The sequence below is a fragment of a genome, unplaced genomic scaffold (genome assembly GCF_019419815.1).
Source record: "Pyrus x bretschneideri cultivar Hongxiangsu unplaced genomic scaffold, Pyrus_bretschneideri_v1 Contig36, whole genome shotgun sequence".
In the NCBI taxonomy this organism is placed as follows: Eukaryota; Viridiplantae; Streptophyta; class Magnoliopsida; order Rosales; family Rosaceae; genus Pyrus; species Pyrus x bretschneideri.
This window is the reverse complement of record NW_025999679.1, coordinates 1228615-1300703: the sequence shown is the minus strand read 5'-3', so window position 1 is coordinate 1300703 and position 72089 is coordinate 1228615. Positions and strand designations below refer to the sequence as shown.

The 72089-nt window shown below is 37.0% G+C and overlaps 2 protein-coding genes and 1 long non-coding RNA gene across 3 annotated transcripts; all 3 read right to left on the bottom strand.

The window, feature by feature from the left end:
• Positions 1–29099: 29099 nt before the first annotated feature.
• LOC103955326 (9-cis-epoxycarotenoid dioxygenase NCED6, chloroplastic-like) lies at positions 29100–31259 on the bottom strand. Its single transcript, XM_009367200.3, has one exon. It carries the CDS (start codon positions 31142–31144, stop codon positions 29339–29341), a length of 1806 nt encoding a protein of 601 aa, XP_009365475.2. The 5' UTR covers positions 31145–31259; the 3' UTR covers positions 29100–29338.
• A 23922-nt stretch (positions 31260–55181) lies between these two features.
• On the bottom strand, positions 55182–55720 carry LOC125480785. The gene is made up of 2 exons (XR_007261046.1): positions 55606–55720; positions 55182–55463 (listed from the first exon to the last, which is right to left on the bottom strand). It is a non-coding gene; the product is annotated as an uncharacterized LOC125480785 (long non-coding RNA).
• A 6021-nt stretch (positions 55721–61741) lies between these two features.
• Positions 61742–62200, bottom strand: LOC125480803 (S-protein homolog 1-like). Its single transcript, XM_048591928.1, has one exon. It carries the CDS (start codon positions 62198–62200, stop codon positions 61742–61744), a length of 459 nt encoding a protein of 152 aa, XP_048447885.1.
• Positions 62201–72089: the final 9889 nt, after the last annotated feature.

The following is a 72089-nucleotide window of genomic DNA, read 5'->3' as shown; positions in this document are numbered from 1 at the left end:
TGCTAGCTAAAAATAAATCTTTTGCACTTTGTGAATTTGCATTAGCTAAGTTGTTTTGCTTTTGGTGAATGAAAATGCTCAAATTTTTTATTATTGATGTCTTTGGATGTCTCTGACCTTTCAATTTCCTAGCATCAATTCGTATCTCAACCCACGTTTTACTAAGTTTCCTGATAATGAGTTTCGTTGGAAACTGTTTCAGTTCATTAAATTTAGTGATTTGTGTGGTTTGATATTGTTTATTTTATTTTATTTTATTTAGTAAGATATTTGAGAAACCTCTTCTTTCAAATTAATATCTTTTGCTTTGTTTCATCGTGCAGGTGCAGTTGAGAGCTTATAATCCAGATGTTCTTGATGAGTCTCTACTGTGGTCTGATAATTAGGATGATAAGTTCACCTTAATCTAGATTCTTTTCATGGTAACAAGAAACCTGAGGGTGTTTTTGATGGCACTACCATAGTCCTGTGAAATAAAAATAAAGGACTAGAGGTGGAAAATTGTACTTGTTAAATGTTTATTGCTTGTGAAATGTTTGTTACTTAGATGTAAAACAATTGAAACAATATTTATGCATATTATGAAATTTTATGACTAAATATGATTCATTATAAAAGTTTGAAAAGTTAGACAATAGCAACTAACTGAAATAGTAAACCAAATTAGCATCAGTAAATGGTACTAAATGACTGAATTTATTGAACATACCACGTCGAAGGTATCGCGTTCTCGATCACGTACCAATCGCCGAAATATTTTTTTTCTTTGTCAATTAATTATTACACATTTTTATCTCTCCTAAAAACACTGTTCATGAGAGCTTCCATGACTTTAAAAATTCAAACGACCATGTAATCATCATTAAAAATGTAAGGGATGAGAACTCAAGTGTTTAGTATTTTTTCGCATTTTTCACACTTGTACATTAATTATTATGAATTTTATGGGGTAATTTAATTTTCCTACAAAATAGAAAATACCAAAGTTCATTAAGAATGAAAAATGTGGAAAAAAAGCCAACATTCAGGATCACATTCTTTGCCAGAAAAAAATTGAAAAAATGTAGTAGTTAAATTATAAATGGGAAAAAAAAATATGGAAACACTCATAATGAGAAGGGCTACGGATCAAGTCTAAGGATAATAAACCATACGCATATTGCCCTTATACCTAAAGTGGATAACCCTAAGTTGGTGTCCAACTTTAGACCAATTAGCTTATGTAATGTCACTTATAAAATCATCACTAAGACTATGGTTAATCGGATTAAACCTTTACTAACACATTGCAATTCCAAGAATCAAGGTGCCTTTACTCTTGGAAGATCAATCCAGAATAATATTATGATTGCTCATGAAATCTTCTCATCATTTAAGGACAAAAAAGGTAAGTATGGTGCTATGGCTATCAAATTAGATCTTGAGAAAGCTTATGAATTTATTAGCTGAGATTATATTAGAGCTATTTTAATAAGATTTGGTTTCAACACTCATTGGATTAACTTCATTATGGAATGTATTACGTCCACTTCTTTTTCTATTTTAGTTAATGGTAAAGCTCATGGCTATTTTTATCCTTCAAGGGGCATTAGACAGGGTGACCCCCTCTCTCCCTACATATTTATTTTATGTATGAAACCCCTGATAAGAAATTTAGACAATTTGGGTGGGTCCCCTAGAAACAATATTGGTTTGTTAACTCCTCCTGGAGGCTTTAGAGTTACAAATCTAATGTTTGCGGATGATTGCTTGATTTTTGCTAAAGCTACCAAAACTGCACTTAGAAATATTGCCAAAGTGCTTAATGAATTTTCCCATGCTCCTGGACAAAAAATAAACTTCCAAAAGTTGTCACTTTATTTTTCCAATAACACTCATAATATAATTTTCTGGAAAGACCCGATTAATGCTAAAGAGCTTATTATTATTAAGGTCCAGAATTATCTGGTTGGAAGGTCAATACTCTATCTAAGGCGTGGAGGCTTACTCTTATTAAAGAAAATCTTTCTGGTGTTCCTAATCATACTATGTCCTACTTTAAATGCACTGATAAGATTACTAAGGCTATTGATAGAAGGAGTAGGAAATTTTTGTGGGGAAAAGACTCCAATCTTAACCTCGTCGCACGGGACAAAATTTGCTGCTTTAAAAAGAATGGAGGGTTAGGCATTAGAAATAGTGATCACTTTAATATTGCTTGCTTGACTAAATTATGGTGGAAAGTTCTAACTTAGGATCAAAATTGGTGGGTCAAAATTGTTAAAAATAAGTATTTGAAGAATGAAAAGTTTTTAAATAATAAAATTAGACAAAATTATTCATATGCATGGAAGGGTATCCTCAAGGCTATGTATGTTGTTAGGATGGGATTGTGTTGGGTTGTTGGAAATGGAGAAGATATTCTTTTCTAGACCCATAACTGGGTTTTTCCTTTCCCGCTTACTAATCTCATATCTAGCACACAGCATTCTAATGTTGATCATGACATTAAAGTGAGCCAGTTTATTGCTAATGGTCAATGGAATAGACATTTGTTATCTTCTATGGTCAACATTGATGTTGTTAACAAGATTTGTAGTATTCCTTTGCCTTTAGCCCTTCAAAGTGATTCGTGTTTTTGGGGTCCAAATGCTAATGGTAAATTCTCTATCAAGTCTGCTACTTGGTTACAAAATTCTATTAATAACAATGTTAATTCTAGCAAGATTCTAAAAAAGACGTGGAAACTTCACTTGCCTCACAAAGTAAAAAATTTTAGTTGGCTTCTCATTTTGGGGAAACTCCAAACCATAGACAATTTAGCAAGATATATTGATAACATGCGTACTACTTGTCCCCTTTGTAACTTATCTTTTTGTTGATTGTGTTTTTGCTAGACAGGTATGGAATAACCCCGCCTTATCTAACTCCTTAAAGATGAGTCAAACCCTTAATTTCAATGAGTGGCTAAACTCCTTGGACAACAAAATCATTGATGATCTGAGTGAGTTGAATACGGCGCTTGTTATTTGTTGGCAAATTTAGAAGGAAGGGAACCTTGTTGTTTTTCAAAATAAAAATCCGAATTACACTAGAATCATGATTTCAGCATTAAGTATGGGTAAAGATTATTGTGTAGCTAACCTGCTGTTACAGAAGGGGCCATTTGGAAATCAGTTGGAAAAACCCAGCTCCATTTGATGGTCCCCTCTCCAATTCTAGTTTTGTCAAGCTCAACTTTGATGAATCAGTGGTTAACCAGTAGGCTGCCTTTGGTTTTGTGATTAGAAACGAGAATGGTTCCCCTATCATTGCTGGGGCGCATAGTGTTGGTCTGAATACCATTAATGTGGCAGAATATTTGGCACTTCATGATGGTCTTTGGATGGCGAATTCAAGGGGTGTTAAGCGCATCATCGTTGAAGGCGATTCTAAGTTGGTTATTAAGGCTATTTGTCGTGCCTATCATGTTCCTTGGAGATTGAGGGCCATTTTTCTTGATATTCGATGGTTGGCGGGATTCTTTGAGGATATTTGTTGGAATCATGTATTCAGACAAGCCAATTTCCTAGCGGATGCGGTCACAAGTGTTGGTTTCTCAGTTAATGACTTCCATGGTTGGATAAAACTATTCCATTGGCTTATCTTTTTTATTGTACTCAAACGGGTTGCCCAAGGGGCTTTTCTCTTTAGTTTAGTTCTTTCATTTTCTAGCACAAACAAAAAAAAAAAAAAAAAAGGGCTATGTATTTCATGAAGGAGTGAAATCCAAAACAGGAGCCCAAAATCCAAAAATCTTATGGACAAACTTTAACCGTCAGATTGTCATTTATGTTATGCTTTGATTTATCATCACCGGCACCATTTCTTGATCTTTCTTTTTTTAAAAACATAATATTTTAGTGGAACATTGATATCACGTTTGAAAATTTAAGATTTGTGCAAATATTGCTCGATGTTTATAATATTTAGAGTTTATAAACATCAAGTAGTATTTGCACTAACCTTAAAAATCAATGTAGACATGTAAATTTCGTTGCCTGCAAATGATGCACCACAAAGCTCCACGTAGCATATGACTCATCACATATGGACAAGTCATCAATGACTTGTGGCACAAATCAAGCAAAGGAAGCTCAAAAGCATTCCTAAAATGTGGCAAAGGGTAAAAAATCTCCTTAAAATCATAAAGGGGCCCAAATTGCTCCCAAAACCGGAAAGAAAGCTAAAGCATCTTCATAAAACAAGTAAGAATTGAACATTGCTCGCATCTTATAGATTTCGGCCAAGCAATGGAAAGTGGCTGAAATTAAGACACAAAACATGCCTAAATTCTCCCATGGACGAATCAAGACACAAATCAAAGCCAAATCCATCCAAAGACAATCTTTGAGAAGTCTATAAGTACAAGGTCCTCAGACAAGCATAAAGGTTGACAATTTATACATTGAAGGGCTGAAATTCTCACAAAAGGAGAACCTCTGCCAAGTTCTCTTTGAAGAACGTACAACCAAAGCCGAAGCATTCCCTTGAAGAATCAACAAGCACTTATGCTGATTCCTTCAAGACGCTTAAAACTTGTAACGACGTTCGATTCAAGATTAAGTCGCCAAGACCCTTGAATCAACAAAATCCCACATTAACATCACCTTTTCCGCGGGTCATACACAAACCTAGACGTGAAGACTATCCACGCATTATTTCAAGCTCAAAACTTGAAGCAAATCGTTCAATCGTTCGTCCGAGATCAAGTCATCATGACACTTGGATCAACAACCTACGCATCTACATCAAATTTGAAGACTGAATCAGAGGAAATTTGTAAACAGAGATTGTAACCCTACAAATTCATTAATACAAATCTACTACGTACACGTGTTCTCGTTTCATTCGTTACAGAATTTTTGTGTTGACAATCAAAACGTGATATCAACGATCCAAACTGTCTTTTTCAATTCACTATGAGATCATGTTTTAAAAAAAAAAAGCTCCAGAAAAGGGTTTTCGATGATGGAAAATTAAAGGGTAAACGTAAACGACAATCGGATGGTTAGAGTTTGTCACTAAGGTTTATGCATCATGGTATCGAGCATTGGAGTTAACTCCTTCACAAAAATTGTAAGCCATGTCATTACGAGCGGTTCTATATTTTTTTGTATTTTTACACACTTGTAAACTAATTATTACTATTTTTTTTAATTGTATTGAAGTCATAGGAAAAACACTATTCACAAGGGTTTGGAGTGTTTCAAAAATACAAATGACAATCTAACGATCGCTAAAGCGTAGAGTATGTGGTCTTGAATGTTGGTATATTTTTTATCTCATTTTCTCATTTCTACGTTAATTATAATGAATTTTTATTAATAATCACTCCCCCTAAAAACACTGTTCATGAGTTTGGAGGGTTGTAAAAATCCAAATGATGATGAATTAATTGTCAAAGCGTAAAAGGATGCAATCGCAAGCATTGTCATATTTTTTTTTTTCACATTTTTCACACTTGTTAATTAATTATTACGAATTTTTAATCGTGCTTTAGTATTTTGTAGGAAAATCAAATTATATGAAGAAAATCATAATAGTTAATTTATAAGTGTGAAAAATGTGAAAAAATTTGGTAACATTTGTGATCGCATCATCTACATTTTGGCAATGATTATATAGTAAGGGGTGTGATCAGGAAGAAGCATCTGGGAAAGAAAGGGTAAAGATTACGCATACATGTAGCAGAAGAGGATATAATGACAGGCCCAAGCGGAGTAGCATCACCAGCAGAGTAGGTTTTTTTTTTTTTTTTTAAATGTTATGGACGAATAAATTGGTTTTATATTTGTGTATTTGTGGACACTAGCATAAAAGAATTTTTTAATTTCTATTAGGAATAATCATTTAATATGGAAAACGACTTAGTACTACAGTATATGGTCTAGTGGTATTAGGTTCAATTCTCGTCAAATACAAATTTGAACAACATTATTGTTAGCATATTGTGAGCTTAAGCCCAGCTTCTTTCTCCTTAGTGTAGACAACATTGTTTGTTCAAAAAAAAAAAATATATATAACACAGAAAGAAAGAAGAAATTAAACAAAAGCAAATGGCTTTATTATATTTCTTTCGACTACAATAGGAGCTCAAGGCCTGACATTTCTCTTTATAGAATGGACGCGCAACGGCTTTGGTATCCAGTCGTACTTTTTGACATAATCGCTATGCTTGATTCTGTACAAGTATATTCCATCCTCTCTAGCATTCCATATGCAATGGACTCCCCCACACTCGTCAATAAGTGGATCCTCAGAAATATATGCTTCAATTTCGACATGGCCAACCACTGAGTTCATGCTACAATTCCAATAGGTGTTAACTACAGAACGAAATTCAAATTCAAGCTGTTCTCCCTTGGTAGAAAGAGTACGATCAATTACATCGTCTGCAGAATAACAATGGACGTCCAGTCGTTTAGCTTCGAGATCGTTGACAATGCGCACAAAGTGCTTCTTCCCAGGGAAGATATCCGAGGTACTAGGGCAAATGGAGAAGGCAAGAAAGAGTAGAGAATAGGAGAACTGGCGTAATATTGTTCCTTTCATTTCACTAATTCTCAATGTGTTTTGATGTAGTATACTTCATTCTAGCCATTCGTTTTTATAGCGAAAGGATGCAATCTTTTTCTTGTAAAGAATAAATTTTGGTATATCCTATATGGTATTTTAGGTCTTGTTTGGTATGGAGGATTGAATTCAAATGAATAGTCCAGTACATTCAACGCATCTTGAAGATTGAGGAGACAATTCAGTCTAGCTATTCGTTTTTATAGCAAAAGGATGCAATCTTTTTCTTGTAAAGAATAAATTTTGGTATCCTATATGGTATTTTAGGTCTTGTTTGGTATGGAGGATTGAATTGAAATGAATAGTCCATTACATTCAACGCATCTTGAAGATTGAGGAGACAATTTTCATTTTTAAGAGATTGAGAGAATTTTTACTTTTATTTTATTTTATTTATTTATTTTGTTTATTTATTTATTTTTTTAACAAACGATATTATCTACATAACTTTGTGTCACAATATGCTAGCAATAATGTGGTTGAAATTCACCTTTGTCGAGAATCGAACCTAAGACCTCTAACTTACAAGTGAAGATAATGTTACTCGACCGTAGCACTAAGTGACAAGAGATTGAGAGAATTAGACATGAAGAAAACATATCCTTTAAATCCTCCATCATTTTGAAGAGGATTGAAATGGATAAATTTTGTTATTTAGCAATCCATCTCCTGCTCCCATTAAGTTGATTAGATTTTTTTTCATTTCTTTCCTTTAACATACCTTAAAGATAATGTCTTATCCATTTCAATTCAATCATTTATGGCAAACGAAGCCTAATGAATCAATATCCATGGAGTTTCATGATCTCCGGAATCAGACAAGGATGATACATATAGAAAGTGAGATATATTCAACCCAAATCCAAGAACAAAACCAAAACGCCTCATTCATGCTGCAGCGCCTTACCATGGCTTCGAGATTGACAAAGAGTGATGGACGCAGATGCTTGATGTTTAACATTTCTAACAGTTCAAATCTTCAAAGTAATTCCAAATTGTAACGTTTGCAGTGGAGCCGAATTTGTTGCTCTCAGTAAAGGCAGTCACGCATTCAAAAGGGGAAGACTCCAGTTTCTAGACAGTGGCAATTGGGCTAAAATATGAGAACAATGCCTAGATGTCCATGTGGCAGCTAGGTTTATGACGTTGGACCGGACCGTAACCTTCTAATTTGTTGTAGGTTTATGAAGACTTGTTGACAGGTTGTGTTTTGGTTTTATATTATTGTCTGTTTGACTGTCATTGAATGTATTGCTTGAGTTGTGAATCAGTTGCCAGCTAAAAATATAAGCTTTTTGCTATTTGTGAATTTGCATTAGCTAATGATGTTATCAACCCACAAGTTTCAAGCTTAACTAAAAAGTGGTTATGTCAGCTTCAAGATCCTGCAATGAAAGCTAATAAAAATTCTTGGTTAATTCCTCAGAGAGCTTTTGATTTATGTGAAATCATTTGCAATTCTTACAAAATCTTACAAAATTTTACTACTAAATTAAACAGTTTGCGCAACGAGGGAGATTTTGTCGCACAAATCATTATTGGGTCGCACAAAAACTATGGCGACCAGAAAATTGTTGCGCATATTTTGTTGCACAAAGGTCGTGAAAAAAGACATTGCGCGATGAACAATTTCAAACTTGCCACGCAAAAAAAAAAAGTGCGTGATGCTGTACTATTCGTCGTGCTAAAGTTACACAGACAAAGGTTTTCGTCGTACGATATAAAAGGGTATAAGTGCGCTTTGTGACTAGTTCGTCTTGAAAAGTTTGCGTGACGAAAAATGTAAGAGACGCGTGGTAATGCGCGACAAAGTTATAAGACGTGCTTAATTTTGCGCGACGACTGGTCGGCGTCGCGCAAGTGTAATTTGTATTAAAAAAAATAGAATAAAAGGAAAATTAAAAATAAAAAACAATAAAAAAAATAAAAAAAAGGATTTCATACTATTGAAAAAAAGAAGAAGCAAATTAATGAATAAAAATGCACGTACAAATATAAAGTTATAAAAGAAAGCAGGAACAAAACTATGAATAAAAAAAAAAAAGCGGAAAAACCGGGTGGGGACAGGGTCAGAGGTTGATGGGCCTAATTGCTGTGCTTGCTCGGTATGGAAGGGCTGTGAGGGCGATGGTGCAGAAAAACTGGGGAGATGTATTCCGAAGGAACTAAGGGCTTGTACAAGCATCGACATTTAAGACTTGTACAATGCCAGCTTGCTCCTCAGGCCAGCAACTTCTTGCATCAAAGCCATAACTTGGCCCTTTGACTGTGAAGATGACGAGGCTCTACTCTCCCGCCACCTGGTATTTCCCATCCCCTGACAATAAGTCCCTGGCTTCCGACCGAAAGTTTGGTCCAACGTCTCAGTGATAATGTGAAACCCTGCATCCTCAAGGGGATCCACAGACTTAATCCGCGTGTCCGAGGGAAGCTGAGAGGCAGACTCTTGAAGCACCGACTGACTCTTCTCCACCATAGTGGCCTGTGAAAAAAAAACGTGGATTATTAATAGAAAACAATTTGAAATAATTAGTATAAATGTTGAATGCATAAGAAATTACATACATGAAGGGACTCAGTTAACTCATTCCCAGGCCGAACACAAACGTCAGCAAAGACGTCGATCTCCGGAAATTTTGAACCCTCTTGAAATAAAAAAAGATAAGGAAAATGTTAGTAAGAAAAAAAAAATTAGCGACATTTTAAAATTGGAAATGAAACATGTAATATATACCTTCCGTCACGCCTCCATCCCATAGGAGAAAAGCCTCAAACTCGAATGGTGGAGAAGAGTCTTCTTCTCCCAATTTATTTTGTTCGCCTTTGCCTTCTTTTGTTATACAAAAACTAAATGTATTAGTTGTAATACTTAAAGAAAATTAAAAAAATAATAATAAACATTAGTAAAAATTTTAAAAAGTAAAATGAAAGAAGTCGTAATTAAAAACGCACTACATAACCTGGCTCCTGAAAATGATCGTAAAGCCTAACCCAACTATCTTGTCGGTCCTCCAACTCCTTTGAACAACCCTCCTCGAGAGTGACCTGCGGATCATCAAATTGCTGGAAACATTGGTGAAGGTCACTCTTCCACTGCTTGTTGCATTCGAAGAAGAGCCGATTGTGGTACGCGAACATGTCATCGTCCATGTCCTCCAAATTGTAGTTTGTCTGCAATGTAACAAAGATTTTGAAAGTATTAGTAATAAAAGACAGTAATAAATGTAAATATATAAACTTGACATGAAAAACATTAAAAAGGCGACGCTACTTACGAACAATTGGTTGCGCACCGGGTTCTTCATCTCCTCCGGAATCGCCTTCCAAGACTTCCACCGCATAGGGCAAAAGGTTCGCACGACATGCCCAATGTCATAGGCCAATGCACTATGCTGCTCCGCCATTGGTGCTGCCCGATGTCGCTCATCATATCCAATTGGTATACGACCGTTGGTCACCCGGGTGAACTTCGCCGTCTTCAATCGCCGTCTTCAATTTTCTTCGCTGGAAAGAGATGAAAAAAAAAATCATTAACCCAAAACTAATAACAAATCCTACTAAAATTTCGGCATAATCTCCCCTATAATTAAAACATTTCCTAAAACCCTGAAAATAACAAACATATACGTATCCAACACAATGATCACAACGGTTTAATAAAAGGTTCAGAACAATAACAACTTTTTAATCCTTACATAACATAACTTAACAAATTGAACCTAAAATAAAAAAACTGATTAGTTAACATTCGCATACATTTTCTTCCTCTATTTCTCCTGAAAGTTACTCATTGAGCATCACGGCTACTTCTCTAGTTGAGGCCACTATTTCCTTTCGCCTAATTAGAACATACTAGGTGTAAAACCCTCCTCAAGTCAGATAACAGAAATAAGATAGCTTAAAAGATGAAAATCAGGAAGTTTGCCCCAATATTTTTCGAGGCAATCAACACAATATTTAAGAACAACAAATAATCGGAGATGAGCAACGAGAATAAAGCAGAGATGAGAGAAAGAGAGAGAGCAGCAGAAGCAAAGGGTTAAATTGAAAAGCAACTTCACAAACAAAGGGAACAAGTCAAGGATGACGGACGCATGGAGGGAATGGGCAAAATCGACTTTTCACTGCAGCAAACGGAAAACAACAAGGCAAACAAAGCAAAAACAGAAGAGCAAAACGTAAGACCACTGGTCATCCACAGTGCTCCAAAAATGAGTTTTAGTATATATGATTTCCAATTCGAGCGTTTTGAAATACCACAACAAACTTCTAAAAATGGCAACAACTGCCATCCAAGACGGCTAATTTTCGAGCTTGTATACATAGGCTCGAAAACATTGATGGCAATAGGCTTGGCAAAAAATTCTAAGATGCCATAGCAAACAATTCCATATAACCTCTTCCACATTTACATTTGTAAGACTCTGACAGTCACAACCGAAACTTCTACGACTCTAAATTAACAGACATGAATTACGGAACACACACAATTTCGATTTCATGACAAAGCCCATTTCTGAAAGCGAAGAAATTGCAAACAAAAAAAGAGAAAACAATGAAAACTTTTTAATCCTTACATGACATGACATAACAAATTGAACCCAAAATAATAAAACTCAGTTAACATGGGAATGAGGGATTGAATTAGGATTATATACCTGGCCGTGTACCCGAGGCATCGGTTGTGGATCCCGATGGCAGCATCTGGTCCGTACTTCGGGGGCGTCGGTGAGTACGTCAGGCACTAACAAGCAACGCCACTGAAGAAGTCGAGGATGCCTGCGCTTGTGAGACTGGAGGATGAATAGGGTCAACTGGATTGACCGGCCTATGGTCCATCTCTACCAGAGCAGTGGCGGCAGTAGTACGTGTAGTCGACATACTAGGTGTAGTCAACAGACTAGGTGTAGCCGTTGGACTAGGTGTAGAAGTCATCGCCCTCCGGGTCTTAATGAGGTGTGACATCCACAAAATTGGAAATCAACTTGCTTCGTACATAAAGATTTAACTTACCGTACACATGCTAATAATTGAACTTAAATTTAAAACAAAATTTAAAAACCCTAATTCTAAACCCAATTCAAGTTTGGTAGAAACAAAACTTAAAACTAATATACTATACACAAACTAATCAATTCAGATAGGATATAGACCCAGAAATTATAACTTATAAGAAGAAACTAGCATAAAGGACATCCTTACAAGCTTACTACCTAAAACCAAACAAATGTGAGGTGCCTTGGATATCCTTACTACCTTATGTTTAAATAAAGACCTCACAACAAACTAATAATGTGAGAGAGAGCATATCATTATTTACTAGTAAAATCCAGATTTGCTTATATCATGTGGGTTCCCATATCTTTGAATAATAATTATAATGGAGTTGACAAACAGATTTCATTTGATTTAATGTTTTCCTATTGGTTTGTTATACCTAATCACCATGACATTGCTTTATCTGGTTGAAAACATATTTTACATATAAATTTCCCATTTTTTGTCCTTCTTGGTGAATTAAGTATAGTCAGACCCAAGAGAGAATCCATTCATGACATTCCTAAAAATGTAAAATTAGGAGGCCGAATTCAACAAGCAACGTAACCATCTATCATATTATTAAGGCAACAACAAAGGCTAATACCCCATTATATATCAAGAAATCATGGCAGTCTACAATGCAAATCTCTAAAAACTTATTCCACAAATGTACAGTGTAATTCAATTTTTTTCGTTCAAACCTACAATAGAGAACACATCCTACAATATCTTAAATTCCAACATAAAAACCACAAACATATATATATATTTCATCTAATCGTAATAAAAGAGAACTAAAAAGGTGAATTATACGATATAAAGATAAACAAATAAAAGGATTGTTGCATATGGAAAAGTGTAAGTGCAATGTTGTGGATGCATAGAACACAGGAAAACATTAACAAATCCCTAATTTAAGAACCCTGTACTTAAATTAAAAAAAAACCCTAATTCGAGTCCTGTACTTGAAATTAAAAAACCCCTGATTTAATAACCCTAATCTAACCCCCAGTGAAGCACCCTAAATCAAACCCCCAAATTAAGAAAACCTAACCTAACCTCACTGCCCAAAATCGTTCCCCTAATTTAAGACCTAAATCTAACCCCAATTAAGAACCCTAAAAACTCTAATTTAAGAACCTAAATGTAACCCGCAATTTACGAACCCTAAATCTCACTAGACTACCCTAATTCTAACCCCCAATTTGAAAAAGAAAAAAAACGAAAGAAACCCTAATTTGAAACCCCAATTTGTAAATAAAGCAAATTGAAAATGAAAACTGAAGAGGAAATTACCTATTGGAGACGAAGTTGCGACGGCCGGAGAGAGGGACGGAGAGACAGATGGAGATACAAAGGAAGGAGAAAGAGCATATTGTGCAGGGAAAAAGGAAGAAGACTGAAGTGAGGGGAAGAAGGAGAGTTGGGGTTAAAATATAGAATCTTGTGCGGCAGAGCCTTTGTCTTGCAAGGCTAAAAATCGTCGCGCAAGTTTTTTAAATTTCCGCGAAAAAAAAAATGCCTTAATTGAAATTTCAAACACTTGCGCAACGAATACAATATTTTGCCGCACAAAAATACTTTGTGCGACAAAATATATGTATTCATCGCAATATTCCCATGTAAATTTGAAATAACCGTTAAATCGTGATTTTTTCGTTTCTAACCGTTGAAAAGTTTTGTCCTGTTACTTGATCTCTGAATGTTTCTTTTTTGCGATTTTTGGCCTATGTGATCTCAAACCATATACAAACAAGTTTGATGGTTGGATCATTCAAATTAATTTCGTAGAATGCGTATCCCATCAAAAAGATAGATTCACTAACACTTGGAGTTTACTTATACTTTCATTAAGTACAACATAAGATTATGTGGTATCCACTAATGTAAATAGTTTAAATTGAAGATCAAATTCATTCATTGTATTCATATAGGGTCAAGGAGTGTAGCTGTAAAAAATCATTAAAATCGGAGTTAAAATAACCGTTAAATCGTGATTTTTCGTTTCTAACAGTCGAAAAGTTTTGTCCCGTTACTTGATATTTGAATGTTTTTTTTTTACGATTTTTGGCATATGCGATCTCGAACCATATACAAACAAGTTTGATGGTTGGATCATTCAAATTAGTTTTGTAGAATGCGTATCCCATCAAAAAGATAGATTCACTAACACTTAGAGTTTATTTATACATTCATTAAGTATAACATAAGATTTTTTGGTATCCACTAGTGTAAATAGTTTAAATTGAAGATCAAATTCATTTATTGTATTCATTTTGGGTCAAGGAGTGTAGCTGTAAAAAATCATCAAAATCGAAGTTAAAATAAACATTAAATCGTGATTTTTCGTTTCTAACCGTCAAAAAGTTTTGCCCCTTTACTTGATCTCTGAATGTTTGTTTTTTTGCAATTTTTGGCGTATGCGATCTCGAACCATATACAAACAAGTTTGATGGTTGGATCATTCAAATTAATTTCGTAGAATGCGTATCCCATCAAAAAGATAGATTCACTAACACTTAGAGTTTACTTATACTTTCATTAAGTACAACATAAGATTATGTGGTATCCACTAATGTAAATAGTTTAAATTGAAGATCAAATTCATTCATTGTATTCATATAGGGTCAAGGAGTGTAGCTGTAAAAAATCATTAAAATCGGAGTTAAAATAACCGTTAAATCGTGATTTTTCGTTTCTAACAGTCGAAAAGTTTTGTCCCGTTACTTGATCTTTGAATGTTTTTTTTTTGCGATTTTTGGCATATGCGATCTCAAACCATATACAAACAAGTTTGATGGTTGGATCATTCAAATTAGTTTTGTAGAATGCGTATCCCATCAAAAAGATAGATTCACTAACACTTAGAGTTTATTTATACATTCATTAAGTATAACATAAGATTTTTTGGTATCCACTAGTGTAAATAGTTTAGATTGAGGATCAAATTCATTTATTGTATTCATTTTGGGTCAAGGAGTGTAACTGTAAAAAATCATCAAAATCGAAGTTAAAATAAACATTAAATCGTGATTTTTCGTTTCTAACCGTTAAAAAGTTTTGCCCCTTTACTTGATCTCTGAATGTTTGTTTTTTTGCAATTTTTGGCGTATGCGATCTCGAACCATATACAAACAAGTTTGATGGTTGGATCATTCAAATTAATTTCGTAGAATGCGTATCCCATCAAAAAGATAGATTCACTAACACTTGGAGTTTACTTATACTTTCATTAAGTACAACATAAGATTATGTGGTATCCACTAATGTAAATAGTTTAAATTGAAGATCAAATTCATTCATTGTATTCATATAGGGTCAAGGAGTGTAGCTGTAAAAAATCATTAAAATCGGAGTTAAAATAACCGTTAAATCGTGATTTTTCGTTTCTAACAGTTGAAAAGTTTTGTCTCATTACTTGATCTTTGAATGTTTGTTTTTTGCGATTTTTGGCATATGCAATTTCGAACCGTATACAAACAAGTTTGATGGTTGGATCATTCAAATTAGTTTTGTAGAATGCGTATCCTATCAAAAAGATAGATTCACTAACACTTAGAGTTTATTTATACTTTCATTAAGTATAACATAAGATTTTGTGGTATCCACTAGTGTAAATAGTTTAAATTGAAGATCAAATTCATTCATTGTATTCATATAGGGTCAAGGATTGTAGCTGCAAAAAAGCATCAAAATCGGAGTTAAAATAACCGTAAAATTATGATTTTTTGTTTTTAACCGTCAAAAAATTTTGTCTCGTTACTTTATCTCGGAATGTTTGTTTTTTGCGATTTTTGGCGTATGCGATCTCGAACCATATACAAACAAGTTTGACTGTTGGATCGTTCAAATTAGTTTCGTAAAATGCGTATCCCATCAAAAAGATAGATTCACTAACACTTGTTTGACTGCTGTGTTCAAATTAGTTTCGTAGAATGCGTATCCCATCAAAACAAGTTTGACTGTTGTGTTCAAATTATTACAGTAATTTTTTTTAGGGTTATAAAATTAATATTTTGCTTGTTGTGTCGGGTTATCGGGTCGTGTCAGGAATTGTCAGGCCTAGCTTGGGCGACCAAGAATTGTTATGTGTCATGCAATTATTTTTTAAAATGGTTTTTAAATTTTATTTTTATTTTTTTTATAGTTTATTATAAAATACAAACATACCAAATTTATTTACAAAGTAATTCACATATAAAATGGGAATCATTCATACCATTTTTTCCATCATGCATTAACCATTTCATGCGTTTTAAAAAAAGTTACAAATAAATTACCTTAATCTTCATCTGAACTATAATAACTTTCACTTTCGTCGCTATCATCATTTTCAGTGTCCCATTCCTCATCATGGATAGGTACGTCACCATCGTCGTTTGTGCGCACTGGACCATCGTATTGTGGAATATTACCAAGGTCAATTGTGATCGACTGAATCGGTATTTCGATTGAAGATACTCCTTCTACCATAAATGGTTCTGGGATAAGATTAGTATCTTGGAGTGTTTCCACACCACTTTCCATCAAAGCTTCAAGACGTTGGTCAGCAACATTGTCGATGTCGTTGTCAGTACGGTCTTGTTCTGGTATAGCATACACATTCCTATGAATCATCGTCTGAACAACTTTCCAACCCTCTTGCTTTAGGATCATCTAGATACACAATTTATTTTGCCATGCTTGCTAAGATGTAAGGGTCATCATTATACCAAGTTTTGGTAGTGTTCACGGCTAGTAATCCATGATTTCTTTTCACACTTCCATGCATATTTGGGTTTGTATCAAACCATTGACACTTAAATAGGATCACTTGGTATCGGTCTTTTTAAAGCAATTACATGACACTTGTTAGTTTACCATAGAATTCAATGTATGTACTTTCGCCTCCCAAGGGGACATGAACACTGCTGTTTTGCGTATATAACTTGTCATCTCGTGCACCCGCTAAGAACTTCACGCCGTTCACATGGCAACCCATGTACTATTCAATGCGAATTAGTCAGAACGCCAAGTTATATAACTCTTCACTGTACGCAGGGGAATTTGATACTTTCAGTTGATTCACCTAATATTAGACAAACATTTAAATTTGTTAGTTCGAGCAACTTAATTGCTACAATATATATGTCCAATACAAAACACTTCAAACTTACATATTTGAGAAACCACTACGGAAACAATTCACAGTGTTTCTTGGCATACAAATGTGAAGGATGTGCATGCTTCATCATATTTTCATGCTCGTCTAGGTATGATAGTGTCTCATCACAATTGTTGAGTACAAACCATTGTGCTACCTCCATGTCCATCTTGGAAAAGGACTCGCCAGAAATCGAATCTCCAAATGGTCGAGCAATTTGGGCAAAAACTGATAGTTTCTCCTTTTTCACACCCCCGTCATTATTGTGAAGATGACGATTGAAAGTTGTCTCAACATCCTTTAAATACATTCAACAAAATGTAAGCTCTTCATATGCCACCCAAGCTTGTATAATAGATCCTTCGGGCTTCGCTTTGTTTTGTACACTTTTCTTCAAGTCTCTGAGAAGCCTACCAAAAGAAAACGATATGATACACATATTACTAATCGTAATATGTTTAGTATTGATTAATAAAAAAGACGAGGAATATATATATCTTTTTATTGGATGCATCCATCGAAAGTTGACCGGTCCAGCAAGCAATGCCTCATCTGGTAAGTAAACCATCACGTGTATCATACTTGTGAAGAAAGCTGGAGGAAATATCATCTCAAACTTGTATAGAACTTGAACAATGTCATGGCGTAACTGATTAACGTCCGTTTTTCGCAACGTTCTTGACGTCAGTTGCTAAAAAAAACTGGACAACAACATGATTGGTTTCACTACATCGGTTGGCAAGAGATGTCGAATACCCACAACAAGTAGGCATTGCAAAACTACATAGCAGTCATGACTATTTAGGCCAGCTAATTTATCCCCGTCAACATTCACTCAATGCGCGATATTTGAAGCATATCCATTGGGAAACTTTACAGACGATAAAAACTTTTAAAATTCTTTCTTGTCATTCAATTTCATTAAAAAAATGCAAGATCCCTTCTGGCTTTATCATTGTCCCTATTCATCCATAAACCCTGTCGTAGTCCCATTCGTTCCAAATCAAGACGAGCTTTGATCGTGTTCTTTGTCTTGCCCTCAATATCTAGAATTGTGCCAACCAATATGTCAAATACATTTTTCTCAACGTGCATAACATCGAGGTTTGGTCTCAATTTTAATTTGGACCAATACGGGAGCTTAAAAAACATAGACTTGTGCGTCCAATTCATAAGTGTAGAAGGAATTGTCTTACTGACATTGGTCCCGAAAGGAGCAAAATCCAAACGGTTAAGTTGTTCCAAAATCTAAGCACCGGACCATTCTCTGGGTCTGAGGCGATGCTCTTTCTCCCGTCAAACTCTTTATCCTTCTCTCGCCACTCGTGGTCCTAAAGCAACCATCTTCGATGACCAAGGTAACAAATTTTTCCAGCGTGCCAACTAGATGTTACGTCTTCTTTGCATACAGTGCGTGCCATATAAACCCTAGTGCTCCATCTGGAAACCATTGCATATGCGAGGAAATCGTTTGGGAAGAGGCTCGCCAATCCAGATGCAATGACTTGAAAGAGAACCTGACATCACCTCCTTGTTATCCAAACCGAAAGCAGGGGAGGACCTATTTGCATGTTTGACAGTATCTGAAGCAGCAATAAGCTCTACCATCATACGAGAAGAGTTGGGGGCCCAACTACCTGTATTCCATAGTTCAAAAGCTCTCATCGATGCTACTAGAAATTCAAAAGCTAACTTTGGCGATAGTCGTTGTAACCCGGAAAGCTCAAGTTTTACTTTCAGATGCATGCAGTCATCCTCATGACGCACTATTCCACCCAATCCAAATGCGTGACGATAAAGGCGTAGACACTGATGGATGCAAAGTTTTTTGATGAACGCAACAACTCGGCCCAAAAGGGGCGCCAAGGGTAGACAAACACTAGAATGTCACACTCGGAAACAAGTTTTATCCTCATCACCCCAAAAGATTCTACATAGGAGCAACATGTACTGACAGTTGAACATTACCTCCTGCTACGTGTCATACGGCCCCAGCCGACCCTTGTTCCATAATTCAACTTTAGAGTGGCCCAATACTGGTAGTTGAGCTTCTCCTATTGCATGTAATATAGCCCCAGCTCCACGGCTCCCTACCACGCATTCATAATGCAACAGGGCAACCCACGATGGCTCCACGGCTCCACGGCTCCTTACTGTGCCTTTACGCTTAGCTTAAGCGATGCATCAGAGTGGCCCAATGATGCCCCAGAGGTAGCCGAGCACGCCCTTGCAGTGCCTACTCCATGCGATGGAGACTTCTAACATTTGCATGTCGATAGTGCATCCAACTACAAAGGTTTGGAAGCAGGCGTGGTCCTTGTCACCCAGACGATTCGATGCCTGAGCAGGAGATCACTCTAGGCTTCAAAGCATCCAATAACGAAGAAGAGTATAAGGCCCTACTAATAGGCTTTGAATGACAAAAGGCTTGGCGGTGAAAAAGCTCGCAATTTATTCTGATTCCCAGCTAATCACTACTTAGACTACTTCAGGTGTTTCAGACTTACACCCTCACTCAAGTTCCACGGGTAAACAATGCTCACGTGGACACACTAGACGGTCTAGGCTCGGCCTTCGACCACCAACTCAATTGCTCTATTTCGGTGGAGTATCTAGACAAGCCAAGCATAGAAGCAGAGCCAGCAGTCAGAGGTGTCACATGTTAGTATAACTCCAAACTGGCAAGATTCCATTATAGACTACCTGGTCAATGGCATACTCACCATGGAAAGATTGGAGTCTAGAAAGCTTCAAATAAAGGCAACACGCTACTACATATGGAACGACATTCTCATCCAAAGATCCTACACTGGACCACATCTTCGCTGCCTAGCGCCTCCCGACGACCTAAAGGTTCTAAGCTTAATCCACGAAGGTGTTTATGGAAATCACTCATGAGGACCAATCTTTAGCACAAAAGGCTCTGAATGCAAGCTACTATTAGCCTACCATGCACCAAGATGCTAAGGAGTTAGTACAAAAATACGACCGTTGCTAACGCTACAAGACAGTACCAGCGCTACCTGCCAGCAAATTACACTTGCAGACGAGTCCTTGGCTATTCATGCAGTGGGCAATTGACCTGGTAGGGCCAATGCCGCCCGCTACTAGGGGCAAAGACATGATGATCATGACAACCGATTACTTCACTAAATAGGGTAGAAGCAGAGCCCATGACTACTATGACACAAACAAACATAGAGCGCTTCATATGGAGGAACATCATTTGCTGATTTGGCATCCCTCAATCCATTGTCATTGATAACGCCCCGCAATTCGTAGGCAAAGATTTGGTGAAGTTCTTCCAAAAGTATTGCATCAAGCAGTACATGTCCACACCGAGTTATCCTCAAGGCAATGGGCAGGCCAAAGCATCCCATAAGACGATCCTCGATTGGCTCAATAAGTCCTATTTTCAACAAGAAGGGAAAATGGCCAAATGAACTTCCCAGATGTTTATAGGTGTATCACACCACTAAACGACGAGCCACCGGTGAGACTCCTTTCTCTTTGGCATTTGGTTCAGAAGTGATCATTCTTCCCAATATCATCGTGCCAATTATCATCACTTAACTGCCAACCATCGAGCAGAATAATAAGGAGATGGCCATAAGCTTAGATCTGGCAGAGGAGAAACACGAGTAGACTATCACCCCGCATCGTAGCCTACTAGCAACAACTCATTTCTAGCTACAAAAAAAGGCCAAGATCTAGTCCTAAGGAAAACCTTCATCACTTGCTTGTAGAGAAGGCTCTCAAAAGATGAATCCCATCTGGGAAGGTCCGTACAAGATCAGCAGAGTAGGCAACAAAAGAAATTACACCTTCGCCACCATGAACTGACAAAGAGATCGAAAGCAATAGAAGGCTTACGATTTAAGGAAGTACCATGTGTGACCTATCGTTACATCAAAGCCCGAAAACTTAAGCAGCTCGACGGGCACCACCTCACAAACCGAGGACTATCTAGTTGTTATGCAACTCCTACCTTACAACTAAGTTCTCGTTCGTTTCACTCGTTTTTCAATGAGGAATTCAGAAGTAATCTACAACTTGGCTCGACTGCATGCTTATAACAATTGATCACTCTTGCACTTTGAAAGAAGACCGTGCCTTTCTTAAGGACTCATTGTAGGAATTGGGCCCCCCGAAGGACTAACCATGCTCTCCAATTAGAGAGGGTAAACCAATTCCCTGACACCCAACTGAGTTTGCTCTCCAGTGTAAGATGATAAACTAATTGCTCTCCAGTGCGAGAGGTAAACCAATTCCCTAACACCCATATGGATTTGCTCTCCAAGGCAGGAGGATAAACTAGGTGCATGATGGCTTGTGCTGGGATTCCTAGAAATAGCCATAATGGCCTTCTTCAAGGCTTAGCTAGCTGAAGGATTTTGGGTATTTTGACCTAATTCGTGGGGAACCGGGCCCCTGAGACGGAGGGGGCACATTACGTAGTATGCCCTATAGTCGGTTGCCCTGGAACCTTAAAGCTGCTACCAAGTGCACTAAGGTAGCCTACAGTTTCCAGAAGATTGCCTACAGCTTGCCCTTTTAGCAGTAAAGCCACGCTAGACTTATACAATCGCACATTCTTATGAAAGGCTAAACAAGCTAGCGTGTATATACGAAGCTTTATTCATTGCCGACATGCTACGTAGTCGATAAGCTTTAACTCTACCAAGCGCAGAACGACCTACACAAAGTCCTAAAGTGTTGTGATACTTGCTACGCAACCTATGGAATTGGAGAAAGCCAAGGTTAACAACCTAGTGGTCACGCGAACTTGTCTGCTTCTGTAAGTAAGGCGTCCGGCTACCGACCCTATGGCTAACAACTTTGCAAAGTTCTACACCAATTGACCAACAACTACGGCTGCCACTAGTCTATAAAGTCTAAAGGTAAGGGCATAAACAAAAGAAGCGAAGATGTAGAAAAGTGAAGGAAGCAAATTTATTAAATTTTCTAGCAAAATTGATAAACGATTAGCAAAGACCGAAGGAGTTCAAGCAAAGCAAAAAACAACGAGGGAAACAAAGAAAATCCTAAACACTACTTAGAAGACTACTTTCAGCAGCTTGGACACTCCACGATTACTCGGTCGCCACACCTTCACTAACCACGACATTCTCAACAACGGCACCATCTGACGCTTCACCCTCGGCTGCTTCAGCCTGGGCACTAACATCTCCGACTACTTCACCAATTAAGGCTTTAAAAGTACAAGCAAGTATTTAGGAGAAATAGAGAAGGTTTCGAAGTCTCTCCCAGCAAACTTGAAGTTAGACAGCCTATAAAAGAGATGATCTACATAACCCAGCTTGTAGAAATTGGCATGACTCTGAATAAGTGGAGCCTTGAACCTAGCCTTCTTACCTTTTAGTTACCTGATCTCCTCGAGTAGACCAACATGGACGCGTTGCAGCTCATCCACTTCTTTCTTCAAACTTTTGCTGATCTTCAGTGCACATTGGAGTTCCAACACTTGGGGTTCAAGCCTATCAATGACCTTCTTAAAGTGGATCACTTGGTTATAAGCAGCAATCAACTCTTTTATCCTTTGCATAAGCAGTGGAATGAAGCTTAAAAATGACATGTTTAAGATCTTGAATTTAAGGTATGTGGCATCCAATCTCCTTCTTTGCACTTTCGTACTTAAGTTGGATCACGTTAAGCCTAGTCTTCAAGTCAACGATCTCATGGCAAGCGGTCTCAAGCTACAAAGAAGTGGGGGTAGAGATATTATACCCTTTTAAAGCAACGAGCTCAGATTCCAACCTCTTGATCTTCTTGGCAGAAGAATAAGCTTCGGCTGCCACAATCTTTATCACCTCCTCAGCAGCCTTGGTATCTTCTTGGTCAAGGAACATAGACTCAGCTGCCAGAATAACCATCTTTTGCATCATTGCAAGTAGAGCAGGCTTCCCATACTCGGCCGTATGCTTTGCAAGGCAAACAACCTTTTTAACGCCATATGTCTATGTCTTCAAGTAGATTTGGTTTCAAAAGCTCATAGATCTCAGCAGCCTCCCTAGAAGCAAGCTTAGTGGATTCCTTATAGCTACCCATGTGACCAGTCTCCTTTTTCCCAGCAGGCGAATTAATCTCAGCAGTAGGGAAGTAGGCATTAGCGCCACTTTAGTAGCAAAGTCCACCTTATCGCTCTTCATATTAGCAAGCCTTTTCAAACATGAACCAGACTTAGCTCCTAACGAACAGTCTTGGCACTGGTTTCGGCACTGGGGGCACAACGGAGCCTCTACGCTGAGCAATCCTATTGGCAATTAAACTAGCCATCTTTGGCATAGCAGGCGTCACTATCTCAAATCTAGCAGCCCCAGCTTTCGTCCCCTTAGAAGAAGTCTTTAGTTTTTTCTCAGCCGGCACGTCTTGAGTAGGCGGGGAAGATCTCTTTTTCCCACCTTCATTCGTAGCAGGCTTCACTATAGTGATTGGACGAGCCAACGCCTTTACCTTGATTATCTTTATCTCCTTCTCTTGGGGGCAGCCTACCTTTCTCCCAGCAAAGAGGACTAAGTAGCCAACGCCGTTCTCGATACTCAGCAGGGAAGCTTAACTCATGATGGCTTTTCCCTTATTTTTTCTCTTCGACCAGTAGGCAGTAGGCATGCATGCCCAACATTCTAGCAGCTCATGAGGCCCACGACCTTCTCATTTCTCTCAATCATTGGCCTAGGCCGTGTCAGGTCCAAGATCCCAAAATGTCATGAGTTATGCGACTTGCCTAGCACTTTGCCTTAGCACCAAATTGAGCAGCCCAAGCAGTGGTTCTTGCCACAACACCTCATTGGCTCATGCCGAGCCAATTCTTGGCCCTTGCCAGCTAACTTGCCACACCACCCTGATAGCTGCCCCGCGATAGCACTATCCAAGAAGAAGACAAGAAAAATTAATTTTTTCTTACCTCGGTGCGGCACAGAGAAGACGAAGAAAGCAATGAAAATAGTCCTTTGCATGGGCAAGTGTAGAAGATTGCTAAGGGAGGGGGAACAAATATCCTCTAGCTTTCTCTCTCTTTTAGGGTAGAATAGATTGCTCTCTAAAGTTGATTTAATCATCAACTTAAGGTAGACTTAAATAGACTTTAGAAGTGATTTATTTCCCTTTCCTAGAAGGATCTAATTTCCAATTAAAGAGGGAATCTACATCAAAATAGGAAACAATCTTATGTTTCCTAAAGCAAGAAGATCTTTACACCTGGTGCCCTTTCCTGCGAGTAGCCCAACAGGTGTGGGGACATTTGTGGAGCCAAAAATAATCAAGAAGAATATGGAGATGACACGTGGATTCTAGGGTGAAAAGGACAAAACTACCCTTGAGGAACATCGGAACTCCTACGCACGAGCAGTGGACAACTATCTCTCAATCAAGTCAAAAGTGCCCAAAATAGGTATTTATTTAAAACTTATTTCATCCATTCTCATCAAATATTCTCCACAAGGTAACCTCCAAATCTTTCATTTCAAATTATATTAATTAGCTAATTAATTGATTTATTATTCAATTAATTTATTAATTAGCTACAAATCATGAATCTCACCCAAAGAGGGCCGGCCATACCCCTATATAAACCACCTCATTTTCTCCAAAACTCAGTTCCAATTCTTTCTAAATTCTCTGAACACTTTTCCCTCAAAATTCTAACTTTGGCATCAGTGGTTCTTCGACCAAAGCACACTCCCCCCAATTCATCATGGGCGCGTGAGGCTCTTGCCCTTAATCTAAGGTGTTATTTGTTTTATAGGTGCAATTTTGTCCAAGAAGAAGAAGGAAGAAATTTGCACCCAGAGTATCGACGAGTGCAATGTGAATAAATTAAAAGAATAATTCCTACATGTCATAGAACAAAAGTCAATAGAAGTCAACGTTTTTTCCCGAGGGGCATTTGATAAAATCACACCTTTAAAATTATAAAAACCGTAAAATTAGGGACGGGTTGTTATAAACGTCCCTAGACTATCTATTCAGTTTAGGGAGGCTGGGATTGTGGGAAATCTTGTTGAGGTGATTGAAAAGGTGATCAAGGTGGGTGAGGTGATATTACATGGACTCAATGGTTTAATTGTTCGTTTTCCGATGGAGGTGGATCTTAAATTTCCTCTACCTAGTGTTTTACTATTGAATAATAGAGATAACGAGCAATGAGAAGCTGTTTGAAGTTTGTTTATACTGTGGGAGGATGAGACTTGAAAACCATGTTTTGTCCTGAGGAGTTCCAGGAGCCTAGGCCTTATTTTCTAATCGACAGGCTCTTTGAAAATAGCTTAATGTAGTTCCTGCCAATGCTCAAGTGGATGAGGATGTCAAGGGAGATCTGCAAGAAGACATCATGTTGTGCTTCCTTCAGGCAGCAATGTATGAGGATGAGTAGTCAAACCAGAACCATCAAAACCAAAACAATAATGAAGAGGCTGAAGTGGAGAACGAGGAGGGGTGGACTCAAGTTCTTGTTAGGAGGAAGAGTAATACTACCAGAGGAAGGGGTGATTCTGCCTTCAGAGATTCTAGGACTTTTAAAGAAGCTGCTCGGGGTACTATAAGAGGAAGACATTTCTTCAACCTAAAGGATTGGAGGTACTTGCTGAATAAGGGTAAATGAATTGGTTGACAGTTTGTTTTTGTTAAAACAAAAGAAATGGTAGTTATACTACCACTTAGAAAATAATAAGACTTTTAACTTTAAAGAGATTGAGGAGTGGTCCAGAGTAGATTCTTGGATTGCGAATCTTATTTTGGATCCTCATTTTAGGAGTTGGCTAACAAATATTGGTAACGAGACTTGAATGTATGATATAGAATATGTAATGTTGATGGAGGTTGTAGGAAATTTAAATGCTGGACTGAAAGAGGATGGTTCTAAAGAGGCACAAGCTGTTGGTAAGATGAATGAGATGGATAGTGAGAAGTGGTCATAACATTTTGTTTTGGTCCTATAATTGTGTTTTTTCTCTCTCTGGCCAATTTATTCAAGGTCAACTAAGAGATTTTTTTAATCTCAACCTTAGAGTGTGTGATGTAAGTGTGGATAAAATGTGGATTTAGGATTTAATCTGTCTAACTGGTGCCTAATAATATTGCATATAAATTTTTTACCATTCATATTCCTTTACAGGATAGAGAGGGTGAATTCATTTGGGGACCTTCTCCAAATGGAAAATTCTCTGTCAAATCATGTACTTGGATTCAAATTAACGATTATTGCAATACTTCTTACAACTTAACAAATTTGGAAACTTAATATGCCTCATAAAGTTGATTTTTTTTTGCTTGGTTACTTATAAGATTCAGACGTTCTACAAATAAAAGATGAGGTAAACACAATCGCAAGTCAAACTGCTTGACGTTTATGCAGAATGATGATGAAGACCAGTTACATCGTTTTGTCAAATGTAATCATACTCAGGAGTCTGGAAACTGTTTAATAACATTGCTCCTCCATCCTTAGTGACAAACTTTAGTGATTGGTTAAACAGTCTCTCTGCTAGGGATAAAAATGACCTCTCTGATATTAATAATCTTTATTCTTTGCTGGCACATGTGGAATGATAGAAATTGTTATGTTTTTAGATAGATTAAGCCTCATCCAGTCTGTTGTCTTATGGTGGTTGTCATGGTGGGAAAGGACTTCCAGAATACAAACCTAGAGAAAACAAATGGCAAACCAAAACAAATGGTGGGAAAGGATTCATCATTGAAATCATCATGGCCAGCCTTCTGTTGTGGGTTCTCGTCGTCTTGGACCTAGTAATATTACCACTGCGGAAGCAATAGCCCTTCCTGATGCGTTGAATTTAGCCCAACAACGTTGACTAAGAAAGGTCATTGTGGAGAGTGACTCAAAGGTAGTCATTAATGTTGTCTTTGGGAAGTGCGAGGTACCTTGGTGAACTAAAACTATTGTGGCGGACATAAAATGGCTGACTTCCTCTTTTAATTCGGCAGAGTGGAACCATGTCAACTAGGAAGCAATATTTACTACTGATGCCATAACCTCTATTGGGACCAACTGCAATAATATGTATATTTTGGATGGTTGTATTCCTCAGCAAGCTAGGAATGTTTTTTGTATGATTATAGAGATCTCAAGTGTTTGCGGGGTTTCTCTTTAAATTAATTCTTTTTTTACTTAAAGAAAAATCAATGCATAGATTTAGATGCAAGACAAGTCCACATAACATTCATTGAGTGTGAAAGACAAATATGGAAGGTATGTGGGGAAGGTAACTAGCATTCTTCAAGGTTTAATTAGTAGGAGGCAGATTGTCTGCCCTCATGTTTGGGTACCCTTCCCATCCCCTCCTATTTTGTGCGGTCATGGTTAAGCCACGTTAACATTTTATATTGATTTTTTTTATAGAGATAATAAGACAAAAAGCAATAGGAATATAAAATATTGACGTGACTTAATAGTGACCGCACAAATAGGAGGAGATGAGAATGGCACCCAAACAAGAGGGCAGACAATCTGCCTCCTAATTAGAATCACATGCTTTATCTTAAACTTTGTTTAGATTAAACATTTGTTGATTATCAATTTTATATGAAAGTGCTTTACTTTTGATCAAACTCAATGTTCACGTATATTCTTTATTTAAATGCTTTTTATATCCATATTGAATTAGTTCTTATGTCAAAATTCTTTGAATAATATTAATTAGTTTCTATTGTAAGATCCCACATCGTTCAAGGGAGTGATCCTTATATGTATATTCCTATCTCTACCTAGCACGATGCCTTTTGGGAGCTCACTGGCTTTGGGTTCCATGAGAACTCCGAAGTTAAGCGAATAGTGCGCGAGAGCACTCCCATGATGGGTGACCCACTGGGAAGTTCTCATGTGAGTTCCCAGAAACAAAACCGTGAGGGCGTGGTCAGGGCCCAAAGCGGACAATATCGTGCTACATTAGTGGAGCGAGCCTGGGATGTGGTGGACCCCGGGGCAGGATGTGACAGTTTGGTATCAGAGCCTAACCCTGGCCGTGGTGTGCCGACAAGGACGTCGAGCCCTTAAGCGGGATGGATTGTAAGATCCCACACGGGGTGGATTGTAAGATCCTACATCGCCCAGGGGAGTGATCCTTGTATGTATATATTCCCATCTCTACCTAGCACAAGACCTTTTAGGAGCTCATTGCCTTCGGGTTCCATGAGAACTTCGAAGTTAAGCGAGTAGCGCGCGAGAGCACTTCCATAATGGGTGATCCACTAGGAAGTTCTCATGTGAGTTGATCCACTGGGAAGTTCTCGTGTGAGTTGCTAGAAACAAAACCGTGAGGGCGTGGTCGAGGCCCAAAACGGACAATATCGTGCTACAGAGGTGGAGTAAACCCAGGATGTGACGGACCTCGGGCCGGGATGTGACAGCTATATTGGCAGAATATCATACCTTCTCAATTTAAGGATTCAACTCTCCATAGGAGGAAAGTTTTTCAAATACATAACACGCAGACTTCTCTTTTATTTTTTTTTTCCCTTTTTTTTTATTTCCAACTTGTACTGTTGGTTAATATTTTCAATTTAATTACGTCGTATTGGTACGTTTTGACAATATTCTTATTGCATAATAATTTTTGTAATATATTGATTGATATATTTGGTTTTATACACAGTGTTGATTGATCCGTTTAATTCCAACTTTGGAAGGTTTGATTTTATATACAGTGGTTGATTGGTACGGCTATTCGCACTTTTGGTACATTCCGTTTTATACACATTTTTTATGGTACTATAATTAATACATTTATATTCGTTTATTTGTACTTGTCTATAAATGGTACATTTGTATTTTTGTTACAATTTTTTTGTTCTTATAACGTGTTAATATAAATTTCTCTATATGGTAAAGAAAAATCTATGGAAAAGATGTTTTAATTATCCCGGTTATTTTGTTAGTGGAAACAGAGAAGGCTAGATGTAGGAGTAATTTTTCGGTGTACCCGGCACACCAAATTTTTTTGGTGTACCCTCACTCATAATGGTGAGGGTGCACCAAAAAAATTTGGTGCACCCTCACTTTTTGTACCCCAAAAAAATTCTAATGAGTGAGGGTACACCAAAAAAATTTGGTGTACCCGGTACACCTAAAAATTTTTCTAGATGTAGGAAGGTTAGTTATCTTTAAATAAATAATTGATCGCACTTCCTTTAACATAAAGACTTTTAGAAAAAATTATTATCAGACATGTGGGTCCAAAGTTATAATAAAAAATTTAATCAAATTTCTAAAAACAACAAATTTTCAGTATTATTAATTTACTGAAATGTTTATATCAAAATGCCCCAACTATGGTTGAAAACACACTTTCTAAATTATCCTTCTGTTTAATTCTAAACACTTGATCGAATAAACCAAAAAATAATTAACAAATGACAAAAATAAACAGGCTCGTGCTAAGAAAAAAACATACTGAAATACTTCAATATAGTATGACTTATCACATATTTGTATTGTCTTTCTAATAGAAATAGGATCGATTAACAGACACACACACATATATATATATATATAGGTAAGCGAGTATATACAAAAATAGCTTTAATTTAAGCTTGCAGCTTCAAATCTTGTTCACTAACAAATGTGCCATGGAATCCATACGGAACCCTAGCAGGCAATCTCACCAACGCTACTTGTTTCATGCTTGAAGCTTCCAATATCACCAACTCCGAACTCTCCTCAACTTCATCCCTCACAAACCCCATTATAAACCCTTCGTCATCGTCTTCACCGTGGTGTGCCATGCTACCATTTCTCTGTCGGGGCACGTACAGCGGTTCTCCGCCAAACCGACCGGACCCATACATATACTTACTCACCGAACCGGTTTCCAAATCCACCTTAGCAATACCCGAACACTTGGGCCACGGCTCAGCTATAGCCATATACACATACTTGCTCTTTTGTCCTACCACTTGTTTGTTCACCTGTCCTACTTCCAAATTCAAACTCGGGACGAGAACCCGCCGGGTTGACTCACGAGTCCTCAAGTTCATCCGGATCTCTGCCAACTCAGCACGAATTGGGTGATTCCCTTGCTCGTTGAATATTGAATCCGGTGGGTCCATGCATGACCCAATGACAACAACAGTCGGGTCACCCGCGTCCGAAATCTCTTCCCATGAATTGCACAAATGGAAGCAAAAAACATCGGGCACGTCAATCCAGCAGATGCCCGATTCGTCCACGTGCCCTTTTGGTAAAATTCCAAACCGGGACGTCTTGCTCCGGTCGTAGATCACTGGCCCACCGCCCTTAATCATTTTGGATAACTTAAATACCACTTGCTGATCCGGAATCACCACATAATTTTGGGTTATCGCAAAGTCATGCACCATGGTAGGTTGGTCTAGCGTGACGTCCACGTCACGTGATTTTATCCCGCACGTGCTAAACCTGAAGTACTTGAGGTGCGGCTTCTTCACCACGTCGTAACTGAGCGCGTGGAGCTCACCCGTTAGGGGGTCCACCTTAGGATGAGCGATCATGGGTCGGTCCAATCCACCGTTAAAATCGAACCTTCCGATTGTTTCCAGATCACCGTCGCCCTTGATCTTAACACTGTACGGGAGATCATCTTCCGACATGGCTAATAATCGTCCGTTGAAATAAACCAAGCCGGCATTAGCGACGCCGGTGCCACGTGAGCTGTCTACCAAGCCGATAGCTGCTCGAGCCATGAACATGCCAAGCCGAGCCAAACCCGAGTGACCATGAAGCTCCCCAATCGGCTTGGGAAAAATGGACCTGCCCAGCATGGCTTCTTGCTCAAGTCGGCTCGTGCGCGTGTACCTACAGCTGTAGCTGGCTCGATTTGACGAGCCGAGAGTGAGGGCGTGAATCATACCGTCCCCATCAAACAAGTGGTGTCCGCCCGACGGCGGAAACATAGGGTTCGCGCCGTTTCGGACATAAACACCACGTAAGCAATCAGGGATTTGTCCCACAACCTCGAGACCGTGATGAACCGGACACTCTTGAACCGGCGCAAAATTCCCGGATATTTGGACAGCCGGATCGATGTTTTTGGGCAAAGCATGCTTCTTTTCTTGCGGCACTATTAGTGATGTTTCTACTGCGTCTAGGAGTGAGGCTGCTAATTTTTGGAAAGGGTTTAGGTGAGGTAGGCTAATATTTGGTTTTGCTGGGTTCACTTGCGGTAATGGTTTAGTGTTTGGGGGTGGCAAGGGTTGCCTTGGTGGTTTTTGGGTTTTATGGGTTAGGGTTTTTTTGGATGGGTTGATGAGGATTTTGCATGTGATTTGTGTTGTGGCTGTGCAAGTTTGGGTGGCATTTTGGAGAAGGGCGGGAGAGGGTGGTGAAGTAGTGGTGGTGAAGTGCAAGGCATGCATAACTGAAAAATCAGAGAGAGAGAGAGAGAGTAAGTAGGTGTGTGGGCGGAGAGAAATGGCGGGCGAGTGGTGGTTATATAGTAGAAGTGGAGAGTGTGAAGTGAGGTGTTATGTCAAATTTTCCGACTAGCTAGAGGAGACGCTGACCCACGGGCAAATGGTATGAGAGGATCACTCAACCAAAAAAAAAAAAATTTGAGACTTTTTTTAGGTGGGAGATGAACTACTGGATGAGAAAATTATTATTCTATTATTAGCTTTGTCGAAGGCCTACGGAAAGAATATAAACAGACGATGTAATTACTGCAATTACTATAGTGCAAGTTTAAGGTGGTATATTATAAAGGCCCTTGCTTGATGGAGATTACACTTGTGGTGTGTAGAAGATGGTTGGGAACACGTCACTATCTGTTCCTTTCTTTGTAACAAAGAAAGTGATACGAAAATTGACACGTATTATGTATATTGCTATATCCATGCAAGGCCACGTATCACTCCAAAACACACACACACACACACACACACATATGCGTATTAGTGGTAAGATGAAATGAAGTATATCCGACTCGAACTTGCGCTACGTTACTGTCTAACTTTATAAACTACAAAGCCTATGTGTCGTGCAAGTCAAATAACTAAATACTAACTACGTTCTTTTATAGTTGATTGGTGGTATAGATATGTCAAGTCGCTATCAAGCTTGGTCGAACGAATGATACGGATGTGGTGGTGTGTTGATGAAATGCGTTGCTGACTTCTACACTCAACGGCTTCGGCCGTGGAAGGAACACTTTTGCATTCGAGTTCTGCTAACTTGAAGACAAGGTTACGCTATTTGGTGTGAAGTTCATGTAAGAATTTGAGTAGAAATAATCATTATTTTGATAGAAGTGTATTGATTAAGTTAATAGAGTTTTGTACCGGTAGGTTATATAAAACATTCAAAATAATAATGTCAGGGACTTAATTATTGCAGTTAACGATGAGTTATTGAGAGACCTATTATTTTCCTAGTAGGTGGAATCAATAGGCCTTATGCGACTATAAAAAGGTTGGTCCCGGCCTGCTCTCCAAATGCAAGCTTAATAGTGTGCCAAGTCCTATTGAAAGCATAAGCATCCAGTTTTGTGAGAGTAGAAGACTATCTTTATTTCAAGCATCATGTCTTCTTCATCGTCAAGTGTGTGTCTAATTTTTATGTGTTAGTATTGACTCTGATTAATTATGATTCTATGTGTTAGTTGATAATCATGTATGTAAGTTATTCTTACACGTGGTATCAGAGCATCAATGCACTTAGAGTTCAATTTTTGTCAATATTACTTTAGGAGAGTATATATTGAGAAGGATTAAAAAGTACAAAAGCTATCGTGTTTGTGATTTGTTTGATATATATATATATATTTTATATATATATATATATATATATATATTGTTTATATATAAAACGGCATGCTTTTGACGTTTTGGTTCTTATCCTAAGCTATTCAGCCTATTCGGAAACCTTATGCTATGGAAGGTAGAAATCTTTTTCCTTCTTTTTTTCGTTCCTTGTCATGGGCTTTCTGTTTTTCTTGCTTCCGCATCATGATCATGTTCATACTGTGGATTTCTTATCGCAATTTCTCATAAATAAATCAGATAAAGCTTTATTCTATTAAATACAAGAAACATATTGATTATTTTGTTTGAATCAACAATTATGTAATTCATCAATTTTGGTTATGATGAATTTTGTCTCTTAGGACAACAACCTGAACTTGGATTTAATCTTTTAAGAAACAATGAGATTTTCTACTAAAGTGGATTATTTATTTGTATTCTTATTAGATTGCTAAGAAATTCAACTTGTGATTTGTATGTTTTTCGATAGATTTATTTTTCAACAATGGAATTATTGGTCTAGCCCAACTATGAATTAGTGTATAATGAAGCATGGAATATTTAGATTGTATATTTTTCATCTACCACAAAGGTGTTCAATTTTATATATGTTTAAGGGCTGGTTTGGTATTGCTGTGCTTTGAAAAAAAGCTGATTCTGCTGTGCTGTGAGAATAAGTAACTGTGAAATAAAGCAGCAAAGTATTTGGTAAACTTTTTTGTAAAAGTGTTTTTGAAAAAAAAAAAAAAAAAAAAAAAAAGCAGTATTATAGTGTTTGGTAAACTTTTATGTAAAACAGATGTGAAAAAAAACCAGTTTTTCAAAGCTAGGTTTTGCAGCTTCTTATTTTTGGCTTTTTTTACCCAAAACTGTGAAAAAAAGCTGAAGCTGAATGTTTACCAAATACAAAAACAGCTCCCAACTTTTTTTGATACCAGCTTTTTTCAGAATCACCTCAGTACCAAACCAGGCTTAAATGTTCTCTGTTTTGGTTATGCAACTTTTGATTATATCCTTAGTCTCTACCAAGGGTGTTACTAATGATATAAGCTTTTGCTTTTAAACCAGCGAAACATGTTGTTAATAGTTTTTCTGGTTTAGCATTACTGTTGTTAAAAATTATGGAACCTATTAATCACAAACTTTTGTTTTTCCTCAGTTGTAAACACTACTTCCATGAACTTCTCTAGCATAGAGACACTGAATGGAAGTAATTACAAGAAATGGAAACAAGACATTGAGATCATCTTGGGTCTCATGTATTATGATCTGGCAATTAGGGAGGAAGAGTCCGCAGCTCTTATCGAGGAAAGCACTATTGAGCAAAAGGTCAAGTTTGAAAAATGGGAGAAGTCCAACAAGATGGGTCTTTTAATCATGAAAAATGCAATGACTGAGACTGTAAAGGGATGAATTCCAACATGTGACAAAGCGAAGCACTTTCTTGAAGCTATTGGAGAAAAATTCAAAGAATCAGAGAAGGCTGAAACTGGAAACTTCTTGACCTCACTTACCACCATGAAGTTCAATGACACTACCAGTGTTAGAGAGCACATTCTGAAGATGGTGGACACTGTTGGAAAACTTAAAGAGTTAGAGGTACCAATATCTGATCAATTTTTAGTTCATATGGCACTGAATTCTTTACCGGCCAAGTTTGGACAGCTTAAGGTCTCCTACAATACTCAAAAGGAGAAATAGGACATTAATGATCTGATATCTATCTGTGCTCAAGAGGAGGAAAGACAGAAAAATGAGAAGTCTAAAGAAGTGAATTTGGTCCATGCTACAAAGGGTAAAAAGGTTGCATCTTCCTTCGTTGGTAAGCCTATTAAAGGTTCTTCTTCTGCCACTTCAAATGTGCCTTCTAAGAATGCTAACCCCCTTAGAGGAGGACATAATCTTAATGTAAAGAAAACTAAACTGAAGCCATGTTTTTTCTGCAAAAAGACTGATCACTTAAGGAAAAATTGTGAAGGTTTCAAAGAATGGCTTGTTAAGAAAGGTACAATAAATGTTTTTGTTTGCTTAGAGTCAAATTTAATTTTAGTCCCTCAAAACTCTTGGTGGTTTGACACTGGTTGTTCTATACACATTACAAATTCTTTGTAGGGCTTCACAAAATAGGAGGCAAGAAATAAGGAATTCTACAATGTTTTCGTTGGGAATGGATCAAAGTTAGCAGTCGAGTCTATTGGGATTGTCAAACTAAAGTTTTCTTTAGGTTTCGTTTTAGAACTCAATAATGTCCTTTGTGGAGCCAAAAATAATCAAGAGACGACACGTGGATTCTAGGGTAAAAAGGACAAAATTACCCTCAAGTAACACCGAAATTCCTAAGAGCGAGCAGTGGTCAATCGTCCCACAATCAAGTCAAAAGTGCTCAAAATAGGTATTTATTCAAAACCTATTTCATCCATTCTTATCAAATCTTCTCCACAAGGTAACCCCCAAAACATTCCTTTCAAATTATATTAATTAGCTAATTAATTGATTTATTACCTAATTAATCTATTAATTGGCTAATTAACTACCAATTACACCTAAAAATGCCACAAAGGGCCGGTTACCATCTCTCCAAAGGGGGTCGGCCATGCCCTATATATACTACCCCATTTTCTCTAAGTCCAACTCTCTTGCAAAATTCTCTAAATTCTCTAAACACTTTTCCCTCAAAATTCTAACTTTGGCATCAGAGGTTCTTCGGCCAAAGCCCCCCCATTCATCGTGGGCGCGTGAGGCTCTTGGCCTTGACCTAAGGTTTTATTTGTTTTGTAGGTGCAATTTTGTCCAAGAACAAGGAGGAAGAAATTTGCATCCACAAATTGGTGCTTTCATTGAGAGTTGAGTTACACGCTCGTAGAAGACTCTCGCATCTAAGGTTTCTTGTTTCTTTGCCTATTTGTAGATTTTTCGTACATTCTTATTCTAGGACTTTTTGTTTCTAAAAATCCTTTGATACAATGTAAAAGAAAAGTACAATGGCAAGCAGAAATTCCAACGTTCAAGGATTAGGACCGTGGCGATCTACAAGGCTCAACATAACGGGGAGTGGAGCGGCGTCCCCATGAGGCACCACCATAAAAACCACCATGGTGACCACCACGGTAGCCACCTTTGGCAAATCCTACAGCTCTAAAGCCATGGCCCAAGCTATGTCATTTCAACTTTCAAGGGCCTAAGCCCTAGTCGAGCTGGCCTTTGCCACCCAAACCCAACGCGAGCCCAATGTGTTGCCAAGCCGAGCCTTAGTCTCGCACCCATATGCACCACACACCAAGCAGCCCACTCCCATGGTCCAGCCTGCTCCCATGGCCTAGTTTGTTCCTATGGCCCAGCCTGTTTTCGTGGCCTTCCAAACAGCCCAAATCGGTCCAAGATTAGTTCCACAGTCCCAGCTTCAAGTTTCTGGGCCTATGATTGAACTGGGGGCATTTTCACCACACTTTTCCGCGGATTTGACAATCCCTAATTAGAATCTCGCACCCGGAGTCTACCACACTTCCACTCCTCAAGGAGATACATTCATTCCAAGCTTGTCCAATCTGAATGGCGAACAACATTTGTCTCGACAAGTCATAGAGTTGATGAGCACCCTCGTATAACAGACGACCTTGGTGAATTAACTCTTGTAGCGCACCGAGATGAAACGTGCCCCATACGAGGTGTCCCGAAGTAGGACAAGGGTAGACAAATAACCTCTCCAGCAGCGTCCCGGTAAGCAGCTACTTGACTAGCCACGAACTGAGAGTTCCGATAGAGTACACTCTCGATTAGGCCCCCGAGATAGCGTATACTCACGTCTTAGCGTGTGAAGGAGCGTGTGCTCTCGACTAGGCCCACGGATGAGCATACAATCATGGTTGGGACCACACTCCGATGAACAACATGGATAACCTTTCAGGGGAGTGTTCATTCACGACTAGGCACGCAAAAAGTATCCTCCACCTCCCATCAGAGTAAGCAGCACGATGGATGAAGAGAAGTAGTAACTCAATCCGGCTCAAGTTCAACTGCAGCCTGCTAAGAATTCTCTCACCTGCTAGGAACGAACCACTTGCACCGCAGCCGTGGAATGGACGAGCCGAGCACGTACAAGAGCAACCTAGACCAACAAGTCACGACTAGGGGCAGCCGAGAGCTCCATTACCCCCAACAAAGGCAAATTCAGGAAGAAGTAGATAGACTATTGACCGAGCGATCACGCGATTTCTAATGCAACGGGATCGTCGATGAGGCACTACTATAGAACATGACCAACATAAGCAGGTCACCCTTCACGAACAAGATCAAGCAGGTAGAGCCTCCACGCAAGTTTAGCATACCACATTCCACATCCTTGAAATGAGATGGAAACCTAGAGAGCACTTGAAGCACTACTGAAGCACAATGATCCTTTATGGAAACAACGACGATTTCATGTGCAAGATATTCGCCAACACTCTACAAGGCGAGGTGCAAGATTAGTTCTACACCCTGCCACCATAATCTATTCAAAGTTTCGACGAACTTTCTTTGGTTTTCACCAAAGAATATTCATCCTACTACTCAATCAAGAAGAAGTCCGACCACTTGTTCAATGTCAAGAAGAACCCAAAAAAGTCGTTTCGTGACTAGGTGAAGAGGTTCAATCCAGAGAAAACAAGGATAGTCAGATGCAACGACTTGATAGCTAGAGCAGCTTTCCTAAAAGAACTTTGAGCAGACCACCTGCTGTTTGGAAAATTGATCATGAAACAAGATCTAACCCTGGTTGACTCTTTCGCTTTAGCAGAGAAACATGCACTTTGGGACGAGGCTCGCCAATGCACATTCAAATACTTAAAGAAGTACCCGACATCACCTCCTTACTATCCAAAGCGAAAGCAGCGGAGAACTTATTCGCATGTTTGACGGTATCTGAAGCAGCAATAAGCTCTACCATCATAAGAAAAGAGTTGGGGGCCCGACTACATGTATTCCACAGTTCAAAACTACCTCTTTTCCAGAGTTCAAAAGCTCTATTTGATGTTGCCAGAAATTCGAACGCTAACTTTGGCGATAATTGTTGCAACCCGGAAGCTTAAGTTTTACCTTTAGATGCACACAGTCATCCTCATGATGCACTATTTCGCTCAATCTAGATGCACGACAATAAAAGCATAGGCATTGGCAGATGCAAAGTTTTCTGACGAACGTAACAACTCAGCTTAAAAAGCACGCCAAGGGCAGACAAACACTAGAAGCACACACTCGGAAGCAAGTTTTATCCTCATCACCCTAAAAGATTCGACATAAAAGCAACATTTATCGGCAGTTAAGCATTTCCTGTTGCATGTAACAGGGCGACCCAACGACTGCTCCACAGCTCCCTATTGCGCATTCATGCTTAGTTTAGGCGACGCAACAGAGCAGCTCAACGACTAGCTGAGCATGCCTTAGCCACGCCAGCTCCACCCAATGGAGACTTCTGGCATTTGCATGTCGTGATCCTTGTCACCCCAAACGGTTCGATACCCGAGCAGTTAATCACTCTAGGCTTTGAAGCATCCAACAAGACGATCCTCAATTGCCTTAAGAAATCCCTCATCGACAATAAGGGAAAATGGCCAGACGAATTCCTCGAATTTGTATAGGCATATCGCACCACCAAAAGACAAGCAACCGATGAGATTCCTTTCTCTTTGGCATTTGATTCAGAAGCAATCATTCTTCCTGCATTAAGCAGAACAGTAAGAAGATGACCACAAGCTTAAATCTAACAGAGGAGAAGCGTGAGCAAACCATCACCCACATCGCAGCCTATCGACAGCATCTTCTCTCTATCTACAACAAAAGGGCCAAGATTCGATAATTCCAACTTGGATATCTAGTCTTAAGGAAAGCCTTTATCACTACCCGCAGAAAAGGCTCTAAAAAGATGAATCCCATATGGGAATGTCCGCACAAGATCATCAGAGTAGGTGGCAGGAGTAGCTGCACCCATGCCACCATGAACGACAAAGAGATCGAAAATAGTAGAATGCTTACAATCTGAGGAAGCGCCATATGTGACCTCCTGCAACACCAAAGCCCGAAGACTCAGGTAGCTCGACAAGCACCACCTCATTAGCCAAAGACTATCCAGTTGTTATGCAGTTCCTGCCTTACAATTAAGTTCTCATTCGTTTCACTCGTTTTTCAATGAGGAATTCATAATTAATCTACAACTTGGTTCGACTGTATGTTTACAACAACTGATCATTCCTGCACTTCAAAAAAACCCCTTTAGGGACCAACCATGCTCTTCAGTGTGAGAGGGTAAACCAATTCCCCGACATCCACATGGGTCTGCTCTTCAGTGCGAAAAGATAAACTAATTGCTCTCCAGTGAAAGAGGGTAAACCAATTCCCCGACACCCACATAGGTCTGCTCTCCAATGCAAGAGGATAAACTAATTGCTCTCCAGTGCGAGAAAGTAAACTTACACTCCGAATATCCAGACATGGATGAGACGGGTTGCCCTTGTATAACTAGGTGCACGATGGCTTGCGCTGAGATTAGCTAACGAAAGGATTTTGGGTTTCTTGGCCTAATCCGCGAGGAACCGGGCCTCAGAGATAGATGAAGCACATTACGCAATACACCCAATGGACGGCTGCCCAGGAACCCTAAAGCTGTTACCGAGTACACTAAGGTAACCTACGGTTTCTGGAAGACTGCCTACGGCTTGCCCTTCGAGCAGTAAAGTCGCATTAGACTTATACAACTGCACATTCTTGTGAAAGGCTAAACAAGCTAGTGTGCATATACGAAGCTTTATCCACTGCCGACATGCTACGCAGTCGATAAGCTTCATTTCTGCCAAGCGTGGAACGACCTACACCAAGTCCTAAAGTGTTGTGATACTTGCTACGCAACCTCGAAATTGAAGAAAGCCAAGGTTGATAGCTTAGTGGTCACGCAGACTTGTCTGCTTCTGTAAGTAAGGTGTCCGACTGCTGACCCTATGGTTAACAACTTTGCAAAGTTCTACACCAACACTTACGGCTGCATAGGTTACGCAGCCTGTCTTCTTATAGAAAAGTAGTACGCCTGCCCCTGGTCTATAAAGTTTAAAGGTTAGGGCATGAACAAACGAAGCGAAGATGGAGAAAAGCAAGGAAACAAGTTTATTAAATTTTCTAGCAAAATTGATAAACGGCTAGCAAAGACCGAAGGAATTCAAGCAAGCAAAAGCAACAAGAAACATAAAGGAAATCCTAAAGACTGCATAGAAAGCTACTTCTCAGTAGCTTGGACGCTCCGCGACTACTCGATCACCACACCTTCAGTAGCCGCGACACCCTTAGCAGCGACACCATCCAACGCTTTATCCCTGGTTGCCCCAACCTAGGCACCAACATCTCCGACTACATAACCAATGGAGGCCTCAAAAGTAAAGGCAAGCAAGTCTTTCGGAGAAATAGAGAAGGTTTCAAAGTCTTTCCTAGCAAGCTCGAAGTCAGACGGCCTACCAAAGAGATGACCTACATAACCTAGTTTGTAGAAATCGGCCTGACTCTGAACAAACAAAGCCTCGAGCCCAGTCTTTTTACCTTTAGCTGCTCATTCTCTTTGAGCAGACCAACACAGACGTACTGCAGCTCATCCACTTATTTCTTCAAACTTTCGTTGATCTTCAACATACCTTGGAGTTCCAACACTTGGGGTTTAAGCCTATCAACGACTTTCTTGAAGTGGATCACTCAGTTACAAGAGCAGTCAACTCTTTATCCTTTGCATAAATAGCGGAACAAAGCTCAGAAACGGCACGCTCAAGATCTTGAATCTGAGGTATGTAACATCTGATCTCCTTCTATGCACTTTCATACTTAACTTGGATCGTGTCAAGCCTAGTCTTCAAGTCAATGATCTTTGGCGAGCGGTCTCAAGCTGTAGAGAAGTGGGGCATATATATTAGACCCCTTTAAAGTGACGAGCTCAGATTCCAACCTCTTGATCTTATCGGTAGAAGAATAAGCTTCGGCTACCACAACATTTTCCACCTCATTGGTAACCTTGGCATCCTCTTGGTCAATGAGCATAGGCTCGGTAGCCAGAATAGTCGTCTTCTGCATTATTGCAAGTAGAGTAGTTTTCCTATACTCAGCTGTATACTTCGCAAAGAAACTTGGGCAAACAACCTTTCTAACGTCATCGACAAACTTGGGACAAGCATCCATGTCTTCAAGCAAATCTAGTTTCAAAAGTAAATAGATCTCAGTAGTATCCTCTTTCCCAGTAGGCGAATCAGTTTAAGCAGTAGGGGGAGAATCCACCTTATCACTCTTCATAATTGCAAGCCTTTCCAATGGTGAATTAGACTTAGCTCCTAGAGGATGTCTTGGTACAAACTTCGGCACTAGGGGCATGACGGGACCTCTAGTAATCCTATCAATAATTATACTAGCCATTCTCGACATGGCAAATGCCAGAGACTCAGATCTAGCAACCTCATTTATTTTCCTATTGGAAGAACTCATGCCAATCAGAGGCCTATCGACAGCAGGCTGATCCTCACGAGCAGCGGAGGAAGTCTTCAGTTTTTTCTCAACCAGCATCTCTTGAGTAAGCAGGGAAGATTTATTTTTTCCACCTTCATTCATAGTAAGCTCCACGACAGCGATCATACGAGCCAATGCATCCGCCTTAATCCTCTTTACCTTTTCTTTCGGGAGCAGCCTACCTTTCTCTTGACAAAGAGAACTAAGCAACCAATGCCATTCACGGTACTCAACAGGGGAATTCAACCTAGCATTCCAGCACCCCATGAGGCCCGCGACCTCCTCATTTCTCTCAATCACCAGCCTAGCCCACGTCAAGTCAAAGAACCCAAAAGACATGAGCCATTCGGCTCGCCTAACACTGTGCCCCAATGCCTTAATCCGCGGCCCTTGCCGTACAAGCTGCCCTTGGCTCTAGCCAAGCCGAGTAGCCCAAGCAGTGGCCCATGCTTAGCCAATTCCTGGCGCCTGCCAGCCGATGTGCTGCACCACGCCGACGGCTACCCCACAACAGCACTATCCAAGAAGAAGACAACAAAAATTAAATTTTTCTTACCTTGGTGCGGCACGATGAAGACGAAACAAGCAACAAAAGACAATCCTTTTCACGAGCAAGATGTAGAAGATTGTTAAAGGTGGGGGAACAAATATCCTATAAGCTCTCTCTATTTCTTGCATGGTAGAATTAAACGCTCTCCAAAGTTGATTTAATAATCCATTTAAGGTGGACTTAAATAGGCTTCAAGCGAAATTTATTGCCCTTTCCTAGAAGGACCTAATTTCCAATTAAAGAGGGAATCTACATCAAAATAGGAAACAAGCCTAAGTTTCCTAAAGCAAGAAAATCTCTACACCTGTTGCCCTTTTCTGCGAGCAGCCCAACAGTTGTGGGGGCATTTATGGAGCCAAAAATAATCAAGAGACAACACGTAGATTCTAGGGAAAAAAGGACAAAATTAACCTCGAGGAACACCGGATTCCTACGCTCGAGCAGTGGACAATTATCCCACAATTAAGTCAAAAGTGCCCAAAATAGGTATTTATTCAAAACCTATTTCATCCATCCTCATCAAATCTTCTTCACTAGGTAACCCCAAAACATTCCTTTCAAATTATATTAATTAGCTAATTAATTGATTTATTACCTAATTAATCTATTAATTGGGTAATTAACTTCCAAATGCTCCCAAAAATGCCACTAAGGCCGGTTACCATCTCTCCAAATGGGGCCGGCCATGCCCGATATATGCTACCCTATTTTCTCTAAAAACCTAAGCCCAACTCTCTTGCAAAATTCTCTAAATTCTGTAAACACTTTTCCCTCAAAATTCTAACTTTGGCATTAGAGGTTCTAACTTTGCAAAATTCTTAGAGATGATTTATGGCAACTAGATTGCAGTTATATGGATGAATGCTTTAATGTTGAATGCAGTGGTTTGAAGAGAATGCTCATTAACGAAAAATCTTATATGCTTTGGCATAAAAGATTAGGGCATATCTCAAAAGAAAGAATTACACAATTGATAAAGCAGGACATGTTACCAAAAATAGATTTAAATGCTTATTCTGATTGTGTGGACTGTTTTAAGGGAAAATTAGTAAATGTTTGAAAAACTGGTTCTACAAGGAGTCAAAGTCTCTTAGAAATTAGTCAAAATCCCGACTACAACAATATGTGGAAATCCTTATTTTGTCATCTTTATTGATGACTTTTCGAGATACTCTTATGTTTATTTAATATCTGAAAAATCTGCTGTGTTAGAATATTTTAAAAATTTTCAAAATGAAGTTGAAAAAGAGCTTGATAAACATATTAAGATTGTGTGATCCGATAGGGGTAGTGAGTATTTTAGTAGGTACACTAAAGTTGGACAACAAAAAGGAGCCTTTGCCCCATTTCTGGAGAAATATGGAATTGTCGCTCAGTACACAACTCCCGGCACACCTCAACAAAACGGTGTTGTTGAGAGACGAAATAGGATGCTGAAAGAAATGATTAGAAGCATGTTTTCTCATTCCAAATTACCCATTTTTCTATAGGGAGAAGCATGGAAGATAGCCAACTACTTTTTGAACCAAGTCCCAAGTAAGTCAGTGAGTAAAGTTCCCTTTGAAATTTGGACTATAGAATGCCTAGCCTTAATCATTTTAGAATATGGGGTTGCAAGGCTGAAGCTAGAATTTATAATCCAAGCAAAAAAAAAAAAGTTAGATCCAAGAACAATTAGTTGTCGATTTATTGGCTATGCTGAAACATCCAAAGGCTTTAAATTTTATTGTCTCGATATATGCACACCAGAATCCATGAAACACAAAACACCAAGTTTATAGAAGATGCATGTATAGAAGATGATGTTGCTGAGCAATGCACTTTTGAAGAGATTAATGATAGTGATCATACATCTGTTGCTAATACTGAAATTATTAGTTTGCCACTAGTAGTTTCAAATCCACAGGTGCAAGTCAACGAACAACCTGCTGATCATGATACAGTTGATCCCCGAACTGTCAATCATGAATAGCAGCCCATTGAAGCTGATATGGCAGATCATAATGAAGTGATTTCGATCAGAAAATCTCAGAGACAAAAGAAGTCTGCAGTTCCTTTTGATTATGTGGTATACTTAAAGGAGACAGAATATGATTTTGGTGATGTGAGTGATCCAATTACATTTAATTAAGCTATGAACAGTGAGCAGCGTGCATTGTGGAAATCCACTATGGAGGAAGAACTTAACTCTATGCAAAAGAATTCAGTTTGGACACTAGTTGAAAGAACTTCAGACATCAAACCCATTGGATGTAAGGGGGTCTTTAAAACCAAGTGAGATTCTTAAAGAAGAGTTGAAAGGCACAAAGCAAGACTCGTGGCAAAAGGTTTTACTCAAAGAGAATGTATCGAATAACTGATACCATTTCTTCGGTTTCTTCCAAGGATTCTATGAGAGTCATTATGGCTCTTACTGCCCACTTTGATCTTGAACTTCACCAAATGGATGTTGAGACCGTTTTTCTTAATGGGGATTTAGATGAAACTATTTACATGCAACAACCTCCAAGATTTGTTGAAAGAAGGAAAGAATCTATGGTTTGTAAGCTCAACAAATCAATTTATGGTCTGAAACATGCTTCTAGACAATGGTTTATCAAATTTGATCAGATCGTTACATCGTTTGGCTTTATGGAAAACAAGATAAATGATTGTGTTTATCTCAAGGTCAGTGGTTCTAACTTCATTTTTCTTGTACTTTATGTTGACAATATCTTATTGGCAAGTTCAGATTTACAATTACTGATGAATACCAAGAAGATGTTGTCTAGCAGCTTTGAAATGAAGGACTTAGAAAACGCTCATTCTGTCTTGGGAATCGAAATAACCAGAGACAGAACGAGACGGCTCCTAGGATTATCACAAAAGAATTACATTGATAGAATTCTCAAGAGGTTTAACATGGAGAAATGTTCAAATGGTGAGTTGCCTATAGGAAAATGAGATAAACTAAACAAGGATCAATGTCCTGCAAATGATCTGGAGAAGGAAAAGATGAAAGATAAACCATATGCTTCACTTGTGAGAAGTCTAATGTATGCTCAAGTTTGTACTAGACTAGACTTAGCATTTGATGTTAGCGTACTTAGTAGATTTCAATCAAATCCTAGAGAGCCTCATTGGATAGTTGCTAAAAAGGTGCTCAGGTATCTGAAAAGAACAAAGGCCTACATGTTGGTGTATAGCGAAGTGGAAATCTTGAAATGGTTGCATACTCGGACTCGGATGTTTTTGGCTGTACAGATGATAGAAAGGTTACCATTGGCTTTATTTTTCTTTTGGCTGGAGGAGCAGTTTCTTGGAAAAGTGCTAAGCAAGGATGTGTTGCTACTTAAACCATGCAAGCAGAGTTCATTGCTTGCCATGAAACATCTAAACAAGCATTCTGGCTCATAAATCCTGTGACTGCTATGAAGGTTGTTGATTCGATTCAAAAGCCTTTGAAGATTTATTGTGACAGTAAGGCAGCTGTGTTCTTTTCAAAGAACAATAAGAAAACCTCAGCTACAAGGTTGATGGGTAGAAAGTATTTGTTGCTAAGAGATGAAGTGAGGAAAGGGATTGTTGAAGTTATGCACATTGACACTCATTCAATGGTGGCCAATCCATTAACAAAGCCTTTGCCTATGGGAGTATTCAAGAATCATGTGTCGAAGATGGGAGTAGTTGTATCTTTTGATGATCTTCATTAGTCGGAGTAAGTTATTATTTTTATTTACAACTAATAAACTTATCTTGTCCACTTCTTTGTTAATATCCTCTCAATTATGTTTCATGTTGTGATTCAATGTTTGCTCATTCTGTAACAACTGATCTGCATCAACATTTCTATAGTTCTGGGTTTGATTTAGTTGATCACATCTATGTTTAAGTTGATAATCTTGTTATATAAACTCAGTGATCACTGTTAACTTAATTCTATACAGTTCAATGCCATGTGATTATGTATGCTCAAGTGGGAGAATGTAAGAATTTGAGTAGACATAATCATTATTTTGATAGAAGTGTATTGATTAAGTTAATAGAGTTTTGTAATGGTAGGCTATATGAAACATTCAAAACAATACTGTAAGGGACTTATTGTAGTTAATGATGATTTATTGAGAGACCTATTATTTTCCTAATAGGTGGAATCAATAGGCCTTATGTGACTATAAAAAGGTTGGTCCCTGCTCTCCAAATACAAGCTTAATAGTGTACTGAGTCCTATTGAAAGCATAAGCATCCAGTTTTGCGAGAGTAGAAGACTATCTTTATTTCAAGCATCATGTCTTCTTCATCCTCAGGTGTGTGTCTAATTTTTGTGAGTTAGTATTGACTCTGGTTAATTGTGATTCTATGTGTTAGTTGATAATCATGTATGTAAGCTATTGTTATAGTTCAATAATGGTTTGCCTTCTAATGTGTTGAACACTAAGTAACCTGGTAACACTTCGCTTTGTCGAAAAAGCTTAATAAAATGAAGAAGTTAGTATTGGCTAACGGAGGGGTTAGTATTGGCTTAACCAAACTAAATATAAAGACAGTCTGTTAGCCATTGATTTTAACCAAACATAATATTGGCTAACGGGGTGGTTAGTGAAGAAGTTAGTATTTATCGCAAGGGTATGAGAGGATTCCGCAAAGAGCATTTGCTTATAAGTTGAGTAGAAGGTCGTCTCTAAGTTGTAAGATCACTTGTATTTATAGGAGTCAGTTTTGTGACGATCAAATCTGCTGAGTGGCAGAGCCTTGATAACATTGCAACTTCTGACATATCCTTATTATACTTGGAATTATCCTTGACTGATACTCAATAACCGTAATGTCTCCGCCACTTCCACATGAATCATGACTCTGAATCTTGTCTCAGTATACGATCAATTCATACTCTATCCAAAAACGAATTTTGATTCTTAAACAGTTAATCCCAATCTACTGTAAACCACTGATCCTCGAACAGTCCTACTTCGACTAAAACTTGGCCCAAATCCTTGACTAGTCTTATGTCCAGGACTCAGCTATTTCAGCCCTACTGCTGCGCTGATACTGCCGAGGATCAAATCGGCCAAAAATTATTAATTTAGGCCCAAATAATTACATAACCTGTGTTCCCAAAACTCATCTTTTTCCATCATTCAGTGCGTCAGGTTTTACCTAGCTGGAAATATAACAGGGACCGGGCCCTATTTCACACTTAATTTCCGCTTCCAACTATATAGGAATTTCGGTTAACATTCACATTATTATCTAAGGTGATTGAGTAAAGGATCTAGAATATATAATGTATAATGATACAAAGAGGTTTGTATTGTTACAAAAAGAAATGGAAGAATCATATTTCCTTCCTTCGGAGATTCATATTGGAATCCCTTCTGTTTTTGGAAAAAACAAATATTCCAAAATTAACTGATGAGCTAGTTTACAAATTTGTAAACGCTTTATCTCTACTAATTAATAAAACACTCACTGTCAACTAAAATTCTATGAAATTACCAGTTTAATCATCTAATTAAAACAGAACATGAATACAAAATATGGGGCAGAAATGTAATTTCACACAACCAAATTTTTATTTTTTTTTTCAAAGCCTCACCTACATGTTATACTAACATATCACTAATTAAACAAATAAAAATAAATAAAAAATAAATAAAAAGCACTTCTCACTCCCACATTCTCTATCATTCTCTTCCTCTCTTCTTCTATTTCAAAACAAAAATAAAAAAATTTCTCACACACTTTATGTGTGCCCATATGCTAGTTGTTTATAAATAGATTAAATACAAAGTTCGGCACATTCTTCCCAACTTTTATGTGATTTTTTTAACAAGGCGATAGCGTTTTAGGATTTTATTTTATTTTTTTGGTCAAAATGTTTATCGGTTAAATAATGAAATTATTCCGATTTTTTTCATACAGAATTTATGGAAAAGATGTCATGAGGTGCAATTAAAAAATAATGATCTTATATAGGGCCGGGTCTCTGTTATATTTCCAGCTAGCTGAAGGCCGACGCATTGGATGATGGAAAGATGAGTTTTGGCAACACAGGTTTTGTAATTATTTGGGCCTAAATTAATAAATTTTTGGCCGATTTGATACTCGGCAGTATCAGCGCAGTAGTAGTGCTGAAATAGCCGAGTCCTGGACATAAGACTAGTCAAGGATTTGGCTTTGATGTGACCAAGTTTTAGTCGAAGTAGGACTGTTCGAGGATCAGTGGTTTATAGTAGATTGGAATTAACTGTTTAAGAATCAGAATTCGTTTTTAAATAAAGTATGAATTGATCGTATACTGAGAATAAATAAATAGGAATTTATAGTTGTATCTCGTAAAAAAGATACTTCTTTTGTAGAATTAAACTGTGTGCTCCATTGTACGATGAGTAAACCGTAAATAAATTGATAAAGAACTTGGTATACCACTAGAAAGTACAAAATTTATACATGTAACAAGTGAAGATAGTTGAAATTCCACCACAAAATCAATTGACAATATAGAAAGTAGCGTAACCTGTTATAAGCCCTTGCATGATGTCCCTCACCAATGCGGGACTTGACCCTCACAATCTCATGCATCTCCTTAAATGTGGCTAATTTTCTAGCCTAACAAGTAGCCAATATAAATGAAGTGACGTGGAGCATATATGACCATTAAACTTCTTACATAATCCACATTACTTTGATACCATAAAAAAAGTTAAGATTTTATCACAAAATCAATTGACATAATTTAGTCCCTCACCGTATTGGACTTAATTTGCCCTCACATTCTGACATAAAGACCTTCTGTGTTTGACACATATATTATTGAGTTCATAATTCAATGAATTGGAGTGTAACATTGAATATTGATTGAGTTTCAGATGCAAGTTTGACTTACGTATGATGTATATAGTACAAGGCACATGGGTGAGGAGCTCTTGAGTCGACCGCCTCCTCCCCTGGTACATTTGAACCCCATGCAAAGGAAGGCTAAATATACAAAATGGTTCTGAGATTTGCATAATTAATAGAAATGGTTTATCATATTATCCACTATCTATAATTTTGGTCATTCTGTTAAAAACTCTTTGGGCAATTTTCAAAACTTCGTAACTCAATCGATTCTTAACTAAATTTGACCCATAATATATCAAAATGAAGATAAGAAAGTGTAGAACAAGATTATACCTACTTGGAAGCCCAATGGTTGGCAGAGATGGCTAGAAAATAGCCTCAAAGGTGACTGGTCCGCTGGAAATCTAGAAAACTCTCCGGAAACTGGAACTCGAGTCGTTTTCCGACAAACCACAACGATTTAGCATTAAGAAATGTACCATTCTCTTCGTCTCATCGAGAAGTATGAATTTTATTTTTGAATCACTTGATTTCGTTTAGCATTAAAGAAGTTATGAACATTTATAGTTTATCCACTTTCCAGCAAGTTTTCCAGTTTTCTTGCGGACTAGTCACCTTTCAGGATACTTGCCGACCATCTCTGGCAACCATTGGGCTTCTAAATAGGTATAAACTTGTTGTACACTTTCCTATCTTCATTTTGATATATTATGGGTCGAATTTGGTTAAGAAACGATGGAGTTACAAAGCTTTGAAAATTGACCAAATAGTTTTTAACGGAATGACCAAAATCATGGATGGTGAACAATTTCAAGAATCATTTTTATTAATTTTTAATTTCATTGATCATTTCTATTGATTATGTAAATATCAGAGATCATTTTGTATATTTAGCCTACAAACGAATGGTAGCGCGTGGTTTGGCTCCTTAAACTTTTCCAGTAAATCGCTAGGTTAGAGTGTGAGTTTGTCCTTCTCCTATTTGACCACGTGCCCAATAGGACACCCCTTCAACTACGTGTCTTTTACATGGTTTTGGAACCCACGTGGAGTACTATGACTTGAGTCAACCGTTGACATGGTTCTAGAAATTTTTTATTCTAACTGGAACACGAATGATATATCATGTATTTTTATATAAATGGTAAAAAATTGTATTTTTTAATTTATTAACTTTTTAACACATATTTTTCATTATTTATATAATAACACATAATGTACTACTTTGTATTCCGATCATATTGAAAAATCCCTCCTATTGTCTGCTCTTGGCTTGTCCAATTCTTTTTTATTTATTTCAACTCATTTGATTGAGTACACTAATGGATGTTTATCAACAAACGATGATAAACTTATATATGCCGCTAAACAATAAATGCAGCTTAATAAATTGGTAGAGTACAAAAACAAAAATAATATTATACAGATAAAAATGAAGATAGGGGTTGATGAGTCAATTTCATACTATATATTTAATTCTATACTTAGCACGCTTTGGTAATTATTTTGATAAAATTTTAATATTTTGTTTTATATTTTTAACAAAGAACATTCGATTTCTTCTAAAGCAAAACATGATCAAACAAAACAGAAAAATTTTAGAGTGATTCAAATTGGAAGATGGTCATGAGTCCCTTAGCTTGTTCGTGTCAAATTTTTTTATTTTTTTATTTTTTTTTATTTTTTATTTTTTTACCGAGTGGTTATTTTATGGCGATGAAATAAAGAAACAGTGTGCGATGCTGAAAAGTGGCGTTTTGGAGTGAGTTATTTTTTTACTGAGGTATCGTTTGGTATGCAGACGGGATGGGACGGAACGGAATGGGACGGGACGGGACGGGACAGGACGGAACGGAGTGGAGCGGGAGTAAAGATGCCCTCAAATGGAAACAAGGAGGAAGAAGAAGGTGACGGAGAGATTATAATTTTGTGTTCCACGGATGTGGAACGAGTCGTTCCAGGGGGTGAGGTGGAACGAAAATTCACCCAAAACTCGTCCCGTGGAACAGCTTGTTCCACCCGTTTTAGGCGCACCAAACGTGGGACGGAACGTCTTGTCCCACTCTGTTCCGTCCCGTCCCACGTACCAAACGGTACCTCAAGGCTTGGGTTATGGAATGGAAATATCTTTTGCGAGGTAGAGCCCAACTTTCATACGGACCAGTCAGGAGCAAAATTTGAATTTAGGAATGGTTTGAGCTGTAAGAAAAATCGGGGTGTGACAAAATGCCTTCTGCTATTTGTGAATTTGTATTAGCTAATGATGTCAAACAAACCAACAAGTTTCATGCTTGTCTAAAAAGAGGTTATATTAGCTTCAAGGTCTTGCAAAAGGAGAAACTATAAAATGGTACTATAATACCACGTGGCAATGCCAAATGGTGGTACTTACTAATTAAATTTAGGCACGTGGAATTATGAGAAATGAATTAAAATGATGTTTAATAGTTCGCTAATTATATCATTAACTCTTCACTGCCTGCCACTGGCTCTCTCATCCCAATCCATCGCCAAACCTCTCCCACTCACCCTTTCTCATCTTCATCACCGGTAGTCCGCCTGTGAGTATCTGCTAATCTCGAAAATTTTATGTCTTTAAAAATCTGCAATGGTGAACGTTTTACAGCCGAAGGGTAGAAACAAAATGAATCATTCTGATTTCTAACAAAAATCTAAACAAGGAGAAAGAAACCGACGTCATCTCTATCTTATTCTCAGTTCATCCTTTTTTATACAAAAATAATTAGCAAACAGTTAATTAATTTTATGTATTAGATAAAGATTAAGGTCTACAACACGAATGGATTAGAAGAGATTGATGTAAACCCTAACTAACACACAAGCACAGGGACCTCCTTGATTCAAATGTTCCATTTAAATTTGGGTAAATTACAGTTTACCCCCCTCAGGTTTGGGGTTGATTGCAACCTCATACAACATTTTTAAAACATTTCAATTTCATACATTTACTTTCATTTTATTTCAATTTCATACATCCCGTTAAAAATTATGTTAAGTACACTGTTTAATTGATGACTTGTTAGTCAAATTTGTTCACATAAATAAAAAAATAATAAACAAATAAAGTTTTAATTATTTAAATAAAAAAAAAATGAGTGAGCCCTACCCCTTTCAATTCTTTGTCATCCCTCACATCCGCCCTTGCCGACTTCCCCATGCTAACCACTACAATCATAAGGGCCTCATCTTCCCCTTCCCTCGGTTCCTGATGCTCTCCAGCAACCTCTCTATCTCACGACTGCTCAATCGGCGAACTAAGATTCGATGATCTGGCTCATCTCCAAGCTTCTGCAACTTCTGCATTCTCTTCCATGGGGCAAGTCGAATTTGCCGAAGCTTTCCTCACGAAGGCAGGCCTTTCCTTCTCTCATTGCATTTCCAGGAATCAAGGTGTCTTTGCTCTGGGAAGATCAATCCAAGATAAGATAATATTCTGATTGCTCATGAAATCTTCTCATCATTTAAGGACAAAAAAGGTAAGTATGGTGCTATGGCTATCAAATTAGATCTTGAGAAAGCTTATGAATTTATTAGAAGAGATTATAATAGAGCTGTTTTAATAAGATTTGGTTTCAACATTCATTGGATTAACTTCATTATGGAATGTATTACGTCCACTTTTTTTCTATTTTAGTTAATGGTAAAGCTCATGGCTATTTTTATCCTTTGAGGGGCATTAGATAAGGTGACCCCCTTTCTCCCTACATATTTATTTTATGTATGAAACCACTGATAAGCAATTTAGACAATTTGGGTGGGTCTCCTAGAAACAATATTGGTCTGCTAACTGCTCCTAGAGGCTTTAGAGTTACAATTCTAATGTTTGTGGATGATTGCTTGATTTTTGCTAAAGCTACCAAAACTGCAGCTAGAAATATTGCCAAAGTGCGTAAAGAATTTGCCCATGCTCCTGGGCAAAAAATAAACTTCCATAAGTCGTCGCCTTATTTTTCCAATAACACTCAGAATCAATCTAGGAATGATATTGTTAACATTCTTCAAATCCAGCATAAAACCACTATTGACAAATATTTAGGGATTCATAATATAATTTTCTGGAAAGACCTGATTAATGCTAAAGAGCTTATTATTAAGGACCAGAATTATCTGGTTGGAAGGTCAATACTCTATCTAAGGCGTGGAGGCTTACTCTTATTAAAGAAAATCTTTCTGGTGTTCCTAATTATACTATGTCCTGCTTTAAATGCCCTGATAAGATTACTAAGGCTATTAAAGAGAATGGAGGGCTAGGCATTAGAAATAGTGCTCACTTTAATAATGCTTGCTTGGCTAAATTATGGTGGAAAGTTCTAACTTAGGATCAAAATTGGTGGGTCCAAATTGTTAAAAATCAGTATTTGAAGAATGATGAGTTTTTGAATAATAAAATTAGACAAAATTATTCATGTGCATGGAAGGGTGTCCTCAAGGCTATGTATGTTGTTAGGATGGGATTGCGTTGGGTTGTTGGAAATGGAGAAGATATTCTTTTCTGGACCCATAACTGGGTTTTTCCTTTCCCGCTCACCAATCTCTTATATAGCACGCAACTTTCTAATGTTGATCATGACATGAAAGTGAGCCAGTTTATTGCTAATGGTCAATGGAATAGACATTTGTTATCTTCTATGGTCGACGTTGATGTTGTTAACAAGATTTGTAGTATTCCTGTGCCTTTAGCCCTTCAAAGTGATCCGTGCTATTGGGGTCCAAATGCTAATGGTAAATTCTCTATCAAGTCTGCTACTTGGTTATAGAATTCTATTAATAATGACGTTAATTCTAGCAATATTCTAAAAAAGACGTGGAACCTTAACTTGCCTCACAAAGTAAAAAAATTTAGTTGGCTTCTCATTTTGGGGAAATTCCAAACCATAGACAATTTAGCAAGATATATTGATAATATGCCTACTACTTGTCCCCTTTGTAACTCATCTTTTTGTTGATTGTGTTTTTGCTAGACAGGTATGGAATAACCCCACCTTATCTAACTCCTTAAAGATGAGTCAAACCCTTAATTTCAATGAGTGGCTAAACTGCCTGGACAACAAAAACATTGATGAGCTAAGTGAGTTGAATACGGTGCTCCTTATTTGTTGGCTAATTTAGAAGGAATGGAACCTTGTCATTTTTCAAAATAAAAATCCGAATTACACTAGAATCGTGATTTCAGTGTTAAGTATGGGTATAGATTATTGTACAGCTAACCTGCTGTTACATGAGGGGTTGTCTGGTAATCAGTTGGCAAACCCCAACTCCATTCGATGGTCCCCTCTCGAAATTAAAAACACCAGTTCTAGTAAAATTTGTTGTCATTTAACCAAATTAAAAACATTTATACTCTTATGTAAACAAATATGAATACACCACTCTAGTAACTTTAGTGCGCCCAATTTTATTGGGTCCCGAATGGTTGCCCAGCCTACATTGGACCTAGGCCGACCCTGGCCTCAATTGATAATAATAGGTTACTTATTTTCCCACATGTCAACAAGTTTTAATTTTGGGTTTTATTTGATTGTTTAAAGATAAATGAGTTTAAGTTTAAGAAACAAAAGTTACAAAGGCCTCACTATGTATGTAGTATATATGTCTTGTTTAAATGAATTTTCTTCGCTAATATAATTTTTTTTTTACATAAACGATATTATCTACACTAAGGGGGAGGAGGTTGGGCTTAGTCTAACAATGGGCTAGCAATAATTTGGTTCAAATTCACCTTTGCCGAGAATCGAACCTAAGACCTCTCACTTACAAGTGAAGAGGAATACTACTAGACCGTAGTACTAAGTGACACTAATATGAATATTTGAACTCTAAAATAATAATGATTTTAACGAAGAAAATCGCTTTTAGTTTGAGTACTATAGAAACTCGAAAGCCACTTAGTACTACAATTATGGTCTAGTGGTATTAGGTTCGATTCTCGTCAAAGGCAAATTGAACCACATTATTGCTAGCCTATTATGAGCGTAAGCCCACCATCCTCCTCCTTAGTATAGACAACATTGTTTGTTCAAAAAAAAAAAATATATATATATATATATATATAACACAGACAGAAAGAAGAAATTAAACAAAAGCAAATGGCTTTATTATATTTCTTTCGACTACAATAGGAGCTCAAGGCCTGACATTTCTCTTTATAGAACGGACGCGCAACGGCTTTGGTATCCAGTCGTACTTTTTGACATAATCGCTATGCTTGATTCTGTACAAGTATATTCCATCCTCTCTAGCATTCCATATGCAATGGACTCCCCCACACTCGTCAATAACACTACTACAATATAGGCTATCACCGGCGGACCAAAAACCGACAAGAAACCCCGATTTCTGTCGGAAATTTGGCAAAAATCCGACATAAAACACTGCAATGTCGGATTGGAATAGCGACGCCATTGCTACCGTCACTAAAGGGCTTCAGCGTCGCTTTGTTCGCTTAATCCGCCACTACGCAGCGTCGGTTTAAAGCGACGCTGATGTTAACGTCGGTTTAAAGCGACGCTAATCAACAATTAACTAAATAAAATATGCGAACTAGTGACGGTTTAAAGCGACGTTAGAGAACAATTAAATAAATAAAATATGCAAACTAGTGACGATTTAAAGCGACACCACCTTTGATAATAATAATTAAAAAAAAAGTCGAAATCTGTTTCTGGATTCGTTCTCAAATAATTATAACTCAAAAAAATTATATAATCGAAATAATAAATTTCAATTTTAGGCCAAAACAAACAATAATAAAAATAATTCAAAAGAAAAATAGTGCCATAATATACAAATGTTTTACATCTAACATTCCATATAATTTACAAAAATTCATCCTCCATGCTTTCCTGTGCTTGCCTTTGTCGAAGACCACATATTTTGTAGCTCCATAGTGCCATATATAATACTAGCAACTCCATGCTGCCATGCTTGCCATCAGATCAGTGCTCCAATACTTTACTACTTCAACATTAAGACCACAGATTAAACTCAGGTTTTATACCTTTAAAAAATTATGGATCTGCGATTTCCAGTGTCCTTGCTCTTTAGATCCAACATGCATAAATACAAAAAAAACAATTAAAAACCAAGAAACAAAAATAAATTTTCAATTTAAGCATAAAACTATTTAGAATACAAAATAGAAACTAAAATTAATAATCATAATAATTTAAAAATGAACCACCTTCAAGCTCTTCCTCCTCGAATTGGAGTTCTTCAGAATGTTGATCTTCAAACTGGTGATCCAAAGCAAACGGGGAAGGAGTTGAGGAAAAAATGAAAAGGAGGAAGAAGGGGACGCACAAATGAAATGGGGAAGGAGAAGAAGAAAGTCTGAAATTGGGGGAGAAATGAAAGCACGGTTGAAATGGGAAAGAGAGGGGTTTAAATATGGGTACTTAGTTTGCGTCCGTTAAAACCGACGCAAACGTCTGACACTTTTTTTGAAATTCACATAGCGTCGCTTTAATGAAACTCGCGTCGCTTTAATGAAACTAGCGTCGCTTTAAACCGACACAAACTTCTGACACTTTTTGAAATTCACATAGCGTCGCTTTAATGAAACTTGCGTCGCTTTAATGAAACTAGCGTCGCTTTAATGAAACTAGCGTCGCTTTTAACCGACGCCAACTTCTGACACACTTTTTGAAATTCACATAGCGTCGCTTTAATGACACTAGCGTCGGTTAAAACCGACACTAAGTCTCTCCATCCATTCAAACAAGCGGGAAATTTCCCGCCTAATATTTCAAATACTATAATTTTATATATATTAATTTTATAACCCTAAAAAATACTATAATAATTATATATATTAATGTAACAATTTTATACCCCTAAAAACTATAATAATTATATATATATATATATTAAATTAAATTTTAAAAATTGGTGACCGTTGGATCAGTTTCAATATACATACCATTCAATTTCTTTAAGTGTTATACATACAAAATAAATAAATTTAAATCTACTTAATAAATATATATATACACACACACACCATTGAACTTGATGGGATACAAATTCTATGGAACTTTTCGATGGTTATAAAACGAAAAACTAATTTAAATCAATATGTCGCTTAAAAGCGACACTGGGTTTCAAAATATTTAAAAAAACTAATTTAAATTGAAGATCGAATTCATTCATTCTATTCATATAGGGTCAAGGAATGAAGCTGTAAAAAATCATCAAAATCGGAGTTAAAATAACCGTTAAATCGTGATTTTTCGTTTATAACCGTCGAAAAGCTTTGTCCCGTTACTTGATCTCTGAATGTTTGTTTTTTGTGATTTTTTGCTGATGTGATCTTGAAGCATATGCAAACAAGTTTGACGGTTGGGATCGTTGAAATTAGTTTCCGAGAATTCGTATCCCATCAAAACAATAGATTGACTAATACTTAGAGTTTATTTATACTTTCATTAAGTATAACATAAGATTTTGTGGTATCTACTTGTGTAAATATTTTAATTTGAAGATCGAATTCATTCATTGTATTCATATAGGGTCAAGGAGTTTAGCTGTAAAAAAACATCAAAATTGGAGTTAAAATAACCGTTAAATCGTGATTTTTCGTTTATAACCGTCGAAAAGCTTTGTCCCGTTACTTGATCTCTGAATGTTTGTTTTTTGTGCTTTTTTGCTGACGTGATCTCGAAGCATATGCAAACAAGTTTGACGGTTGGGATCGTTGAAATTAGTTTCGGAGAATTCGTATCCCATCAAAACAATAGATTGACTAACACTTAGAGTTTATTTATACTTTCATTAAGTATAACATAAGATTTTGTGGTATCCACTTGTGTAAATATTTTAAATTGAAGATCGAATTCATTCATTCTATTCATATAGGGTCAAGGAATGTAGCTGTAAAAAATCATCAAAATCGGAGTTAAAATAACCGTTAAATCGTGATTTTTCGTTTATAACCGTCGAAAAGCTTTGTCCCGTTACTTGATCTCTGAATGTTTGTTTTTTGTGATTTTTTGCTGATGTGATCTCGAAGCATATGCAAACAAGTTTGACGGTTGGGATCGTTGAAATTAGTTTCCGAGAATTTGTATCCCATCAAAACAATAGATTGACTAACACTTAGAGTTTATTTATACTTTCATTAAGTATAACATAAGATTTTGTGGTATCCACTTGTGTAAATATTTTAATTTGAAGATCGAATCCATTCATTGTATTCATATAGGGTCAGGAGTGTAGCTGTAAAAAATCATCAAAATCGGAGTTAAAATAACCGTTAAATCGTGATTTTTCGTTTATAACTGTCGAAATTAGTTTCATAGAATTCGTATCCAATCAAGTTCAATGGTGTGTGTGTGTATATATATATATTAAGTAGATTTAAATTTATTTATTTTGTATGTATAACACTTAAGAAATTGAATCGTATGTATATTTAAGCCAATCCAATGATCACCAATTTTTTAAAATTTAATTTAATATATATATATATATATATATAATTATTATAGTTTTTAGGGATATAAAATTTAATTTAATATATATAATTTAATATATATATATATATATATACACACACTTTATGTCGCTTAAAAGCGACACTAGTATTTAAAAATTATTAAAATAATGTTTACGTCGGTTTAAAAGCGACACTAGTATTTAAAAATTATTAAAATATATGTTTACGTCGGTTTAAAAGCGACATAAACATTTAATAACGCTTATAAGCGACAGTAAATCCGACGTCATGTTCAGTTAGTGTCGCAACTGCCTAATCCGCTACTATATTAGATTAAAGCGACACCACCCTCCGACACTATAGCCCCCTTTTGTAGTAGTGTAAGTGGATCCTCAGAAATATATGCTTCAATTTCGACATGGCCAACCACTGAGTTCATGCTACAATTCCAATAGGTGTTAACTACAGAACGAAATTCAAATTCAAGCTGTTCTCCCTTGGTAGAAAGAGTGCGATCAATTACATCGTCTGCAGAATAACAATGGACGTCCAGTCGTTTAGCTTCGAGATCGTTGACAACGCGCACAAAGTGCTTCTTCCCAGGGAAGATATCCGAGGTACTAGGGCAAATGGAGAAGGCAAGAAAGAGTAGAGAATAGGAGAACTGGCGTAATATTGTTCCTTTCATTTCACTAATTCTCAATGTGTTTTGACGTAGTATACTTCATTCTAGCCATTCGTTTTTATAGCAAAAGGATGCAATCTTTTTCTTGTAAAGAATAAATTTTGGTATATCCTATATGGTATTTTAGGTCTTGTTTGGTATGGAGGATTGAATTCAAATGAATAGTCTAGTACATTCAACGCATCTTGAAGATTGAGGAGACAATTCAGTCTAGCTATTCGTTTTTATAGCAAAAGGATGCAATCTTTTTCTTGTAAAGAATAAATTTTGGTATATCCTATATGGTATTTTAGGTCTTGTTTGGTATGGAGGATTGAATTGAAATGAATAGTCCATTACATTCAACGCATCTTGAAGATTGAGGAGACAATTTTCATTTTTAAGACATTGAGAGAATTTTTACTTTTATTTTTTTTATTTATTTATTTTGTTTATTTATTTATTTTTTTAACAAACGATATTATGTACATAAAGCGGTGGGGAAGTGGGCTAAGTGTCACAATATGCTAGCAATAATGTGGTTGAAATTCACCTTTGTCGAGAATCGAATCTAAGACCTCTAACTTACAAGTGAAGATAATGTTACTCGACCGTAGCACTAAGTGACAAGAGATTGAGAGAATTAGACATGAAGAAAACATATCCTTTAAATCCTCCATCATTTTGAAGAGGATTGAAATGGATAAATTTTGTTATTTAGCAATCCATCTCCTACTCCCATTAAGTTGATTAGATTTTTTTCATTTCTTTCCTTTAACATACCTTAAAGATAATGTCTTATCCATTTCAATTCAATCATTTATGGCAAACGAAGCCTAATGAATCAATATCCATGGAGTTTCATGATCTCCGGAATCAGACAAGGATGATACATATAGAAAGTGAGATATATTCAACCCAAATCCAAGAACAAAACCAAAACGCCTCATTCATGCTGCAGCGCCTTACCATGGTTTCGAGATTGACAAAGAGTGATGGACGCAGATGCTTGCCGTTTAACATTTCTAACAGTTCAAATCTTCAAAGTAATTCCAAATTGTAACGTTTGCAGTGGAGCCGAATTTGTTGCTCTCAGTAAAGGCAGTCACGCATTCAAAAGGGCAAGACTCCAGTTTCTAGACAGTGGCAATTGGGCTAAAATATGAGAACAATACCTAGATGTCCATGTGGCAGCTAGGTTTATGACGTTGGACCGGACCGTAACCTTCTAATTTGTTGTAGGTTTATGAAGACTTGTTGACACGTTGTGTTTACGTTTTATATTATTGTCTGTTTGACTTTCATTGAATGTATTGCTTGAGTTGTGAATCAGTTGCCAGCTAAAAATATAAGCCTCTTGCTATTTGTGAATTTGCATTAGCTAATGATGTTACCAACCCACAAGTTTCAAGTTTATCTAAAAAGTGGTTATGTCAGCTTCAAGATCCTGCAAAGAAAGCTAATAAAAATTCTTGGTTAATTCCTCAGAGAGCTTTTGATTTATGTGAAATCATTTGCAATTCTTACAAAATCTGACAAATTTCACTACTAAATTAAACAGTTTGCGCGACAAGAGAGATTTTGTCGCACAAATCATTATTAGGTTGCACAAAAACTATGGCGACCAAAAAATTGTCGCGCATATTTTGTTGCACAAAGGTCGTGAAAAAAGACATTGCGCGACGAACAATTTCAAACTTGCTGTGCAAAAAAAAAATTGTGTGACGCTTTAATATTCGTCGTGCTAAAGTTACACAGACGAAGGTTTTCGTCGTACAATATAAAAGGGTATAAGTGCGCTTTGTGACAAAATTTTCGTGTTGACAATCAAAACGTGATATCAACGATCCAAACTATCTTTTTCAATTCACTATGAGATCATGTTTTAAAAAAAGAAGCTCCATAAAAGGGTTTTCGATGATGGAAAATTAAAGGGTAAATGTAAACGACAATCGGATGGTTAGAGTTTGTCGCTAAGGTTTATGCATCATGGTATCGAGCATTGGAGTTAACTCCTTCACAAAAATTGTAAGCCATGTTATTACGAGCGGTTCTATATTTTTTTGTATTTTTACACACTTGTAAACTAATTATTACTATTTTTTTTAATTGTATTGAAGTCATAGGAAAAACACTATTCACAAGGGTTTGGAGTGTTTCAAAAATACAAATGACGATCTAACCATCGCTAAAGCGTAGAGTATGTGGTCTTGAATGTTGGTATATTTTTTTGTCTCATTTTCTCATTTCTACGTTAATTATAATGAATTTTTATTAATAATCACTCCCCATAAAAACACTGTTCATGAGTTTGGAGGGTTGTAAAAATCCAAATGATGATGAATTAATTGTCAAAGCATAAAAGGATGCAATCACAGGCGTTGTCATATTTTTTTTCACATTTTTCACACTTGTTAATAAATTATTATGATTTTTAATCGTGCTTTAGTATTTTGTAGGAAAATCAAATTATATGAAGAAAATCATAATAGTTAATTTATAAGTGTGAAAAATGTGAAAAAATTTGGTAACGTTTGTGATCGCATCATCTGCATTTCGGCAATGATTATATAGTAAGGGGTGTGATCAGGAAGAAGCATCTAGGAAAAAAAGGGTAAAGATTATGCATACATGTGGCAGAAGAGGATATAATGACAGGCCCAAGCGGATCAACTTGAATGATTTCAGAGGATCTAAGAGAGAATCGCACGCCGAACTTGCACACGAGATTGCGCATGTATTACGGAACAAATGTCCTACGGCCAAGTGGGCGTCTTGGAAGAATATATTAGCAGTAAGTGGGAGTTAATATATTAGTAATTGTTTTTGTTATATAATATATTGTAATGTGAATTTGGAATTATTTTTTGCATAAAAGGAGTGGTATATTATTGATCAAATGGAGCCCAACATGATTTTTCTGGATGATATATTCAAGTGGCATTATCAGCAATGGAAGTTTGATGTAACCCGATATGGAGAAGCACCACCAGCAGACTACAGTTATGGTCTAGTGGTATTAGGTTTAATTCTCATCAAAGGCAAATTTGAACCACATTATTGCTAGCCTATTATGAGCTTAAGCCCACCTTCCACCTTAGTGTAGACAACATTGTTTGTTGAAAAAAAAAAAATATATATATATACAACACAGACAGAAAGAAGAAATTAAACAAAAGCAAATGGCTTTATTATATTTCTTTCGACTACAATAGAACCTCAAGGCCTGACATTTCTCTTTATAGAACGGACGCGCAACGGCTTTCGTATCCAGTCGTACTTTTTGACATAATCGCTATGCTTGATTCTGTACAAGTATATTCCATCCTCTCTAGCATTCCATATGCAATGGACTCCCCCACACTCGTCAATAAGTGGATCCTCAGAAATATATGCTTCAATTTCGACATGGCCAACCACTGAGTTCATGCTACAATTCCAATAGGTGTTAACTACAGAACGAAATTCAAATTCAAGCTGTTCTCCCTTGGTAGAAAGAGTGCGATCAATTACATCGTCTGCAGAATAACAATGGACGTCCAGTCGTTTAGCTTCGAGATCGTTGACAACGCGCACAAAGTGCTTCTTCCCAGGGAAGATATCCGAGGTACTAGGGCAAATGGAGAAGACAAGAAGGAGTAGAGAATAGGAGAACTGGCGTAATATTGTTCCTTTCATTTCACTAATTCTCAATGTGTTTTGATGTAGTATATTTCATTCTAGCTGTTCGTTTTTATAGCAAAAAGATGCAATCTTTTTCTTGTAAAGTGTAAATTTTGGTATATCCTATATGGTATTTTAGGTCTTGTTTGGTATGGAGGATTGAATTGAAATGAATAGTCCAGGACATTCAACGCATCTTGAAGATTGAGGAGACAATTCGTTCTAGCTATTTGTTTTTATAGCGAAAGGATGCAATCTTTTTCTTGTAAAGAATAAATTTTGGTATATCCTCTATGGTATTTTAGGTCTTGTTTGGTATGGAGGATTGAATTGAAATGAATAGTCCTAGTACATTCAACGCATCTTGAAGATTGAGGTAGACAATTTTCATTTTTAAGAGATTGAGAGAATTTTTACTTTTGTTTTATTTTATTTATTTATTTTGTTTATTTTTTTTTAACAAACGATATTATGTACATAAAGGGCCGGGTGGGGGAGTGGGGTAAGTGTCACAATGTGCTAGCAATAATGTGGTTCAAATTCACCTTTGTCGAGAATCAAACTAAGACCTCTAACTTATAAGTGAAGATGAATGCAACTAGACCGTAGCACTAAGGGACAAGAGATTGAGAGAATTAGACATGAAGAATACTTATCCTTTAAATCCTCCATCATTTGAAGAGGATTGAAATGGATAAATTTTGTTATTTAGTAATCCATCTCCTGCTCCCATTAGTTGATTAGATTTTTTTCATTTCTTTCTTCTAACATACCTTAAAGATATTGTCTTATCCATTTCAATTCAATCATTTGTGGCAAACGAAGCCTAATGAATATTATCCATGGAGTTTCATGATCTTATTATAGGAATCAGACAAGGATGATACATATAGATAGTGAGATATATTTGGCAGTACAAAAACAAGGTTCACGTATGTTTAGAATTCCCATTTTTTTACACTAGAATTTCATGGTTTTATTATCCATCAAGAACTTGTGTTGTTATCCCTTTCACATGGCCAGCCAAAAGTATGCATGTATAAGTTCTCAACCTTTATGGTAAGTCGCATCAATTAGGAGATTTTGTTTTAATTAGATTTAAGACCATTTTCGCACTCAATTATTACGTTTAGTCCTGAAGGTTTTGTTTATATATTGAAGTTCATTAACTTTTGATCCAACTAAGTAACTTTCTTTTTGTGTGATGATGAGTCAACATATATTTTTAAAGCTTGTTCTTTGCAATTTTTTTTTTATTGCTCTTTATACCATTAGTCTATTTTTGGGCGTTCAAATATATGTATTAATGGGATGAATGTCAAAAGATTTTAATTATATTGATACCAGTTACGTACGTTATATTCAACCCATGTCAAATAAGCTTTCCGTAAGCATATGAGATCAGTATATTCAACCCAAATCCAAGAACAAAACCAAAACGCCTCATTCATACTGCAGCGCCTTACCATGGTTTCGAGATTGACAAAGAGTGATGGACGCAGATGCTTGACGTTTAACATTTCTAACAGTTCAAGTCTTCAAAGTAATTCCAAATTGTAACGTTTGCAGTGGAGCCGAATTTGTTGCTCTCAGTAAAGGCAGTCACGCGTTCAAAAAGGGGAAGACTCCAGTTTCTAAACAGTGGCAATTGGGCTAAAATATGAGAACAATACCTAGATGTCTAGCTATGTGGCAGCTAGGTTTATGACGTTGGACCGGACCGTAACCTTCTAATTTGTTGTAGGTTTATGACTTGTTGACAGGTTGTGTTTAGGTTTTACATTAATGTCTGTTTGACTGTCATTGAATGTATTGCTTGAGTTATGAATCAGTTGCTAGCTAAAAATATAAGCCTTTTGCTATTTGTGAATTTGCATTAGCTAATGATGTTACCAACGCACAAGTTTCGAGCTTATCTAAAAAGAGGTTATATGAGCTTCAAGATCCTGCAATGAAAGCTAATAAAATTCTTGGTTAATTCCTCAGAGAGCTTTTGATTTATGTGAAATCATTTGCAATTCTTACAAAATCTTACAAAATTTCACTACTAAATTAAACAGTTTGCGCGACAAGGGAGATTTTGTCGCGCAAATCATTATTAGGTCGCACAAAAACTATGGCGACCTGAAAATTGTCGCGCGTATTTTGTTGCGCAAAGGTCGTGAAAAAAGACATTGCGCGACGAACAATTTCAAACTCGTCGTGCAAAAAAAATTACGCGACGCTTTACTATTCGTCGTGCTAAAGTTACACGGACGAAGGTTTTTGTCGTACGATATAAAAGGGTACAAGTGTGCTTTGTGACTAGTTCGTCTCGAAAAGTTTGCGCGATGAAAAATGTAAGAGGTGCGTAGTAATGCGCGACAAAGTTATAAGACGTGCTTAATTTTGCACGACGACTAGTTGGCGTCGCGCAAGTGTAATTTGTATTAAAAAAAAAAAATAGAATAAAAGGAAAAAAAAAAAAAATAAATAAAAGATTTCATACTATTGAAAAAAAAAGAGCAAATTAATGAATAAAAAAACAATTTTTATTTATAATATAAATAAAAATGTACATACAAATATAAAGTTATAAAAGAAAGCAGGAACAAAACTATGAAAAAAAGAAGCGGAAAAATCTATAGGAATGTTGTTCAAAGGATCTTGCTGCGGGGTGGGGACGGGGTCGGAGGTCGACGAGCCTGATTGCTGTCCTTGCTCGGTGTGGAAGGGCTGTGAAGGCGATGGTGCAGAAAAACCGAGGACATGTATTCCGAAGGAATTGAGGGCTTGTACAAGCATTGACATTTGAGACTTGTACGATGCTAGCTTACTCCTTAGGTCTAGCAACCTTTTGCGTCAAAGCCATAACCTGGCCCTTTGACTGCAAAGATAACGAGGCCCTACTCTCCCATCGCCTGACATTTCCCATCCCCCGACAATAAGTCCCTGGCCTCCGACTGAAAGTCTGGTCCAACATCTTTGTGACAGTGTGAAACCCTGCATCCTTAGAGGGATCCACAGACTCAATCGGCGTGTCCGAAGGGAAGCTGGGAGGCGAACTCTTGAAGCACCAACTGACTCTTCTCCACCATAGTGGCCTGTGAAAAAAAACATGGATTATTAATAGAAAACAATTTGAAATAATTAGTATAAATGTTGAATGTATAAGAAATTACATACATGAAGGGACTCAGTCAACTCATTCCCAGGCCGAACATAAACGTCAGCAAAGACGTTGATCTCCAGAAATTTTGAACCTTCTTGAAATCGAAAAAGATAAGGAAAATGTTAGTAAGAAAAAAAAATTATTAGCGACATTTTAAAATTGGAAATGAAAGATGTAATATATACCTTCCGTAACTCATCCATCTTATAGGAGAAAGGCCTCGAACCCGAATGGTGGAGAAGAGTCTTCTTCTCTCAATTTATCTTGTTCGCCTTCACCTTCTTCTGTTATACAAAAAATAAACATATTAGTTGTAATACTTAAAGAAAATTTAAAAAATAATAAACATTATTCAAAATTTTAAAAAGTAAAATGAAAGAAGTCGTAATTAAAAACGCACCATATAGATCCAAACCCAACTATCTTGTTGGTCCTCCAACTCCTTCGGAAAACCGTCCTCGAGAGCGACCTGCGAATCATCAAATTGCTGGAAACATTGGTGCAGGTCACTCTTCCACTGTTTGTAGCGTTCGGAGAAGAACCGATTGAGGTACGCAAACATGTCCTCGTCCATGTCCTCCAAATTGTAGTTTGTCTGCAATGTAACAAATATTTTGAAAGTATTAGTAATTAAAGACAGCAATAAATATAAATATATAAATTTGACATGAAAAACATTAAAAAGGCGACGCTACTTACGGACAATTGGTTGCGCACCTCCGGAATCACCTTCCAAGACTTCCACCGCACAAGGCAAAAGGTCCGCATAATAGGCCCAATGTCATGGGCCAACGCACTATGCTGCTCCACCGTTGGTGCTGCCCGATGTCACTCATCATATCCGATTGGGATACGATCGTTGGTCACCCAGGTGACCTTTACTGTCTTCAATTGCCGACAAGGTCCCTCTATGTTTTTCTTCGCTGCAAAGAGATAAAAAAAAAATCATTAACCCAAAACCAATAACAAATCCTACTAAAATTTCGGCATAACCTCCCCTATAATTAAAACATTTCCCAAAACCTTGAAAATAACATAAACAATGTACGTATCCAACACAATGATCACAACGGTTTAATAAAAGGTTTGGAACGATAACAACTTTTTAATCCTTACATGACAAAACTTAACAAATTGAACCTAAAATAACAAAACTGATCAGTTAACATTCGCATACATTTTCTTCCACTATTTCTCCTAAAAGTTACATATTGAGCATCACTGCTACTTCTCTGGTTGAGGCCACTATTTCCTTTCGCTTAATTAGAACATACTAGGTGTAAAACCCTCCTCAAGTTAGATAGCAGAAATAAGATAGCTTAAAAGATAAAAATCAGGAAGATTCCCCCCAATATTTCCGAGGCAATATTTAAGAACAACAAACAATCAGAGATGAGCAACGAGAATAAAGTAGGGATGAGAGAAAGAGAGAGAGCAGCAAAAGTAGAGGGTTAAACCGAAAAGAAACTTCACAAACGAAGGGAACAAATTGAGGATGATGGACGCGTGGACAAAATGGGCAAAATCAACTTTTCGCTACAGCAAACAGAACACAGCAAGGCAAACAAAGCAAAAACAGAAGGGCAAAAACTTAAGACCACTGGTGATCCACAGTGCTCCAAAACTGAGTTTTAGTATATATGATTTCCAATTCGAGGGCTTTGAAATTCCACAACAAACTTCTACAAAAGGCGACAACTGCAATCCAAGACGGTCAATTTTCGAGCTTGTATACATAGGCTCGAAAAGATTGCTAGCAACAGGCTTGGTAAAACATTCTAAGCTACCGTAGCAAACAATTCCATATAACCTCGTCCACATTGCCATTTGTAAGACTCTGACAGTCACAACTGAAACTTCTACGACTCTAAAAACTTTGCTTCATGATAATTACCAAGGTTTTCATTTCCCAGGTAAACATTTTTGCCATTTCCTTCGCAACAAATCTCTTCCATAGCACTACCATTTCAATTCTGTGAGAAACCCATTTGAGTAACTAAGAAATGACACATAAATTAACAAAAAAATTGCAAAAGCATAAAAATTAACAGACATTATTACGAAATACACACAATTTCGATTTCATGACAAAACCCATTTCTGAAAGCAAAGAAATTGCAAACAAAAAAAGAGAAAACATTGGAAACTTTTTAATCCTTACATGACATGACATAACAAATTGAACCTAAAATAACAAAACTCAGTTAACATGGGAATAAGGGAGTGAATTAGGATTGTATACCTAGTCGTGTACCCGAGGCATCGGTTGTGGATCTCGATGGCGACATCTGGTCTGTACTGCGGGGACGCCGGTGAGTACGTTGGGCGCTAGCAGGCAACGCCACCGAAGAAGACCGAAGTCGACAATGCCTGCGCCTGTGGGACTGGAGGACCAACTGGGTCAACCGGATTGACATGCCTATGGTTCATCTCTGCCGGAGCAGTGGCAGCAGTAGTAGGTGTAGTCGACGGACTAGGTGTAGCCATTGGTCTAGGTGTAGAAGTCATCGCCTTCCGGGTTCTAATGAGGTGTGACATCTACAAAGTTGGAAATCAATTTGTTTCGTACATAAAGCTTTAACTTACCGTACACATGCTAATAATTTGAACTTAAATTTAAAACCCCTAATTCTAAACCCAATTCAAGTTTGGTAAAAACAAAACTTAAAACTGATATACTATACACAAACTAATCAATTCAGATAGGATATAGACCCAGCAATTATAACTTATAAGAAGAAACTAGCATAAAGGATATCCTTACAAGCTTACTACCTAAACCAAACAAATGTGAGGTGCCTTGGATATCCTTACTACCTTATATTTAAATAATGACCTCACAACAAAACTAAAAATGTGAGAGAGAACATATCATTATTTACTAGTAAAGTCCAGATTTGCTTATATCATGTAGGTTCCCATATATTTGAATAATAATTATAATGGAGTTCACAAAAAGATTTCATTTGATTTAATGTTTTCCTATTGGTTTGTTATACCTAATCACCATGACATTGCCCTATCTGGCTGAAAACATATTTTACATATAAATTTCCCATTTTTTGTCCTTCTTGGTGAATTAAGTATAGCTAGACCCAGGAGAGAATCCATTCATGACATTCCTAAAAATGTAACTTCAAAATTGGGAGGCCAAATTCAACAAGCAACGTAACCGTCTATCATATTAATAAGGCAACAACAAAGGCTAATACCCCATTATATATCAAGAAATCATGGCAGTCTACAATGCAAATCTCTAAAAACTTATTCCACAAATGTACAGTGTAATTCAATTTTTTCCTTTCAAACCTACAATAGAGAACACATCCTACAATATCTTAAATTCCAAACAATATCTTAAATTCCAACATAAAAACCACAAACATAAATATATTTCATCTAATTGTAATAAAAGAGAACTAAAAAGGTACATTATACGATATAAAGATAAATAAATAAAAAGATTGTTGCACATGGAAAAGTGTAAGTGCAATGTTGTGGATGCATAGAACACAGGAAAACATTAACAAATCCCTAATTTAAGAACCGTGTACTTAAATTAAAAAAAAAAAAAAAAAACCCTAATTCGAACCCTGTACTTGAAATTAAAAAAAAGGAAAACTAATGAGGGCTTGAAAACTTTGAGCTTTAACAATAAGGACAAAATAAAGGGTAAAATGAATAGTACCAGGTTTGACTTTTAGTGTAAAAATGTGGTTTTTCGTTAAAGTGAACAGTACCGTGGGTTTTTCGTTAAAACTCTCAATTAAAAAACCCTAATTTAATAACCCTAATCTAACCCCCAGTGAAGCACCCTAAATCTAACCGCCTAATTAACAAAACCTAATCTAACCTCACTGCCCAAAATCGTTCCCCTAATTTAAGAACTAAATCTAACCCCAATTAAGAACCCTAAAAACTCTAATTTAAGAACCTAAATGTAACACGCAATTTACGAACCTAAAAGTTTTGTCCCCTTACTTGATCTTTGAATGTTTGTTTTTTGTGATTTTTGGCGTATGCGATCTCGAACCATATACAAACAAGTTTGATGGTTGGATCATTCAAATTAGTTTCGTAGAATGCGTATCCTATCAAAAAGATAGATTCACTAACACTTAGAGTTTATTTATACTTTCATTAAGTATAACATAAGATTTTGTGGTATCCACTAGTGTAAATAGTTTAAATTGAAGATCGAATTCATTCATTGTATTCATATAGGGTCAAGGAGTGTAGCTGTAAAACATCATCAAAATCGGAGTTAAAATAACCCTTAACTCGTGATTTTTCGTTTCTAACTGTCGAAAAGTTTTGTCCCATTACTTGATCTTTGAATGTTTCTTTTTTGCGATTTTTGGCGTATGCAATCTCGAGCCATATACAAGCAAGTTTGATGGTTGGATCCTTCAAATTAATTTCATAGAATGTGTATCCCATCAAAAAGATAGATTCACCAACACTAAGAGTTTTTTTTATACTTTCATTAAGTATAACATAAGATTTTGTGGTATCCACAAGTGTAAATAGTTTAAATTAAAGATATTCATTCACTGTATTCATATAGGGTCAAGGAATGTAGCTGCAAACAATCATCAAAATCGGAGTTAAAATAACCGTTAAATCATGAATTTTCATTTTTAACCGTCGAAAAGTTTTGTCTCGTTACTTCATCTCTGAATGTTTGTTTTTTGCGATTTTTGGTGTATGCGATCTCGAATCATATACAAACAAGTTTGACTGTTGGATCGTTCAAATTAGTTTCATAGAATGCGTATCCCATAAAAAAGATAGATTCACTAACACTTAGAGTTTATTTATACTTTCATTAAGTATAACATAAGATTTTGTGGTATCAACTAGTGTAAATAGTTTAAATTGAAGATCAAATTTCATTGTATTCATATAGGTTAAGGAGTGTGGCTGTAAAAAATCATCAAAATTGAAGTTAAAATAACCGTTCAATCGCGATTTTTCATTTCTAATCGTAAAAAAGTTTTGTCCTGTTACTTCATCTCTGAATATTTGTTTTTTGCGATTTTTGGCGTATGCGATCTCGAACCGTATACAATATATATATATATATATATATTTTTTTAATAAGTAGAATTAAATTTATTTATTTTGTATGTATAAGTATAACACTTCAGAAGTTGAATGGTATATTTAAGCTAATCCAATTGTCACCAATTTTTTAAATTTAATTTAATATATATATATATAATTATTATAGTTTTTAGGGGTATAAAATTGTTAAATTAATATATATATATATATATAATTATTATAGTAATTTTTTTTAGAGTTATAAAATTATTAAATTAATATTTTGCTTGTTGTGTCGGGTTATTGGGTCGTGTCAGGAATTGTTAGGCCTAGCTTGCGTGACCAAAAATTGTTATGTGTCACGCAATTATGTTTTAAAATGGTTTTTAAATTTTTTTTTATTTTGTTTACAATTTATTATAAAATACAAACATACCAAATTTATTTACAATGTAAGTCACATATAAAATGGGAATCATTCATACCATTTTTTCCATCATGCATTAACCATTTCATGTGTTTTAAAAAGGAAAGTTACAAATAAATTGCCTTAATCTTCATCTAAACTATAATAACTTTCACTTCGTCGCTACCATCATTTTCAGTGTCCCATTTCTCATCATCGATAGGTACGCCACCATCGTCGTTTGTGCGCACTGGACCATCGTATCGTGTAGTATTACCGAGGTCAATTGTGATCAACTGAATTGGTATTGCGATTGAAGATACTCCTTCTATTTAAAATGGTTCTTGGATAAGATTAGTATCTCACAGTTTTTCCGCACCACTTTCCATCAAAGATTTAAGACGTTGGTCAGCAACATTGTTGATGTTGTCGTCAGTACGGTCTTGTTCTGGTATAGCATATGATCCATCGTCTGAACAACTTTCCAACCCCACCCAGCTTTAAGGTCATCTAGATACAGAATTTGTTTTGCCATGCTTGCTAAGATGTAAGGGTCGTCATTGTACCAAGTTTTGGTAGTGTTCATTGATAGTAATCCATGATCTCTTTTCACACTTTCATGCCTATTTGGGTTGGTATCAAACCATTGACACTTAAATAGGATCACTTGGCATCGGTCTTTGTAAAGCAATTGCACGACACTTGTTAGTTTACCATAGAATTCAATGTATGTACTTTCGCTTCCCCTGGGGACATGAACACCGCTATTTTGCATACACAACTTGTCATCTCGTGCACCCACTAAGAACTTGACGCCGTTCACATGGCAACCCAAGTACAATTCAACGTGAATTGGTCCGAACGTCAGGTTATATAACTCTTCACTGTATGCAGGGGAATTCAATGCTTTCAGTTGATTCACCTAATATTAGACAAACATTTTCGAGCAACTTAATTGGTACAATATATATGTCCAATACAAAACACTTCAAACTTACATATTTGAGAAACCATTGCGGAAACAATTCATGGTGTTTCTTGGCATACAAATGTGAAGGATGTGCCTGCTTCATCATATTTTCATGCTTGTCTAGATATGGTAGTGTCACATCACAATTGTTGAGTACAAACCAATATGCTACCTCCATGTCCTTCTTGGAAAAAGACTCACCAGAAATTGAATCTCCGAATGGTCGAGCGATTTGGGCAAAAACTAAAAGTTTCTCCTTTCTCACACCCCCGACATTATTGCAAGGATGACGATTGAAAGTTGTCTCAACATCCTTTAAATACATTCCACA

Bases quoted from the DNA above. Each gene is read 5' to 3' on its own strand.
- LOC103955326 (XM_009367200.3), bottom strand. From the start codon at position 31,144: ATGCATGCCTTGCACTTCACCACCACTACTTCACCACCCTCTCCCGCC.
- LOC125480803 (XM_048591928.1), bottom strand. From the start codon at position 62,200: ATGAAAGGAACAATATTACGCCAGTTCTCCTATTCTCTACTCCTTCTT.